The sequence below is a fragment of the Canis lupus genome, chromosome 3 (assembly GCF_048164855.1).
Source record: "Canis lupus baileyi chromosome 3, mCanLup2.hap1, whole genome shotgun sequence".
In the NCBI taxonomy this organism is placed as follows: domain Eukaryota; kingdom Metazoa; phylum Chordata; class Mammalia; order Carnivora; family Canidae; genus Canis; species Canis lupus.
The window spans coordinates 69,529,978-69,590,925 of NC_132840.1; the positions used below are offsets into that span (position 1 = coordinate 69,529,978).

At 47.8% G+C, this 60,948-nt stretch overlaps 1 protein-coding gene and 1 long non-coding RNA gene across 4 annotated transcripts; both read right to left on the minus strand.

Annotated features, from left to right (window-relative positions):
* Positions 1 to 18,781: 18,781 nt before the first annotated feature.
* Positions 18,782 to 34,258, minus strand: LOC140630984 (uncharacterized). The gene is made up of 3 exons (XR_012028646.1): positions 29,687 to 34,258; positions 24,492 to 24,612; positions 18,782 to 19,159 (listed from the first exon to the last, which is right to left on the minus strand). It is a non-coding gene; the product is annotated as an uncharacterized lncRNA (long non-coding RNA).
* Positions 34,259 to 35,607: 1,349 nt separating this feature from the next.
* TMPRSS5 (transmembrane serine protease 5) lies at positions 35,608 to 60,654 on the minus strand. Of its 3 annotated transcripts, XM_072822050.1 has the most exons (14): positions 60,364 to 60,654; positions 49,974 to 50,035; positions 45,952 to 46,075; positions 45,536 to 45,634; positions 44,906 to 45,028; positions 43,686 to 43,818; positions 42,990 to 43,103; positions 42,199 to 42,242; positions 41,343 to 41,505; positions 40,188 to 40,366; positions 38,146 to 38,244; positions 37,538 to 37,680; positions 37,136 to 37,288; positions 35,608 to 36,216 (listed from the first exon to the last, which is right to left on the minus strand). In XM_072822050.1, the coding sequence occupies exons 1-14, from the start codon at positions 60,401 to 60,403 to the stop codon at positions 36,208 to 36,210; spliced, it is 1,485 nt and encodes a 494-aa protein (XP_072678151.1). In that variant the 5' UTR covers positions 60,404 to 60,654; the 3' UTR covers positions 35,608 to 36,207. The 3 variants fall into 3 exon arrangements, with proteins under 3 accessions (XP_072678151.1, XP_072678152.1, XP_072678153.1); XM_072822051.1 differs by lacking the exons at positions 49,974 to 50,035; positions 60,364 to 60,654 and adding an exon at positions 48,687 to 49,064; XM_072822052.1 differs by lacking the exons at positions 45,536 to 45,634; positions 49,974 to 50,035; positions 60,364 to 60,654 and adding an exon at positions 48,687 to 49,062.
* Positions 60,655 to 60,948: the final 294 nt, after the last annotated feature.

The following is a 60,948-nucleotide window of genomic DNA, read 5'->3' on the forward strand; positions in this document are numbered from 1 at the left end:
GTAATGAATGGGTCCCAATAGGGATATGGCTGGGGACCAGGGGACTCAAGTTTAAGGGACAGACCATGCTTTCCAGGCTCATTGCTTATATAGGGTTGAGATCTTTGACTTCCCATTTTCAGAACTCTGGACTCATGAAGGATACAGTTTCTGTGGCTCTGTCTTAAGAGTGAAGAAGCAGGATGCCTGGGTGGCTCAGCAGTTAAGCATCTGCCTTTGGCTCAGGGTGTGATCCTGGAGTCCTCAGATCGGGCTCCCTGCATGGAGCCTGCTTCTCCCTCTGCATATGTCTCTGCTTCTCTCTCTCTGTCTGTATCTCTCATGAATAAATAAATAAAATCTTAAAATAAAAAAAATAATAAAAAAAGAGTGAAGCAGCATCTTTCCAAGCAGACTGCAATAAACTTGCCCCTGGGTCTCATTGGGCCAAGTGGGTCACAGCCCCTCCTGAACAAATCCTGGGCTAATCCACATTGGCCTGGATTCCTAAAGTCAAGAGAATGCCTATTCTTAGGCCCAATAGGCCCGACTTTGGAGCTAAGGGCAGGGTTGGCTTCCTCTCCAGCACATGGGAGTAGACAAGGGTTGGGGACCCGAAAAAACAAAACAAAACAAAACAAAACAAAAAAACAAACAAACAAAAAACAAAAAACAAAAAAAACAGGATAATTCCTAAATGACAGGGAAGCGGATGTCAGGGAGGCAACAAAGACTTCCACTAGACAAACCAACTTTACCAACTTTGAATACAAGCTGGCTTCCTAGTTAGACCTACCTGAGGAGAAAATAAAAACACTGCTCATACAAATATCAGGGCCCAAGTTTTATTTCATATTAGTAAGGTTGTTTTCATTTTCAAGCAGCAGCTATAATAGATAAACCCAGAAATTTCAACGGTTTAATACACTAAAAGTTTTTCTTGCCCAAACTCTAAATAGCATTCAGAATGATAGGAATGTCTGCTCTAAAGATGCCAGGGTCCCTCCTGCCTTCTTCAAAGTGACTCTGAAAGTCATCCTGGACATCAGCATTCAGCCAGAAGATGATGGAAGAGAAAGTGGAGGATTGAGAGGGAAGTTCTATGGGCCACACCTGGAAATAGGGGACTTTACCTCCGTCCATGGTTACATGTCACATATAACTGAAGGGAAGTCTGAAGAAGGTGCTCCAACCATGTGCCCTAGAGGGAGGGGTATGTAAGCAGCATCCAGTCTGTGCCACAGAGGCTTCTTAACATTCCCTGGCTACCTTCCCTGTTACCACCCAACCTTACCCTATCTGCTCCCTCCACCCATTTCTTTTTTGTTTTAAGATTGTATTTATTTGAGAGACAGAGAGAGAGTGCACAGAGGGAGAGGGAGAGGGAGAAGCATACCCCTCAATGAGCAGGAAGCCCGATGTGGGACTTGATCCCAAGACCCTGAGATCATGACCTGAACCGAAGGCAAGTTGCTTAACTGACTAAGCCACCCAGGTTCCCCACCCCCTCCCCATTTCAGTTGCCAAAGAGAGAAAATGAAACAGGAGAGAGGATGGAATCCTGGAGAAATATAACATGTAATCTGTGACCCAAGAATAAAAAGAAGCAATGAAGATGATGGAGAAAGGAAATCCAAGAACAAGACAAAAACCATGAATGTGGACGCATAGAGTTCGTTCATAGAAAGGAATCCCAAAAGAGAAAGAAGACTTAATCTGTCTTCCTGCCTCATCAGATGGTTCAGAGGATTGAATGAGCTAGGAAAGTGGAAGCATTTCCAAAGTGGTAAAATGCTGTAGCCATGGAAGACATGACTTCTGATACCCTATCGGTTTCCTGCCACCATCAAAAACCCAGCCTGCCGGCAACATTCCCAGTCCCTGGAATTGCCAGTCCCACCCTACTCCCTCATTTTCTGCACTCCCAGCAGTTCTCCAGCCAGGAAGATTGGACAACTACTCCCACAACCTGAAAAATGCCCCATGATTCCACAATGCCAGGTAGAGCTTCCAAAGTGAAGAGATGCCCCTCAACCCACAAGAGGTCATGAGGGCTGGCATCCCCAAGTTACAATGTCCCAGGGCCCCTTGCTCACACTGGACTGGACAGGACTGCACTTATACTGGAAGAAGAGAAAAGAGAGAGAGAATAAATACAAGAAATCTCTTGTACAGGCGGTGAGATGGGAGGGTAGGAGGAGTGTTTCAAAAGCTTTTCTAAATTTAATTATATGTCATTTTCTAATTGTACTTCATAATTGTGTAATTATCCCCAAGTATTTTTCTTTAAGTAATAGAACTCATAATTACATGCTAATTGAAATGTGTAATCTCGTCATTAGGATATGTAAATACATAATAGTGTGAAGATAGGTAATTAAAATTCCAGGGATGACTCTGCCATAAAAACCTGTAACATGTTCCTGCTTCTGTCCCAGGATTCTCTGCTCCAATAGGCTTTGAAATTCCACCTGGACGGGAGAGATAAGCTCCAGGACCCAGGAAACATGGAATGAGACAATGCATTTACCAACAAAGACAGGCCAACAGGCAGTGAGATTGCCTGCCTCCCTCTTCATGATCCTAAATTCCCAAAATTCCTCTCCAAGATTTCCCACTTTCACACTTTTCCCCAGCAGGAAGGAACCCTAGACTTTCAGAACAGCTAAATGTGGGCCCTCTGATAACTCTACCCCACCTGAATACAGAGCTCAAAGAGGGCTAGATTGGCCATGACACCAGACCCAAGTGATGCACAAAAGGAAGAATGTATATCCCCTCTGTATTAGGGTTCTCCATGGAAACAGAACCAGTAGGATCTACACAGACATATTCAAGAGGAGATTTATTCTAGGAATTGCCTTATGTGGTTATGGAGACTGAGAAGTCCCATGACCTGCTGTAGACAACCTGGAGAAGTAGGAAAGCTAGTGGTATAATTCAGTGCAAATCTGAAGGCTTGTGCATCAAAAGCTGAAACAGAAAGTTCTGGTCTGAGTCTGAAAGCCTGAGAACCTGGAGCACTGATGTCCAAGGGCAGGAGAAGATGCATGTCTTAGCTCAAATAAACAGAGTAATTCCTTCCTCCACCTTTTTGTTTTATTTGAGCCCTCAACAGGTGGGATGATGCATGCCCATATTGGTTAGGGTAATTTCCCTTACTCAGTCTACCAATTCAATGCTAATCTCTTCTGTAGGCACCTTCCTAAATGCATCCAGAAAAAAACGTTTTACCAGCTGTCTGGGCATCCCTTGGCCCATTCAAGTTGACATATAAAATTAATCATCACACATCCCTGTTTCCCTAACCCCCTAACCCCTGTTATGTCCCAAACCAATCACAGATCAATATCTGAGATTTCCTTCATGGGTAGAATCTGCCCCTTTAGGGCATCCCACTAATCAGGACCACTCTGTGAGAGGTTTCAGCCAGCTGGACAGTCCCAAGGGCAAGGCAGAGAACCACGGACACAGACCGTGAACAACCTGGTCGATGTGAGATGACACACTCATGCCTTCCTCTGTAGGGTGACAAATGTCCTCATGGAGTAATTCAAGAGCTAAGGAAGCACAGTTGAGGAGGGGAATTCACTCAGACATGAGCAATGGGGAGGGTGTGAGGACAGGCTTCTTGGAGGAAATGATACCTCAATTCAAGCTTGAAGGGTGAGTGAAAGATGAACCCAGTAGAGAAGTCAAAGTAAAGAGGTTGTTAGGTAGAGGTGACAACATGTGCCACAGCTAGGAGGTGAGAATGTGGACAATTCAATAGGGTGTAGAGCATGAAGCAGAGGGTCAGGAGAAAAAGGCCAGAGAGGAGACAAGGCAGGACTGAAGAGCCTTGTAACCTTCATTAAAGTTTGGGCCCTCTGAAGATAATGTCATTGCCTAATTTGGAAAAAGAGAAGGCTGGAAGGGTGGAAAGATGAACAAATTGGAGGACTGATGAAGTGATGGCAGATGGGAAGGTCTTGGATATCACAGCCAGGCCTAAAGCAGGCCTACAAGCTGGGCTCCCTGGAGGCTGTGGTGTTTTGTTCTCCTTCTGATTGCCTCGTCCCACAAGGCCAGCAGCAAAGAAGAGCCTAATCGCCTAGACCCAGTGCTCTCTCCAGTATGTGAGCTCATCCTGAGAACATAGAGAGGCTTCCTTTGTCCACCCAATATTTCTTACTGGCTCTAGTCACTTCATATAGACACGTACACTCCAAGACATGCATGGCAGCACTAAAGGCCCTTGACCCCCCAAGTCCCAAAGGAAAAACCTCTCCAAGCTAACACACTTAAAGAGAGACTTTTACACCAAACACATAGATTGATATTTGTTCCCATCATCATATTAAAAAATGAGGATTTCAAGCAAGCTGCTAGGAGATTCAGGGTGGGACATTCAGAAATCTCAGAGTAAATGGGCCTACAGCCCAGATGTGACAGGGCAGACACTTTTCTGGGAATTGGGTCACACCCTTGCCTTTCAAGTGCAGGACCTGTTGAAGTATGGCTTGAGTGCCAGAGAGGAAGAGGGAGGATGGCTCTCTGCAGGAACCTAGTGGGACTCCTTGGTGACCACTTTGGTGTGGGAGGGAAGAGGAGGGGAGATTAACGTCAGAAATTGGAAAGAAGGGAGGTAGAGTCCCCCATCTGTGCGTATTTAAGCATTTTCTCTGTATACCAGTCAGATGAGGGTTGAACTGTGACTTGACTCAGTGTCCCCAGATGCCAGCAATCTGTTACAAGACCCCCTCTAATCACTTACACTGAATAATTCTTATTACAAGTCCTTTTTTCTTTCTTCTGAGATGTCGTTTGAGGAACATGAAGAATTCAGCCCCTGTGCACACAGAAATCCCCATGCCGATGTTGGCAGCCTTGTTCTACCATGATGAGCTGGAAGGCTGGGGATAAGGCGTGAGAGCAGAGGGATCCTCAATACCTGTCCCTGTGCTACTCTTTAGAAGATAACGGGGACCTTCTTCCTGATATTTTCTTGGAAGCCTGGAATCTCAACTACAGTCACTGAGGCCTCAGATGCCAATTTTGGCCAGATGGCTTAAACCCCATCCCATTTGTTCAGAAAAGTAACAGTTGCTGTGGCTTAGACATATTCTTTATGAAAGTTTCTATAATTGGCTGCCTCAGAGACACACACAATGGGGCTTACATGGTAACAATACAGCAGTGTATTAAGTTAAATTACATTTCAAAAGCCATTATCTACCTCAGAAGTCTTTCCCAATAGGTCTGGAAGATGAGGCTGGATAGTTCCCAGCTGAGTCATTACCCAGGGCCTCTCTGGCGAAATCAGCAGGTGGAAGGGCAGGAGCAGATGGGATGAGGGAGTCACCAGCAACCAGAAAATGCAGCTGAGATTCTTGGACATAACTTGTGGCCTGACACCCTGTCGTCTAGTTGTGGTCCTCTGTCTTGGGTTGTTCATTTCAGCACCCTTATGTCAGAGGCCATGCTGTGACAGATGGGGCATGATGAATTTTCAAATCACACACATGTGAGTTCAAGTCCTGGCTTTGCCACCACAAGTTGAGGGATGCAGAGAATTTTACTTTACATCTCTGAACTTCATTTTATTTCAGTAAAATAAAAATAGACACATACATCACAAGACTGTTGTGAGGATTAAATTAATGTCGTTGAGTACTTGGCACATAATAGGTATGCAACAATGGTCTTTTCTTGCCTCCACTTGACATAAAATATGTCCTACCCTCAGGGCTCTTTCCTTGCCCCAGAAATTATCTCTGTCTAGTTGGCTGGCTCATCTCCTTCCTATCCACCCTAATAAGAAAATGGCGAGTATTTACTGAGCAATCACTAACAAGGAAACCATAAATGGTGAGTAATAAATCTGGAGGGATGGGGAGAGTGGTCAGCAAATGATGTCCTAGAGAAAAAAAAAAATAATGATGTCCTAGAGTCTCATAATTAAAGCCATTCATCATCCAGTAGATGATAAGATACAATCAGTAGATGATAAGATACAAGGGTTGAGTGGGGGGGGTGGTAAGTGAGACTCCTTGTAATGGAGTACAAGGGATGGAAGATTCCAGAGGCCATGTGCCAACCACTACTCCATACTGCCTATCTTTAAAAGTTTAGACAGTTGGACAGTCTGGGTGGCTCAACAGTTTAGCGCCACCTTTGGCCCAGGTTGTGATCCTGGGGACCCGGGATCGAGTCTTGCGTCGGGCTCCTTGCATGGAGCCTGCTTCTTCCTCTGCCTGTGTCTCTGCCTCTCTCTCTCGCTCTGTGTCTCTCATGAATAAATAAATAAAATATTTTTTTAAAAAGTTTAGACAGGGATCCCTGGGTGGCTCAGCAGTTTAGCGCCTGCCTTTAGCCCAGGGCATGATCCTGGAGTCCCGGGATCGAGTCCCACATCAGGCTCCCTGCATGGAACCTGCTTCTCCCTCTGTGTCTCTGCTTCTGTGTGTGTGTGTATGTGTGTGTGTGTGTGTGTGTGTGTGTGTGTGTCTCATTAATAAATAAATAAAATCTTAAAAAAAAAAAGTTTAGATAGTCGGAAAGAGAAGAGAAGACATGCAAAAACAAACCAAGTACAGCCACAGGATTATGAGGTTATGGTTAGTTGGGGGACCATAGGGCACTCTGTGCAGCCAATGCTAGTTCAGATGGCCAATATTTGGCAATGCAAAGACTAGAGGAGACAAGTTTGAGAAAATAGCATGAGGACTCAATTATTGCGAAGCTCTCCTTTATTGGTTCTGGTTCTCCCAAGAAGCTGAATATAGAATCAGAAATGTGGATTTAATCCCAGCTATTCTGTTGTTGTTGTTGTTGTTGTTTTAGAGAGAGAGAGAGAGAGAGAGAGAGAGACCATGAGCAGGGGGAAGGGGAGTAGGAGAGAGAATCTCAAGCAGACTCTATACCCAGCATGGAGCTGACACCAGGCTCCATCTCACAACGCTGAGATCATAACCTGAGCCAAAATCAAGAGTCAAACACCTAAAAAAAAAAAAAAAAGAGTCAGACACTTAACTGGCTGAGCCACCCACATGCCCCCTAGCTCTTCTGTTTAAAAGTTAGTAACATTGGACACATCACAACCCTCCTGATCCTTAGTTTTCTCAACTGTAAAATATGAATAAGAATATTGGTTTGGCTGGGGTACCTGGGTGGCTCAGTCAGTTAGGCATCTGCCTTCAGCTCAGGTCATGATCCCACAGTCCTGGGATCAAGTCCTGAGTCTGGCTTCCTGCTCAGTGGGCAACCTGCTTCTCCCTCTCTCTCTGCCCCTCTTCCTGTTCATACTCCCTCTCTCAAATAAATAAATAAATAAAATCTTAAAAAAAAAAGAGAGAATATTGGTTTGGGTTCCAAGATTAAAGAAGAAAGTGGTAAACGGTATACAGATCAGTGATTCCCAGGCACACCCAAATACTAATATTACCTAGAGTGGGGCTAAAAATATAGATTTCTAGAGTTGACACAGCTCTGACTAGCCAGAGCAGAGCGGGAACATGTTTACTGACCAATTGGAGGTCCTGCCAGGGCTCCCTTGGACTGAACCTAGCCAGAAGCTGGCCACCATGGAAGGTAGGTGAGGCAGCTTCTGGGAGTGTTTCTCCTGGCATATACAAACAAAGGGATAAACACAATAATTTGCACTCTCCCCTTCTCAAAACCTTCAGTGGCTGCCTATTGCCTACTAAACTAAGCCTCAACTCCCTAGCTGAATGCTCCGGTCTTTTCTAGAGTCTTCCTCCACTCACTGCTCACATACTTGAGTCTGAAATGGGAGTCAGTTGGCACCACTTCTTTTCTAGCACATTTAGCCTTCTGGTGTCATTCCACCTGCTGGAATGTGCTCCCCAGCCCCAGCTCTGTTTTAGGAGATCCTACTCAGCCTTAATTTAAGGTCTATCTTGAGCTCTGTTTCCTCCATCACATCTTTGATCACCTCCAGCTGGAAGGATTCTTTCCTTCTGCTACTACAAATTTCATAGCTGGGTCTTATATTATTCATCACATGCCATACCGCCATCCATGTCTATCACTTCCACTGTTTGATTAAAAGACCCTGGAGGGTAGAAACTCTATCTTGTATTCCCTGGTTCTCAACACTGTCCTGCTCAAGTTGTCTCTCCTTTCTTCTGCTAGCTCATGATTTCTATACCCTCTTTAAGATCCAATCAACTGCTAATCCCTCTATCCAGAGAGCTGGACAGTGTATACCTGGCTCCCTACCCCACCTAGGGAGGCAGTGTTGTGGTTGGGAGCACACACATTCAAATCTGAGTTCAAACCATAAAACTCTCTCAACTCAAAAACTGTGTAACACTGAGAAATTTATTTAACCTCTCTAAGCCTGTTCTTCATGGCACCTTTCACAGCAAATGGGTGAATATATGTAAAGCATTTAGCGCAGTGCTGGGCATACGTATTCAATGCTGAATAAGTGTTAGCTTAATATTAAAACTTCACTCTAAGCTCCCTGAAGACAGGACCTGCATCTTGATCTTTGTTTCCCTGCTGCCTACCCAATGCCTTGTATACAGTAGATAGTCAGTATATGTCTGTGGGCTGCACGAATGAATGTGCATTCAATATTCAATAAATGCTGAGTTAATTTATTGATTGTTGGTTGGTTGGTTGGCTGATTGGTTGGATGTATAGAGGGATAGGTGGTCCAATGGTAGGTACTTTGTTGCTTATTGATGGCATGGATAAGTAAATCAGTAGTTATTCAGTATATGTTGGCTGGTTAGTTCATCGCTTGAAACAAATGAATGAACAAGGAAATGAATGAATAATAGGTATTTAATAAGAAGGTTGGTTGTTTTCATGGTTGATTGAATTAACAAACAGATTTTCCACAAATAGCAGATGTTCCATAAATGTTGGCTTGTTTGAGTGAATGAACAAATATCCCTAAAATATAACAACAGCCTGGAGCCAAAGCCAGAGAGGCCACAGCTAGAGCGTTGGAGGAGGAGAGGGCTGATAGAGCCTGCCCCCCATTAACTGCCTCGGAGGAGGTTCCCTTCTGCCTGCCACTTCTGAAGCTCTCCCCACCACCCCACAGCTGAGTATGCACATTGCCTGGGGCTGCAATAGGACCTGGGGGTGGGGAGAGGACTGGAGATGGGCCACCCCAACCCTCTTCTTCCTACTCAGCCGAGGACCAGCCTGTACAGGCTCCAGAGGCCCCTGGGCTATCCTCCCTGCCCCACCCCTGGGTGGGGTGGGCTGTACCTCTGAGCACAGAAGTGAATTCTAGATTACCTCCTCACCCCAGGGGCAGGGATGTCAACTAATTGGCTCACACATCCTTGGCCCCATTCCTTAGACCTGCTTTTCCCCTGAGGCAGCCCCAGCAGTTCACGTCTCTAGTTAATGAATTATTTTGCAACACGTCTGGAGATGCATGAACTCGAAATCTTACACATGTTGGAGGATTTTTGCCATTTCCATTAAATATGCCATTCACTTGGTGGGTAATTAAACGTGCAATAATGGGCTCTAATTTCCATCTTAAATAACTTCCTAGGAGCAGCAGAAAGGGAGATGCAGGGTGTAATTTTCTGGAAAACCTCCCCCCAACCCTAAAGCTTTTTGCACGTAGAAGAAGGGAGAATTCAGTAAAATAAACTTAATTTTGATCCTATTCCACCTGTGAGTCATCTGCAATTAGCCCTATTGGGGAAAGAGAGGAGAGACTACAGGACAATAACAAGCCCCCACCCCAAAGCCCAGGGGAGCCTGGGGACAGCCTGAAGGGGGGAGGTATAGAGCAGCAACAGCAGCTAGGGTATGGCTGGGAGGGAGCATCTCTGCATACCCCACACCCTCCTCCATCTCTCCATGCTTCACACACCGTACACGTGTGCTGTAGGTGAGCACACACACGCCTGTGAGGACCCCCAGCATGGGATTGGCTTCCTAGCCCTAGAAGCTCCAGTCTGAGCCAGCTGCAGGGAGGCAGCCAAGCAGCAAGGGGGAAGCAATGGGAATGAAAAGAGCCAGGTGTGTGATGCCCCCTCCTAGGGAAGCAGCATGGGCTTTGAAGTCAGATACATCTGGGTTCAAATTCAAGCTCCCCCACTTGCTGTGAGAACACAGTTGGATTACTTCACCTCCCTGAGACCCAGATTCCTCATCTGCAAATGAGAGTAGTCAAACCCAACTGAGAAGATGATTGTGATAATCAAAGGATAAACCATGGATAAAGTCCCATGGTAGCAAGGTCTTGATAAATCACATTCCCTCCTGTCCTTCTACCCTCATCCCCCCTCAGCTGGCCAAGAGGGCCAGGCTTGCCTGGGTCAACTTTTAGTTCCAGGGCCCCCAGAGACACTCATCCTCCGAGAGGTGCCCTGATTCCTCCCTGCTCTACAGCATCACTCCTCGGACTGGCTTGTACTGGTCCCACTCCTGCCCTTCCCTTGGTCCCATCTCCAGGACAGCATTTCAGGGGAAATGGAACTTTCAGCCTATCTCAGGGCCGGCCTGAAGTCACAGACAGGCTGAAGAGGCCCGAGGGAAATGGGCTCCTGATGGGAACACAAAGATAGCACAAGGCATGAGGCCAGGCTGAAAAGGCCAAGAGCAAGCCCTCGATATTCTAGCATGGTCTGTGGTGACTTCTTGGCCAGCCCCCAGAGGCATTCCTCCCTCAGTGAACCTGCAGAAGCTGATGGCTGGAGGCATGGAGCCAGGCTGTCCTGAGCTTGGAGGGCCCAACACCAGGGCTGTGCCTGACTGTGTCTCCCCTCGGCTTGGTAGAGCCGGGGAGCCAGGACAAGCATGCTGGGATGGGGCTGAGGGCCGTAACTCAGGCTGCCTCCCTGCTCCTCCGACTGGTCTGCACTCTGGGCGTCTGGAAAGGAGATTGAGTAAATAACTGAGGACACAAGCCAGGTTGTCTCCAGATTTCAGTCCAGGAGATAGGCTGCATAATGGCCTAGCTGGAAATAGACTTGGGGTAGAGGTAGAGTGAAGACGAAACAGGAAAAAAAAGAAAACCTGATTGACTCAAAGCAGAGGCTCCACTCAAATGAAAAAGGAGATACGAGTGAAGGTGCTGGGAGGGGGTGTGGAGTCCTTTCTGAGGTGAGAGCAGAGACCAGAATTGAAAGGGACCCGGAAGACAGTTACCCAGCTCCAGGGCCTGGGCCCCATTCAGTGAGGTGAAGGGGGTGGCCCGTATCCGCCTCAGGCCTCTCAGGACCTGCCCCTGAGTGTCTTCTTCCACTCACTCACTCTCCCTGGCCTTACTCTTTACTTACTCACTTACTCAGCTAATCTTTCTAGACTGTCAACGTTACACAAAGCAGACTCTTCCTATGATAAACACCATGGCTTTTAGAGGCAGGAAGGCCCGGCTGAGTCCCTTTTCTGTCGTTTACAGTTTTATGACTTTGGTTAAGTTACTTGAGGTCGCTGGACCTCAGTTCACACTTCTCTGGAATAGGATAGGATAGTCGTGCAGAGGAAAGAAGGAAATGTCTACAAAGCACTTACTGACGGAGGGCACACGATTCTGTGTGAACTCTAAGATTAGTCATTGCTGTTACTATGAAGCCAATGTGCTAAGACTGAGATGCTCAAAACATGATTATCTCCTTGGAAAATCAGCGCATGAGATACACTATATAAGATTGTGTCCCCAAGGAGAAGAGTGCTCTGTTCTTTTTATTGCCTATGGCATGCATGATAAGGTTTTACACACAATAGGAATTCAGCATTTGATAAATGGAGTTAAATTCCTTAACGACCGAGGATGAACCATTTCGGGTGACAGTTGATAGAGAACGTGACCTTATACAGGGACATTGGGCTGGAGAGGTGGCCACTTAAGTTTGGGCATTGACACAGACCCAAATCTAGACCAGCCAGGAAGTCTGTACCTGGACAGTCTCCAGAAGTTTGCCTTTATGATGTTTCATTTGAATTTTTCTTAAAGACATAAGAGATCAAACATTACACATAGGTGGTCAGGTATTAGCGCTACAACATTCATCTCTTAAAAAAAAAAATTCATCTCTTATCTTTTGTGCACTGTTTAATCCTTCCTGGAGCAATGTTGACGTGCAAAGCAATTCCAAGTTGTAAAGATGAAGGGAGAGGTATTGAGGGGGACGCAGGGAGAATTAATAAAATCATAGGGCATGACACGAATCTGGAGGCTCTGCGCATAATACGAGACCACAAGGGCAGAAGGGGCTTAGGAGGTCATCCTCAGGCTTTCTGCTCATCTGACAGATGAGCACACAAGGTCCAAGGAGGCTCGGTGACTTAGCCAAGGCCACTGGCTGCCTAGTGACAGAGCTGGGACAACGTGTAGTCTCCTGAGTCCACTTGGATGATCCACTACTCCTGGCTGTCCTGTTCCTTGAACATGAATTCATCAGAGAGAAGCAGATGACTGCTTTCCCTCCCAAGCAGGCCAGAGGGACCCCAAGAACATCACTTAGCAAGAGAGAGCCAAGCACAGCTCCTTGTGAGAAAGAAGGCAATGCAGCGGGGCATGGCCGCGCTCCAACAGATCCCTGTTCTTCTTGACTCCCCAGCCACCACTCCTTGACTCCCCAGCCACCGCTCTCTACCCTGGCTTTTGAAGGGATTGGTGTTGTTAAGCAATTTTACATCTGCAACAAAGCCAGCTATTCAGGAGACATAATCCTGGACACAATTAGAACTGACACCTGCTTTGAATAACAAAAACAAGCTGAGGGATATTTAAGTGAGTCACAGTGCAGTTGCCACATTAAAAAAAAAAAAAAAAAAAAAAGGAACATGGGACCTGAGAGATGACCCTCCGGGAGGGATAGTGGCCATTGGGGCCAGGCTCTCCAAACTCAGGAAAGCACCCAGAGCCCCATCTACCCTCTCTTCCCAGACCCAGCACACCAAAAAGACACAGGACAGCAACGTGCAGCAGAAGTGAACACGCTGGGGCCCCAGGGGGCGTGGGGCACACTGAAGATCCTGGAAGCTACGAGTGGACCCAGCCCCAGCCTGACAACATGCGCAGAGTCCCCTGCCCTCCCCCTGCTCTCACACCCAGTCCGCTCATTCTCCACACCATCTCATTCTTCCTGAGAGCTGTTGCAAAGTCTCAAGTGAGAATTGAGGGACCTCTCTCGCCCTATGATATCTAGAGCCTGATACAGGTTGAGTGTGTAGTGAGCATTTAATAAAGAAGTGTTACATAATTGCTGTCAAGTATTAGCATTCATTTCCCTGGCAACTTTATAGCTTAATTCTATCGTACCTACTCCTTACTTGGGTATTTTATGACCTTTCAGATGTGGGTGGCCCTGAGCACCATTTCACGGATGGAACACTGAAGTTTGAATCAGTGAGGAGGACTGGCCCTGGATCACCAGGTAGCCAGAAAAGCCAGGAATCCAGTAGCTCTTTTGGCCTGTACACTCTCTGCTCCATCACGTGCCTCCCTGCCCTGAGATGTTCCACAGAATAGCATTTAGAAGGGAACTCCCCTGGGGCACCTGGGTGACTGAGTCAGTTAAGTTTCAACTCTTGATTTCTGCTCAGGTCAGGAACTCAGTCAGAGTCCTGAGACGGAGCTCCACATCGGACTCTTCACTGGGAGTGGAGTTTGCTTAAAATTCTCTCTCTCCCTCTGCACCTCCCCACAGCTTGTTTGTGCATGCTCTCTCTCTCTCTTTCTCTCTCTCTCAAAGAAAAATTAAAGAAAAATAAATAAAATTTAAAAAAAAATGAAATAAATAAATAAAATAAAATAAAATAAAATGAAACTTCTTCCCACAGTCCAGGACCTACCTTGGGGCCATGCACGCACACTGTAGGAGCTCATTAGCTAAAATAAACCAATTTAGAGGTATTTGACTTTGGAGGCTATTCTCTCACAGGGGCCAGGGGATGAGTGGGGAAGGTGATCTAAGCCTAATGGTAGAGGTAGGGGCTGCTACATAGGCAGTGGTAAGAGGAAGCAGCAAGAAAACAGAATAAGGGGTGCCTAGGTGGCTCAGCCGGTTAAACATCTGCCTTCTGCTCATGATCTCAGGATCCTGTGATCCAGCCACCTGACAGGCTTCCTGGTCAGTGTGCAGCCTGCTTCTCTCTCTCCCTCTGCCTCTCACTCCCACTCCTGCTCTCTCTCTCTCTCAAATAAATAAATAAAATCTTTTTTAAAAAGGAAAAAAAGAAAACAGAATAATAAGGCAAGTTCAGATAATAATAAAGAGCTGCAAAGATTGTCACACTTGGGAAATTTTAGGGGAAATACACAGGACAGAATGCATCAGTGGAATCAAGGGCTCGTGTGAGTCAGACTCTACGTGCTCAGAAACTTGCGGAAGGGGAAACTAGGGCAGATGAGGTCTGAGACACTTCATGGACGTGGAGCCCTGTGTTGGGCTTGAAGAAAGGTTAGAATCTGGCTGAGTGAAGGGCGTAGGAGCTGCGTCTTCCCCACATGAAATCCAGAACAAGGTAAATGGAAGCAGGATGGGTTTATCGAGCAACTATTATGTGCCCGGCACCGTGACAGATGCTGTCCCATCTATAAGAGCTCATTCCACAGAAGAGAGAACAAGCATAATGGGAGGGCGTGGCGACAGGGGAGAGATCAGACTACAGCAGGGGGCCCAGGTAGGAGAGGAAAGGAATGAGAGGCAGAGGCAGAGGAGTTCAGGCTAAGGCATGAGCCTCCCAGCTCGCATGCTGGGCTGGGAAAGCATCCCTAACCTCCCACATGCTTGCCACAGCGCTGTTTCCTGATTGCTCAGTAACGGAAACTAAGCCAGGAGCAACGTGAGAGTGGGAACCGAATCCTACATCCCTGCAGTGGTTCCCAGACTTTAGCATGTGCCACAGAGGCACCTGGAGGGTTGCTCAAACACGGATTGTAAGGCTCCACTTGCACAGATTCAGTAGGTCTTGGGTCAGTCCTGAGAATCTGCATTTCTCACAAGCAGCCAGGTTCACAAAAGACCCTTGTGATCCTTGCTTCCAGGTTCACAAAAGGCCCTTGTGATCTTTGCTTCATGAGGGGGTTTCCTCCTACATTGAACAGAGAGCTGGCTTGTGTGACCAACAGGATATTGTGGAAATGATGGTGTGGGACTTCCAGGCAAGGTCACAAAAGAAGTTGCAGCTTGCCACGTTTATCTGGGGCTGTTCCAGCCACCATCCTGTAAGGACACTCAAGCAACATTGAGGAGAGGTGCACAGGGGTGGGAAGTGAGGCCTCCCAGCAGCACCCAACACCGCCGTGCCAGCTGTGTGAATGGGCCACCTTGGAGGCAGGTCCTCCAACCCCACCCAAGCTCCCTGACTGCAACCTGAGCAGCTTCCTGATAGGCCCTAAGCCAGAAACTCCAGGAACTATGAGGGATGATAGATGGTCACTGTTGACTTAGGCCAGGAAGTCTGGGGGCCATGTGTTAGGCAGCCTAGGTAACTAACACATCAGATGGTGTTGACACAGCTGGCCCAGAATGACTGCACTACTTGACTCATGGTCCCTAGCATGTGCCTGGCATACAGGGTGCACTCAATAAAGGGTTTTCAAATGAATTAATGAGTAAGTGAGCGGATGACTGCATGGATGCAGGTGGGTGACTTACAGCTGCACGTACTGGGGAGCCACGGAGTTGGTGAATGTTAAGACATCAGAAGTATCTGAGGATAAGTGCTGAGAAAGGTCTGTGGAACTGTGGTTTGCGGAGAGGCCCCGCTGGCAAAATTGCCCGCTTAGGGCACAGTGCCCTCTCTAGTTTCCAATGCCTCTGTCCAAGAACGGGGCAGCCAGGGAGACTCGGCCTGGGGCCTGGTCTCTCTCATTCTCCTTCCAGCGTGCAGGAGACCTGCCAGGACATCCATCCACCCTTGCATTTCTATCCTCATCAGGGATCTTTCATTCCTCTCCTGCTATCCTAGGTCAGCCCTTCTGCCACAATTCTGCAGCCCCCTCTTCTATTCCTCCAACAGGGGAGGGCAAATACTCTGCTGCTGGCCCCATGATGACTTTCCTCCCTCCCAGCCTAGGATGTTTTATCCCTTCTACATTACTCTTGTAAAGCAGTTCCCAGGACAATGCCAAATATTTACCGAGCACCGGCTGCCTGTGCCAGCCAGCACCAGACTGAGTAGATAGAGACAAATAAGACCCATTTACATCTGAAAGATTTCTGTTAAGGACTTCACAGTACTCAGGACCAGTATCTCTGTTTTAGTTAAAATCCCTTCGTGTCAAACTCCACCCCACACCTCCCCACACCTCTAAACCACTGTCATCAGTTTGGGGCTGGTGTGGGTATGGGGGTTGTGACCACAGGCCTGAGCTAGGCACCACCTCACTCAGGGGCAGAAATCTGCAGAGAAGTGTTAAGTAAGAACACCTCTATCAGAGGGGACCGTTTGCTACAGCCCTAGCCCAGGAAACGTTCTCTGCTCCTCCAGATATTTGATTACTGCATTTGCAACTAGCCTGGAGTCTCGGAAGAAAATTGACTTTACTTTGATGCTTTGCCAGCTCGCTCCCTCTCTTGCTCTATTGGCTTCAGTCACTCTGCCAGGGCTTCGGACTTGTTTGTCTTCCCTTGCATTTGGCCCGCAATGTTTGTGCAAGCAATGCTCAGGATTCAGTTGGGATTTCTAAAAAACACAGTATCTGATATGCTGCAGAAGGTTGGGGGTGTCTAGCTCACTTCTGAGCAGAGCTTGAGATGCTGAGCCATTTATTTTTAGCATCGTCATGGTCAGGGTAAGTGAGCCAATCTATGTCCCCTTCTCCCCTTTGGGTCTCAGAGGTCACTTTCCAGGATGCCCAGAGCCTCCCAGACAAATGGAATCAGGGTAAAGGGAGAGGGTTGAGACCAGCCTCAATTGCTAACCTCTCCCAAGCCTTCCCCATAGGAGCTCCGGAGTAGCTTGATGATACTTGTAAACTTCTAGAGAAACTCTCATCCACATGAGGAAGCAGCTCACATGGTCCCACAAAGGATACAGACCACCTGTGTCACCTCAGGCAGTGCCTGTCCAGGAACACTTCAGCCCTACATATTCAGGTTCTCAGAGTGTGACTTCCAGCCCCTTCCCTAAGACTGCCTTCTGTAACGAAAGCACCTCACACCTATCAAGTCCAAATCAGAACATTTGACCTTCCCCTCTATCTGCTCAGACTCCTTAATATCACCACCAACCAGAACATCTCTATGTACCAGGAAGCTATCCAGTTCCCGGTGGGTACAAGCATGCAAAAACCCTAATGTTCACTTGAAATTTCACATGCCATCATTATCAACTCATCAGTTGTTCCCCTCAACTAGTAGACTCACTCTGTTCATTTTTTTAAATCCCTGCAAAATATCAAATCTGCAAACCATAGTTTTTCCATCTATAAGTTAAATGACATTCTGTGAAAAAAGTGGCTAGTTCAGCTTGCAATTCGGTCATACCAGTGCTTTTCCTAGACACACCCACCATATTTCAGTGCACAGCAGAAGGGCTCTGTGGGTGCACCACACAAGCTCAAAAAAGATGTAAATGTCTTGTCTCAAAAGTCAAAATTTAATACAATTAGTGCTCGGTTGCTTCATCTAAGATACTCTTTAGGGACTCCTGGGTGGCTCAGTGGTTGAGCATCTGCCTTTGGCTCAGGGCCTGATCCCAGAGTCCCAGGATCGAGTCCCACATCAGGCTCCCTGCATGGAGCCTGCTTTTCCCTCTGCCTGTGTCTCTGCCTTTCTCCCTCTGTGTCTCTCATGAATAAATAAATAAAATCTTTAAAAAAAAATACTCTTTGGTGAAACTGGATTTTTTATTTTATTTTAATGTGAGTATGTGGTGGTGAAAACCTGCTAGAACAGGTTGGCAGCATTGCCTTGATCTATGCCAGGGTGCCAGTGGTTTTATCCACCACTGTTCTTGAAGTGCCAATATTATGAAAAGGGCAAACAAAATATTAGTATTATCATGAAAAGTTTTAAACATACAGATCCCTTGAAGGAGTCTCAGATCCCTGGGTCCTTGGACCATACTCTGAGTACTACTGGGCTAGAGCAAAAATAATAGCTAGGACAACCAGGTTCCCTGTCTGAAATTATTTAAAGTGAGAAACACTTAACCAACAGGGTAACTAATAGGAAGAGGTAAACTTGAGAACAGTAAAACCCTTAGATCAGAGCCCATAGGCCCCTGTCCTGGGTGGGCCTCACACCTCAGGGGGGCCAGTGCTTTCTTTCATAAGCCTAAGACCTGTGGTGAGAAGGGCTAGCAGTATCATCTAGATGGGACACCACCAGCCTGAACTAGGACTTGCAAAGGTCTGTTCTCTATTTCTTGCCTTTGGGAAGCTCACAGATGCTCTACCTCATATGTGGGATTAACCAGATTCCCAGAAAGCTCTAGGCTCAGAGCAATGTGGTTGTCACAGGCTGTCATAGGTGGGTCCTGGTTCCAAGAGGGCAGCCTGGTGAGATGATCTGCTGGCCAATGCAGTAATTCCTTCATGGAATTACTGAAGTTTAGGTGACCAGGATGGTATTGTCACATTTCTTTTGTTGATACTCACTTGTGTCGACAGAAGATGAATCCAGGATGTTAGGCTACCAAGGGTCCACCACCAATCCTTGGCCTCATGTATCAGCTCTCATCCATCTGTGTTCATCCATGGTCCTCCCTTCAGTCTACAGCATCCAAGGACAGGGAGGTACCCATGCTCTCCCATAATTAGCACCTTTGCCTTCTGCAAACCCCATATCACATATCAGACCATTCTCTGGGGATGGCTGGGCTATCTCCTCCTACAGCTTTATTCATTTATTTATTCAAAAAAAATTTTTTTTAATTTTTATTTATTTATGATAGTCACAGAGACATAGGCAGAGGGAGAAGCAGGCTCCATGCACCGGGAGCCAGATGTGGGATTTGATCCTGGGTCTCCAGGATCACACCCTGGGCCAAAGGCAGGTGCCAAACCGCTGCGCCACCCAGGGATCCCCTCCTACAGCTTTAGAGATAACAGTTCCACCATGCCAACAGGCCTTTCTTATTAATAATGTCTTCTCTTGATTCTGATGGATATGATGACATCATATTCTTTCAGGTTAATCTTCATCCAAGACAAGGGATTTAGCAACTTCCTCCACCTGGTGTTCTTCATCTGTCCTCCCTGCAGGTGGCAGTGTACAGTACTGGAGTGGAATCAACACTGAAAGAGATCATATTCTAAAGCACCCAAAGAGGTCAAAAGAAGACATGATTGGGAAATTCTTAAATTCACTTTCATTTTTAAAGGATTTTTGTGCTGAATATAAACTTCTTGGCTGACAATCTTCCTTTCAGGACTCTGAATATGTAACTCCACAGCTTCTGGCCTCCTTGGGTTCTCATGAGAAGTTAGCTGTTAACTCCATGGAGGATCCCTTTATTTATTTTTTTTAAAGATTTATTTATTTATGATAGAGAGAGAGAGAGAGAGAGGCAGAGACACAGGAGGAGGGAGAAGCAGGCTCCATGCCGGGAGCCCAACACGGGACACAATCCTGGGACTCCAGGATCACGCCCTGGGCCAAAGGCAGGCGCTAAACTGCTGAGCCACCCAGGGATCCCCGAAGGATCCCTTTAAATGAGTCATTTCTCTCTTGCCATTTTCAAGTTTCTCTGTCTTTGGCTTCTGATCATTTGACTATAATGAGTATAGGCATGAATTTCTTGGAGTTTGTCAGGCTTTTGTATGTATGTATAGATTAATGTTTTAAATCAAATATGTTAAGTTTTTAGCCATTATAAGTTTTCTCTCTTTTCCTCTCATTCCTCGCCTTCTGGGACTCCCATTAATGTACATTTTGGTGACTTGATGGTGTCCCACAGGTCTGAGCTCTGAGTTGAGTCAACTAAAGACACACCTTGAGAATGGCTGTCTTTCAGGAACTTCCATATGACTCAAATAATAACATTTCTCTTTTTGGAGAGTCCGAACCCATTCTGCCCTCTTCTGTGGCTATTATGCTGCTGGTTTTCACAGAAACCATAGTTGTGAGGCTGTTGGCTTCCAAGGTTACTGTGGAGCTGGGGAAAGGGGAATGGAAACAGGGCAAGATAAAAATACTAAAGAAACACAGTGTTCTTGCTGACATTAGGCCATTTCTTGAGTAAATGATCCACAAATTGTTGCATAACTTGGTTAAATTCCAGAATTCTTGAAGTTGATTTTGACTATATTTGCCAGTGTTCTCATTACTTTTATTTTTTTTTATGATTTTATTTATTTATTTGACAGAGAGAGAGAGAATGAGAGAGCACAGCAAGCAGACCCTCCCTGAGCAAGGAGCCCAATTTGGGGCTCAATCCCAGGACCCTGGGATCATGACCTGAGCTGAAGGCAGACGCTTAACCAACTGAGCCACCCAGATGCCCCTCTCATTGCTTTTATGAAGAAGATTTTTGGAAGTCTTTCCTCCCTCATTCTAGAAGTGCTTTAAACTGAACACCCCGGTTGTAGCCCTATCTGAAAGATCGTCAGGGAGGTAGAACATAAGCCATGGCTCAAGCTAAAGTTATAAGGAAATACAAATGGAGTAAGATGAGGAGGAGCTGGCAAAAGCTATAAAGTGGATGAAAAACAGAGTACTGGGGAAGCATGTTAGTTAGTAGAAGGCAGAATAAGGAGTAGACACACAGAGTTGCTGAGTCACTCAGTGGCCAAACATTTGAGGAAATGCACGCAAATTTCTGCTGCGAATGTCCCTTCAGATACCTTGAAATCACAACCACCCACCTCTTCCTGCTCTCCCTGAGATCTGCTCAGCTTCCCTTGGGATCTTTAAAATAAAGTCCCTATACAATGAAGTAATTTGAGTGAGGAGCTGTTCCTTCTAACCAAAAGAGGCAAATAAAACATCCAGATGGAGAAAAGGGAAGGAAATCCCGGGCACAGAATTCATCATGTGCAATGGCATAGCCAAGTCATAAAACAGACTGGAGTGTTTGAAAAGATAGAAAACGGAGCCAGAAAAGAAGAAAAGACTGAGAGGCAGGAGAAAAATCATCAGAAGGACAAGGATTGTATTTCATAGTTGTTAAAGGAGATGCTGGAGGAATCTGGAAAACGTTTGCTCTGGTGGTTTCTGTGAGGAGAGGGCTGTGCACAGCATTATATCCTAGATTTCCAGTAGGCCAGGGTTTGATTCTCCCTAAATTGGGTTAATACCTGGAGAACCCAGACTGAAAGGATCTGTTCTTTTTCTTTCTTTCTTTTTTTTTTTTTTTTTTTTAAGATTGCATTTATTTATTCATGAGAGACACAGAGAGAAATGCAGAGACGAAGGCAAATGGAGAAGCAGGCTCTTGGCAAGGAGCCTGATGCGGGACTTGATGCCTGGACCTGGGATCATGACCTGAGCCAAAGGCAGAGGCCCAACCTCTGAGCCACCCAGGGGTGCCGGGTCTGTTCTTTAAAGCAGAGATTCTCAAAATGTGCTGCCAAGACCAGCAGCACCAGCACCATCTGGGAATTTGCTAGACATGCAAATTATCAAGCCCCACCCTAGTCCTACAGAATCTCTGCATTTAACAATCACTTCGGGTGATTCTGATGCATGCTAAAGAACCTCAGGTCCACCAGCTGAGAGAGGTCTCTGCTTGAACCTAGTGAGGAAAAGCCCAGGTAGATTAGAGAGACACATGCACAGAACTTGGCAAGGTGAGACATTCACCATCCATGAGCCCACCTGCATGTGGCTAAGACTGAGGAAGTCTCACTCCTGGTCACAGGAGTCTGTGCCTCTCCATCACTGGCTTAGGGAGGAGATGTGGAGGAAGGAGATAGGGGAGCATTGCATGTGGTAAGGGCAATGAACTTGAGCCCCTCAGTGAGTGGAGGGATCCAGAACATCCTAGATCCAGATTTATCTTAGCATTATTATAGGTTCCCACCTTAGTTTTCTAGCTGATCAAAGCTGCACTGTGCTGATTTCAACATAAACTCAAGATTGTAGAAGCAAGAGAATGAGTAGTCCTCCCCCAGGTTCTGTCTCTTATCCCCCTTAATCTGGGACTAGAATGTTCAGGATTGCCTTGGTCAGTTAGAGACAGTTCCACCTCTACTCTTACCTCAATGGTAGACTTGGGTGCAAAGCCAGCTCACTCCTCAGCCCTCAGCAGCTTTGATCACACAATTTATCGATCCAATAGAGGAGCTTTCAAAAAAAATTTTAAGTCTGAGCCCCAGCCCAGAGCGATTAAATCAACATTTCTGAAATGGGCCTATCATTGGTATTTTTAGGGTGATTGCCAGGGTGATTCTAACACACCAGGGTTGAGAACCACTGATGACTCTGGTTCCTTTGTGAATCCCATCTTCCTACTGCGAAGGAAGAGAACCCTATGGCAGGGGCCTGGCAGCTGTGACAGACACACCAAATCTGCAGGTTCAAAAGATGAAGTGAGGGAAATTGGTCTAGGGAAGTGGAAGGACCTGGAATTTCTATGAGTATGTGTACCCAACTCAGGAGCTCAACGGTATCCTGAGGACACTGAGGAGCTGTAGACAAACCTGAGATGGGGAAGTGTGTATCTAGAAAAATCATGAGGTGGTGGTGGTGTAGGGTGAGGACCAAGTGGAGGTAGCTGTATTGAACCAGTGTAGTTGATATGTCTGGTTCGGTGCCTGATACAAAGGAGGTGCCCCAGAGCACTGGTTCCCTCCCTGCTCCTTTCAACCAGGAGCAGTGGTCTGGCCACATGGAAAGAGACCACACACTCATTCTCAGAGCTGTAGTTGGGCTGGAACAGCTCCTTGCTTATAGAGAGACCTGAGCTCAGCACACTCTCTGGGAGTTGACACCTAGAAGTGTGTGGGCTGTGAGTAGAGGTATGAGATCTCTGAACATGATGCTCAGACTAACCCCCAGGAATATGTACAGCACACTGGAACCTGAGCAGAGGCCCTCGAGGGTCACATGGCAATCATGGCTTCAGTTCACTAGGGTCACAGTGCCACCAGGAGTCCAGGGAAGCTGCTGAACTTCCCACTGGAGATCCCACAGGGTCAAGAAGCTTCCCCAAACCTCTCTATTCCCCTCACTAGTCCTTTTGCTCTCTAAGCTCCAAGAACTCATTAAATCCTTCCTTGATGTGATTTTCATGCTCTGGTGTGAGCACCAGAGATAGATAACAAGCTCTCCCAATAGGAGATTCCTTTTGTTCATCCTGAAATAAACTCTTTCCAAATTCAGCTTTGAGACCCAGCCAACAGGTCAGCTGCTATTCTGACCATGACCTGCTCCTAGAGTGTGCTGCTCGTGCCAATCCGTGCAACGAAGACTTACATGTCTTCATTTATTCAGTCTGCTCAGCTCAGCATTGTTTTTGAGAAAAATCCAGCCCGGCCTCTTGGGATCTTGTCTTAATAGACTGGTTTTGCAATGGCTGCCCCCACCCTGCTGTTTTCTATCAATTTAGCTGCTTTGCCAATTCACTTTCATTATAATCTCCTTTTAAGCTTCTCAGCCCCCTACCTTCAGTGGAGGCTTAATGGGTTGTTTTTCTTTACTTGGAAGGACCAATGCCAGAAAAGTATGGATGTGAGGAGGGCCTGAGGACCAGGACCACGCCTCACCCAGAGCTTCAGCATCCCACCACGTTCTCTGTACCGGGTCCTACCCTCTTGGTATCTTAGATCTTGCAATTAACAGAGAGAGAAAGGCTGCCTGGCTCACAGACCCCGGGACAGTTTATTGACTCCATGATACCTGATGCTTCATGATAGTATCATGAATCCAGACCATGGAGGATTCAAGCCCATCTCCAAAAAATACATTTCAACAAAGTTCACATATATGTTAAGTCCCTTTCCCCATCTACACTGCACACTGCATAATTTCCACTAAAAGCCCCATCCTGAACATCATCAGAAGAACCTATATTCAGGTGCCTGGGTGGCTCAGTCGGTTAAGCATCGAACTCTTGGCTTTGACTCAGGTCATGATCTCAGGGTTGTGAGACTGAGCCCTATGTCAAGCTTTGCATCTGGCTCTGCACTCAGGAGGAGTCTGATTGATATTTTCTTTCTCCTTCTCCCTCCACCTCTCCCCCACTTGTGCATACTCACGCTTGCGCGCTCTCTCTCAAATAAATAAATCTTTTAAAAAAAAAGAAGAAAAACATGTTCTATGACTTGTACTGAGGATATTCCTGGGAATAATTAAGGGACAAATGCAATGTTCATTCTAATTAAAAGGTATTGGAGCTCAGGCATCTCATGTAAACTCTCACCTTGAAGAGAACAAGACAGGACAGGGTTGGGTATGCAGGCTCTAGGGCCAGACTATGGATTTGAAGCCCAGCTCTGCCACTTACTAGCTGTCTGACCTTGAGCAAGACACTTAACCTCCTTGTACTTCAATTCCTTCATCTTCAAAATGGGGATAATGAGAGCAATCATCTTCTAGGATTGTTGCAAAGATGAAGAGTGTCGGTAATATAAGATGCATGAAACAGTGCCTACTACATAGCAGGTGTTTAGTAAAAGGAGCTGTTACCAGTTTCCTCTTGGGGGGCTTTTGTGCTTCATGGAAGCTTCATAAGTGTACATGGGTAGAAGTTTCCAAATGGATGTGAGGTCTCCCAATATTCTGACATTTTGCTTGGATTCTCCCAATGCTACAAATCACAGATAAGTACCAAGATTATACAGACACCATATGCTGTCCAAAGGAAAGACAAACCTAATGCACCCACCCCACCTTTCCACTCCTGCCAGTTTTGAGAGAAGTGCCTGTCAACATCCAACTGAAGAAGTATATTAAGTATTAATATAACCCACACGCCAAAAAGTATTAATGTAACCTAATTGTTCAACTTCAGCCATGGTAGGACCAGCTGCTGTCACCTGGTGAATGCCCAACACAAATAAGCTACTTAATACCCTTAACTCAGGCTAGGAATAAAATCGTATGTCTTCAATTTCCATCTGTGGCTTGGGGTTTCTCAAACAGTTGATTTAAATCTCATTTTAAACATATTTTAGCCATCTAAACCATAATGAAAATGTGCTATATATTAAAAAAAAAAAAAGAAAGAAAGAAAATGTGCTATATACCCAATTTTGGTATTGGGAGACCACCAGCCCATTAACCTAGGTTACAAAATTAACTCATTTTTATACAAGCCTCTGAATGAAATTTTCCTCTTTTAATTAACGCATGTCTTGAGACTGAAAGTCAAGCTGTGCAAAACTCATTGCTATTAGCAATGACTTTAGCGGGTAAGTCAGGATTCCTTGGTGCTATGCAACCAAAACCAAAATCTGCAAGTAAACTGGATCTGGAAGTGAATATAACTCTGTAGTTTGATGCATAGCCTGTGACTTCTTTTACTTCTTATATTCATCAAAATGACACTACTGTTCTCACTGATTGATTTTATACTAAGTACATGTTGCCAATTTGCAATGATAAAATAAAGGCATGCTAATAAAACACTGCTTTGTATCATATATTTAAGGGCTCCAAATAAAGATCTTATCTTCAAAAGCAGTTTGAAACCCTACTCTAATGGTTATGATGGCATGCTGGTGCCCCTCAAATTGCCCATCTCTTCCAGAATACTCTCTCCATTATACATTTATACTCTTATTATATATGACCATGACTCTCTCCTGATTTAACAGTCTCAGAGGCTCCCTCTCCACTTCCTATTAGATAAAGTGAGGACCTCTTGGTCGGGCTGCCACATACTCACTGGAATCAGACCCTGTTCTGGGTCCACAATCATAGAACTACTTGCAAAGAACCACTTGCTGTTTCCCAGGAAATACCAGGTATTTCACATTGTTCCATTGGTCCCAAAGGCTCTGTTCTCTCTTCCCACCCCCAGCTGTATCCCTGCCCCTGCCTCAGCTCAGTTCTGACATTCACAGAATCTCCTTACCCAGCCTCATGCCTTATTCATGCTCCTGCAGCACCTGACCCTTGGCCCAGTACTGAAATGATTGGTATAAGAGATCCACACATGACTAGGAGTTTCTGCTGAAATAGTGAGATATTTATCTCTACATTCTGGTACACATGAGGCACGTGATAAAAACAAAGGAAAGGCAAATGGGGAGTCGGGAGAAGGGAGGACAAAGGGAGGGAGGGAGGGTGGGTGGGCAGAGGCCAGCAGGACAAATCAGGGAGGATTGGATCCTCCATGGTGACGTCCTCACAAGGTGGACACAAAACAACACGGCCTCTCATGCCACCCTGCCTGCCTCCTAGGAGTGTGATTAAGCTATGTTCTGGACTGTGTGACTACTCTGTTACTTGCTCTTTCAAGATAATAAAAACTTTAATGTGATTTCAGTTTCATGATAATAAAACCGATGAGGCAGGATCACTCCTACTATACAGATGAGGAAGCTGAGCCCCAGACACATACGGTGATGGGCCAGGGTTAGAGCCCAGATGCCACTAAGAGCCTGATCTGACCCCTGGAAAGGCCCCAGCTCACCTACCGTTGTGTGCTTGTGTGTCTGTGTACGGGAGCACAGACAACATGGCAGGGTGCTGAAGGGGCTGGGGGCTTAGTCTTTTCTACTAAAAACTTGATTCGACCAAGGCTCGCCTTCTTGTGAATCAGAGGCAGCTGTTCTGTTTTGGGCTTTCTAGTCTGCACAAATATGTTGGTATGGAAACCACACTTTGGAGATTACGATCGAAACATCATTTGCCTCCACTGGTTTTCTTAAAACCCTACATGCTGATAGTAGGTGGGAAATTTCTACATTTATCACTTCAGTCCTTTCTTGGCAACGAGCATCTGTCTGTAAATAGCTGTACAGTAATTGCAGCAAACTCTTTCAAAATATTTCATATCTGTGCTCTCTCAGCAAATAAACTGCTCTCAGACCAGTTTTTGGTGCTTGTCTGCAACCAGATCATGAACCCCTTGAAGACATTGTTATTTTATTCAGTTCTGGGTGCTCCAGGCTTGAGATGGGTCATGACATCAAGGAGACATCCAGCAAATGGGGTTTGACTGGATAAACATGACAACTGGCAGATGTGCCAGTACAGATTCGAATCAATAACCTTTTACATTTGCCTAGCTCTACATGATCTCTAAAGCTTTCTTGTCATTTAATTTGCCTTGACTCTGTGAGTTACACAGGACATATGTTATTAGTCCCATTACCTAGAGGAGAAAATAGGAACGTAACAAAATCCAGAGACAGCTGTGCTCAATAACAGGCAATGAAAGCTAGATCAGAACCCAGACTCCGGGGATGCCTGGGTGGCTCAGTGCTGAGCATCTGCCTTGGCTTAGGGCGTGATCCTGGGGTCCCAGGATCGAGTCCCATATCAGGCTCCCCGTGGGGAGCCTGTTTCTTCCTCTGCTTCTCTGTGTGTCTCTCATGAATAAAAAAATATCGTTAAAAAGGGAGAAAAAGGAAAAGAGCCCAGACTCTGGGGTTCCTGGGACCAGCACCCTTCTCTCCCCACTGACCGGGCCTCCCCTAACTGCCTTCCACACATGGTGCAACAGATATCTGAGCCACAGACTCCACATCAGACTGCGACACCCCATGCTTGCTCTTGTATTTATTCTCCTGTTTTATGAGCATCTTCTATGGTGATTTAGTTTGATATTAATCGGCAAGGGCTGCCCTAACAGAATACCACAGAGCACATGGCTTTAAGAACAGAAATCCATTTCTGAAGCCTGAAGTCTAAGACCACGATGCCATCAAGGTCCGTCCCTGGTGAGGACTCTCCTACTGCCTTGCAGGTGAGCACCTTCTCACGGTGTCCTCACATGGCCTCTTCTCTGTGCTTGTGAGGAAAGAGAGAGCGTGCCGGTGTCTCTTCCTTTCCTTATAAGGCCACCAGTGAAGACCTCATCTAACCTTAATTACCTCCCAAAGGCCCTGTCTCAGTATACAATCACACTGGGGGTTAGGACTTCAACACAGGCATTCGGGGAAGACAATCTGTCCATACAAGGTTAATCCAGATCTCTCCAGAATGCCTACAGACTGTATCCTGGCTCCTCTCCTACAGACCTTCCCTGACCCTACACAGCCATTTTTCTAATCAGCCTTGACTCATCTTCATTTTTTTTTTAAGATTTTATTTATTTATTCATGAGACACACAAAGAGAGGCAGAGACATAGAGGGAGAGGCAGGCTCCTCTCAGGGAGCCCAATGCGGGACTTGATCCCGGGACCAAGATCGTGCTCTGAGCCAAAGGCAGATGCTCAACTGCTAAGCCACCCAGGCGTCCCAACTCATCTTCATTTAAATTAATTCTGTTCTGTGACAGAGTTCTGGAATACAATCCATTTGTCCACTAGAGTTTCCCCCTGTGCTTATCTCAGTTAATTTCTGAGTGGCCACATGAGTGAGAATCACAATGAATGTCTCTATTTTTCCATTGAGCATGAGGGCAGGGGCTGCCATAGGGCTGAGCTGATGTGAAGGGGAGTTCCCTGAACTGTGGTCAAAGGTGCTTTCTAGTACTTTAGAGGAGTGGAGGCACATGGAAGAGGGGATCTACCTCTGCAATCTTAACCTCTGTCTCACTCAATGGGCTGCAACAAATTTCAGCTCCCATAGAGACCAGAGAGAGAAGCCTGCCCTGCTGTGGGCTGCTCACTCTGTAAGATCCTGTCCTGTAGGGCCAGTACCAGCATGAGGGAGGAGCCAGCCCATCCTGTGTGATCCCAAGAGCCCTGCCTCACTCGCCTCACCCTAGGCCTGATCCTGCTGTCCTGGCTCTTTCTGACCATACCCTCCCTCAAGGGAGAAGCTCACAAGGCTGAGGCAATGTGCCCACCCACAGCCCATGTGTCCCCTTCTAGATCCTAGAATTCAAGTGGCCCTGAGGCTGCACAGGTCTCTCCCGGAGGGCAGACCCCACTGGTGGACACAGCCCTAGGCAGGAGGAATGCCCATAGGCCTGTCCACATAGGGCTCTGTGTAGGAGGGGGTGGGTCAGGATGTGGGAAGAAAAGGTGGCCACATGCCGACTCTTCCCATCCAGCCACGTTCCGGGGAAGAATCCAGGGATTCTAGGATTCTAAATTTGAATCTGGCCTTCCACATCTTTAAGAAGGTTTATTTGTCATGGCAAGACATTCCTGACTTTATTTGCTAGTTTGATATGTTACTTTTAACTCTTTAGACAAGATGGTATATGGCCTTCCACCCACACTCCTGACCTAAGCCCCACAAATGTTAAAGTGGACCTGGGGGAAGCAGTCTTGAGAGGCTGACTTAAGATTCAGCAGCCCCTGTGGGGAAACAACCACACACACACACACACACACGTGCACACACATGTACAAACAAGTGACTACAGGTCTTTGTTTCCTACATATGACCATTGTGATGGCCATTGTGTTCATTACCAGGGCCATGAATAATTACTTCCTAGTAATTTATGATCATGCCTGGCAGGGTAAAATTGTTGAGGTGGTGTGTGTGTGTGTATGTGTGCACAAAGTGTGAGCACAATGGGGAGAGAGAAGTGAAAGGTGGTGGGAGCCCTGTACCTGGAAACTGGCCAAAATTAGATCCACATCTTCAGGGTGAGGGGAGAAATTCTGTAGAGCCTCACACATAGGTATATACACAAAACCACACACAGACCACACAGATACAGACACACACCATATGGATATCACTTCCCAGGGGCCATCCCCAGTCCCTAAGACTTTCATCTCTTCCACTCCCTCCCACCACCAGTTCTGACCTGTTGGGATTGACTGTATAAAAAGTTGGGACGCCTCGGTGGCTCAGTGGTTGAGTGTCTGCCTTTGACTCAGGCCATGATCCTGGGGTCTGGGATCGAGTTCCACGTCGGGTTCCCCACAGCGAGCCTGCTTCTCCCTCTGCCTGTGTCTCTGCCTCTCTGTGTGTCTCTCATGAATAAATAAATGAAATCTTTAATTAATTAATTAATTAATTTAAAAGTTGTCCATCTTTTGTTGGCCCCAGAAACAGGACAATGTCACCAACATATGGTTGTATGGTCTTAGACGTGTATGGGGAGGTGATACTGGACCCTGTCCAAGGTTGCTCACAGCTGAAGGGTTCCTAGGCCCAGCCCCAGCCCCAGGCCCACCCAGCCCCAGATGAGGCTAGGCCATGATGAAAGTTATTTCTCAATTGTGTCATTACCAGGGCCATGGATGATGAATGCGCCCAGCTGGAGCCCTCTCTCTGGGGTCCTCGTGGGCAGCACCCTGTAAGGCCCACCACATGCCCCTGGGTTTACAGGTCCTGGGACCTGAGCTGCTTGCTATGGGTTCATGGTGGCAAGAAGGTTGGAGAGGGGAGAAGACGCCCCAGCCTCGGGGGTTGGAGACATGGCCAGAAAGCCCCCTTGCAGCCTTGCCTGCAGCTCTAGCCAAGGTCCTCATGAAAAGACTGCCAGGAGTCAGACTTTCTCCCTGTGCCAGCATCGCCCCCACCTGCTCCAGCCCCTCCTCGCCCGGATCCGCTGTGCAAATACAGGGCCACTGCCAACTGAGGGAACAGTAAATCTTCCCTCACTCTTTTATTCATGGCCTTACCTCTGCAGACGGTGCTGAGGAAAAACAAACCCCACAAAATCCCTGTGGGCTCCAGCAGTCTGGCAGCCTCTTCTTTGCTCTTCTCTGGATGGCGGAGGCCGGAGGAGAGGCCCACCCAGACAACAGCACACCCTCCTCCGCCCCAGTGAGCTCAGTGGGCACCCCATGCTGAGCCCCATACCAGTTCTGGGGAGCAGAAATCAGTGAGACCTGGGCAAACTGGGAAATCACTATTTGTGGCTTCCAGGAATGGCACTACATCCACCTCACCTTCCTAGCCTCCTTCAATGTGCAGGAGAGCTTCTGGGCCTGGGCGGGGGCCAGGCTGGCAAGGGGAGGTACAGCTGCGCTGGCTGCCCGCTGAGGAACCACCATCAGAAAGGAGGGGCAGCCAGGACCCCAGGGCACTCTTGTTCCAAGGATCCCAGGGCCAAGGCAGCATCTGCTCATGCTGTAGCCTTTGCAGAACAGCCAGACCTCGAGAATTCCCGGGAAACTTCTCTGCCTCCAATGCTGGGTCGCCAGGGTGGGCTTCTTCTAAGCTCGGTCAGAATGAAAGAGGACTGGAAGAGGCCGAGGGGCACTAGATTTTACAGAACGCCTTTTATATGGAAGTCAGGCAGCGAACTTAGTGTGACCCACTGTCCTGGTTTGCCCAGATGGTGGTTTCTGGGGACATGGGGCTTTCAGTGTTAAAACCAGGACGATCCTAGGCAAATGGGAAGGAAGGGTCAATCTGAGGGGCCATGGGAAAGGATTCGCCTGTCACATGGCCAGGGCCAGAGGACAGCTTGGACCAAAGCTGCCTGTTAATGGTTCTAACCAAACCTTTCCTCGCTGCTCCTCCTCCTTGTCTGCAGGGGTAGGCAGGGGAGTGGAGGGCATCCTGAGGCTGGCTTAGGAGCTGCCAAGAGAAAACAGGCAGAAGGAGAACATCTGTGGTCTTTGTGGGAGGGAGGAAATCACCTCACTATCTTTGGGACGCTGGGGCTTGTGAGGCCCTACACAGAGCCTAGGGTGTCAGGAGGGAGCTAGGAGAGCACGTGTAATACTGCCTGTCAAGGGGCACTACCCATCCTGGAGCCCTTCACCCCAACACAGACACTGGACAAATGGACATGGGGAAAAACAGCTTTAAAACAGTTTGCCTGGGGCACCTGGGTGGCTCAATAGTTGAGCATCTGCCTTCAGTTCAGGGTGTGATCCCAGGGTCCTGGAATCGAATCCTGCAACAGGCTCCCCTCAGGGATCCTGCTTCTCCATCTGCCTAAGTCTCTGCCTCTCTGTATGTCTCTCATAAATAAATCAATAAAAATCTTAAAAAATAAATGTGTTTGCCTGGTGTTGTGCCCACTGCTGCCAGGACCCAGAAGGCAAGCCTTCAGGGAGATCAGCTGTGAGTGGGGTCCTGGTGTGAGCATGGGGAGCCAGCTTGATCCTTCATCTGTCCCAGCACCACCCTACGGAACCTATGGTGCCCCCCATGCTGGGGCAGACGCCTCCAGGGGGAACAGAGGTTTGACTTAAAGCTGAGGAGGCAAATCCCAAGGAGACCACTAGGCCCAGACTCCTATTTAACAGGTGGGAGACCAAGTTCAAGGAGGCTGAGTCACTCACACAGGGACACACACTCTTGCGTGGTTGGAGCCCCAGACTGGGCCTGTACCCCATCGGATGCCACAGCCAAAAATCCCTCAGAAGGGAGGAGGCTCAGAAGATGAGCCCAGCCCAAGAAAGCCCCTGCCTTCCTGGAGTCCACACACTGCTCTACGAGAGGCACATGAGTGGGAGATCCGCGGCTTCTGGAGCAAGGCTGCTCTCTCCATTCTGTCAGAGTCCACAGCCTGGTTTACTCCAGCACTGGCTCCAGCACCAGCTCTGGCACCGGCTCCCAGTGGAAACCCTCCAGTAGATGCCCTGGGACTGCTCTGCTCCCGGGGCCTCTGGAGCAGAGCAGTGAGTCTGCAGAGGTGCTGGCCTGCTCCACCTCTCACTTGCCAGGTGCTGGAATATGTAAGAAAGATCAGCCTGACCTCAGCAGTAGGAAGCTACGCCCCATCTGCTACTAGGAACCCCCCTGGGGGTGGTGGCATTTAAGACAGGTTTTTTTGTTTTTGTTTTTTAAAGACAGTTTAAATAGCTGTTAAGAACCCTGGACGGGATGTCCGGGTGGTTCAGCGGTTGAGCATCTGCCTTTGCCCAGGGTGTGATCCCAGGGTCCCGGAATGGAGTCCCGCATCAGGCTCCCAGCAAGGAGCCTGCTTCTCCCTCTCCCTGTGTCTCTGCCTCTCTCTCTCTCTCTCTCCATGTCTCTCATGAATAAATAAATAAAATCTTTTAAAAAAAGAACCCTGGGCTGCAGAAGGGGAAGTGGGTGGGGGGATGGGGCAACTGGGTGATGGGCACTGAGGAGGGCACTTAATGGGATGAGCACTGGGTCTTATATGTTGGCAAATTGAATTTAAATAAATAAATAAATACATTTTTAAAATTAAAAAAAAAAAAGAAGGAAAGAAAGAAAGAACGAACCCTAGGCTCCAATCAGTTAGCAGGAAGCAGAGTCCCAAGGGCAAGGCATACCCCCAGAGTGCATTCTGATGTGTCTGAGTAGAAAGGTGTTGTGTGTGTGGGGGGGGGGAGCGGTATCCAAAGCAGGGATGCTGAGAGAGGCTGAATAGTGCAAGCAGGTGTAGCTGGGCTCTCTCTTGAATAGCCAAAAGGGCCCTAAGTGCATGGCCAGGAGAAGGCAGGGCACAGAAAACAATGGAGACTGGGGAAAACCATATCCTGACAGCTCCCGTTCCCGCTTTTAGCATTCATAGCATTTCCACTTTTGTCCTATTATGGGTGAGCCCAGCACTTCCAAAAGTAAAATGTAGTAAAGAGTCTGAGGAATGTTTCCGAGGAATGACAAGTTTGCTCCCTTGTTCACAGCAGCGCTTCTAGGAAAAGCAGGACCCCACAGAAGGTCTAATAAGGACAGAGAGCCTGTGCCCACTGTACCCTCCAGACCTTGCAAGCACGGAGAAGGAGTAGACCATGGGCATGGCAGCCAGGAACAACCTACTTGGGAGGTCTCAGGGAGCTCGCCAGCTCTGCCTAGGCAGGTGGGACCCTGAATCCTTGGACCGGAGAGACAGGTTTCCTGCACAGAAATGCCCTGACTTATTCCATGATAGGCCCTTGGAGCTCCCTTAGCAATTACTGCTTTGTGCCTGGCTGGCCACTATAATTTATTGCAAATAAGTCTCATAGCTCCAATAAGGCAGTCGGCTTCTCTACCTCTGAATCCCCTACAGAGCTTAACACAGCTGGGCACCCAGCTGGTCTCCATTAAAATCCTTCTGGACCCGAATCTCCCCACCCTTTCTTGCTCCCATCTCCACTGCTGCACTCTGGCTGCTGGCCCAGGGGAACAGGGCTGCCCCCTCCACTCCCTAGCACACTTCCTCACTTTCCTAAGAGCAGATGAAAGAATTGGCAGATGCTAACAAAGGAAAGGCAGGTGGGAGCCTCTGAGTCTGCAGATCAGACTGGTAGCCTGGCAAAAGATACTAGGAGCTTCTGTAGGTAAACAGGAACCCGCTATTAGCAAATTCTCTAATTAGGGTTCTCTTTATCGTCCTCCTGTGGAAGATACTCATTTGTAACATTTAAGTCACACCATGAATCTCACGGAGAACTAGAAATCTGTAAGAATATTGCCTAAGAAGGATTTCTGGCAGGAGCCACTTAACTTCCCAGGTTGTGCTTACCTCACCTATAAAAAACAACGATGGCAATGCTTCGTGTAGACAGGTGACTCAACTAGGTGGTAAAGCACCTTCCAGTGTCCACTTCTGCATAACACTGGACCATCCCGTTCACCCACGTGCAAAACAGTGATGTGGATGTAGAGTAAAAAGACCCACGGTTCACTGGCACTAGTGGCGGGTCTTGGGGAGATACTTAATCTTTCTGAACTAATCTTCTTGCCTGTAAAATGGGCACAAGAATAATAATATCTTCATCACGTAGGTATTATGAGATTGAAGTGAGATACACATGAGCAGTGTCGATAAACTGTAAAACCCAAACGTTACTGATTATCAACTGGCTATAAGGACTGTGATAAATAAAAACCTCCCTTTAAATAAGCCAATGCTTCTCGGTGACATGAGAAACACCAAAACGATCCTAGTTGATGGATTTCCTGCTAACTCTTCCCTGCTCAGGGGGATCAGCTGCCCTGAACCTGCCTCTTGGGATGGGGGCTTTCCAGAGTCAAGGAGTAAATGCTTGAGTTCAGGGCAGGGGCTGGAGTCTAAGAACACAGGGTGAGGCTATCTGCCACCTGCCAGAGCCTCTCCCATGTTGCTTCTGCAGTTTGAGAGCCAACGCCCAGCTATCACCTCCCAGGTAATACAGTGACAGTAAATCGAGGCCCTTATGTTTTAGTGTACTTCACGCAAAGGGAGCAGATCCTCCAGGAAAGAATATTCATTTGTACTCAAAAAAAAAAAAAAAAAAAAAAGTGCTGATAAACTCACAAAAAAGTTGTGTTATTGCTAAATGCTAATTGCATTTCCTTGGGTAAGCACCATAAAAAATTCATTGCAGTTTTTAGAAACAAGATGCCGGCCGCGTTTTAATTGCTAGAGAGGAGAGAGTTGGGGAGAAGCTGAACCAGGAAAATGCTAACTGGGCATAAACTCAGAAAGAAATCTCCCCAAGAAAGAAGGCCCAGTGCTGAGGTAGAACCTAAGGAGACATAGGTCTTGGGAAACCAGAACCTCTTAAAAGAACACTGACTTAATGGTTCTCAGGCCTGTGACATCAGCCCACCCGGACAGATGGGGCTTTTAGCTGCAGATTGTGACATGTAGATTTAAGAAATGTAAAGAATTAAATTAAGGAATGCCAAAATTCTAGAGAGATGAGCAGGAGTCCGTTGCAGAGCTTTAAGAAACATGTATGGGAGGAAATTTATAATTGTATCCCTTAGTGTGTGTGTGTATGTGCATGTGAGAGAGATTGAGAGAGAATGAGAGAGAGGGAGGGTGTGTGGGTGTATGGGAGACAGACAGAGATAGAGAGAGAATGAGAGGTGGACCGAGACTGTACATCACTTCACTTTAATAACAGTGCTCCTTAGACCAGTTCACAGAACTGTCATTTTAAAGCCAACACCCTTACCCAGCACCAACCAGAGTGCTCTTGCAGTGCCCCCCCCCCCCCACCTCAGCAGGGCCAGCCAGAGCCAGGTGAGAAGAGACAGTGGGTGAGAGGACTGAATGGGGAAGATCCTGTCTCCATGGGCTCGGCCCTGCCTTGACCCCATCTGCCCAGAAGCCACAGGGCCAGTGGCTCCTCTAGGGAGGCACCTGCCCCTGCCTGAGAGCACATAGAGAGGTGGTCCCAGGGCATCCCTGAGCATCCTCTCAAAAGATGTGCACAAGAGCTGGGGAGGGAAGAGGGCAGAAGGGCAGGCACCCAGCTGCTGCCAGCAGCCTCTTCCTCTCCGACTCCATTCCCACACCCCCCAGCTCCCCCACCTGCCCAGCCCAGCCCCACCCACTCTCCTGTTACTGAGGCTCTCTGTTGAGGAACAGGGACTCCAAATGAGGCCCAGCTCCAGGGACTGGCCCGCAGCTGGTGACTGTCTGGTGTGATAGGAGGTCCGTGCCTTCTGCATTTGAGGGTGCTGCTTCTCCTCCATCTAGTGAACCTGCCGGAGACCCAGGAAACATAAGGCTGGAGGAGCAGTAGGACTAGGGGAGGGAGCCCTGGGCTGACGGTGGAAGGAGCCAGACCTACGGCACAGCCCCATCACCTCCCAGCCCAGTAACATTCATTCTAGTAAGTCTAATAAGTCACTTCACCATTCGGAACCTTGATTGCTACTTCTATCAAATGCAGCTAAAAATATGTGCTTGAATGAGAAAGTGGGTGCATATGTCCCCCGTAAGTTCTAAACTGTATTACCAACTGACAGTGCCTGTGCCCAACCCTGCAAAAAGATGCTCTTTGTCATCACGCCCTGTATTTGTAAAGTTCTGTATATATATAAATAACACACAATCTTAGCCCTCCCGCTAAACAGAGGAAGCTGAGCGCCCTGCCCAGTGTCCCACAAGAATTAATCCCTTGCTGAACCCAAACTGTGAAATGCCTGGCTCTCTCCATAGTACAGGAAATGCGGGCACGGGCACTCATCACCGCCTTAGAAACCAGGAGAAAACACGCACACGAAAACCACGCGGACCACTTGCTAACCACTCGCTAACCAGCGTGGCACCATGCAGCTAGCTGCTCCTGGTCTTACCTCACTCACTCATCGCAGGAGCATTCCAGGCAGCTGTGGTGCTATTACCAGGAACCTGAAGCTTGCCAGGGTTAGGGATTTGCCAAAGCTATCACAGTAAATGGCAGATCTGGGCTACGAACCCAGGTCTACTCTTACTCAGTTAATACTTCAATTGATAGAAATCCAATGGATTCGGTGTTATAAGCATCACTTCCTTCTCCCACTCTAGGGAACATTCTCCAGCCCTGAGCAGAGCCCAGGTCTAAGAGGTGAAGGTCACAGTTTCTAAGGGTTGGGACCTTTACAAACTCTCCTGCCTCACCCCCACCTCCACACTCACCCTCGCCGTGTCATGGATCCAGTCCAGGAACTCAGCAACCTTGGCGTAGACACCCGGGTGATTGGGCTCCGCACAGCCACGGCCCCAGCTGACCACCCCCACCAGGTGCCATGTGTCCCCATCTGGGCACACCAGGGGTCCCCCGCTATCCCCCTGAGGCCATAGAGACACACAGAAACAGGCCATTAGTCCTCCCTGGTAGAGGGAGCAGACCCTCCATTCCCAACCCCTCCTGCTTCCAGCATGGGATCTCCACTTGCCTAGCCCCCCCTTAAATCCTTAGCACACAGTTTGACTTGCCCAGGCACCCCTCCTCCTAGAGAGGCTGCTCAGAGCAGGGGCCAAGCCACAGCAGATCCCCCCAATTCCCGCCCTCCACTTTGGTCCCCCTCACTGCCGTACCTGGCATGCATCAGCCCTCCCGTCCATGTAGCCGGCACACAGCATGCGGGGGGTGAGCGCCCCGCTATACATGCAAGAGCTGTTGCAGAGCTGGGCGTTGAGCAGAGGCACCATGGTGTCCTGAAGCGTATCTGAGTTGTGGGCTGCGGGAGGTAGACGTGGAGATGGAGGAACACAGAGCCAGGCCACGGAGCACAGGGCAAGGCCACGAAGACATGACGGCAAGAGGGAAGGTGGTTAGAGGCCCCGGAGACACAAGACCCAAAGAAGGGAGCCCAAGGTGGGAGTTGGGAAGGAGGCACGGGGCTGTCAGACCAAGAGTGAAGAGGGGGTGGAACTCACATGCACCCCCCCCACACCAAATGCTGAGGCCACAGCACTCCCAGGATGGAGGGCGGCTGTGTGAAACACCTGGCTTCAGGGGAAACTCAAGGAATGTTCTCCCAGAAAGACCCAGGCAGGGTAGACGAGGTCCCCAGAGATGAAGAGGGCTGGTACTGCCAAATGGCTGGGGAATGGAGGTGGGTAGTGGAGGTGCCTCACCTGGGGGCGAATGTCCCCCCACCCTCCCACCCCTAGGTTCCCTGGGGCCCTGGGAGCTGACTCACTGTGGCTGGGGTCCGTGTGGCCCCAGCCAGACACCCAGCAATGAGAGCCCCTTGGAAAATCTTGCTTCTCAGCTGGCAGGCACACAGCACCCACTGTGTCTGTGGAGAGGCACTCAGGCTCAGCTTCCCTTCCCTACCACCTCACCCTCAGCCTGGGGGAAGAAACAGGGCTGGCGGGTGCTCCTCACTCCCTCTCAAACCACCCTGGCTTCCAGCCTCCACCAACCAGGCCCCCACGGGGCCCGGGGGGAGGGGGGGGCAGGTTGCACACTGCACCATGTTGGCAGGGAGGTCACCATTCACAGAGGACAATGCATAAACTGCCATGTGCATGGTACCTTCTAGGCTGGGCAAGGTACACACTGCACCCCCAACCTGGGGACTGAGAAAGAGAGGGAATTCCTTCTGGGTGCTCATGCCCAGCTTCTCCTAATGAGGATTCATTTTGGATTTTCCTTAGGGTGTCTGATCCCTCTTGGGGCATTGTTTCCAAAAGCGTGTGGCAAGTACCACAGGTCGGGCCCAGACTTGTTGTTCTTGATAGCACAGAGACGTGCCATTCAATAAACACTAATTCACATGGGGAGAAAGGATGTCCTTCTCAATGCCTTCTGTCCCTCAAACTGTACCAAAGAGAAAGATTCCATCGAGTGCCCCTCTGTGGCTCGCCCAAGGCCTGTCAACCTCCACCTAACATAGAGGGGGCCGGCCTCACAGACTCGCCCAGGCGCTGCGAGTCTGCACAGGGCACCTCGCTGGGACTGGAACGCTATCTAGTTTGCATACTGTGTTTTGTTTTGTTTTGTTTTGTTTTGTTTTTAGATTTATTTAATTATTCATGAGAGACACATGGGATCACACCCTGAGTCAAAGGCAGATGCTCAACCACTGAGCCACCCAAATGCCCCTACTTTGCACATTGTATTTTTCCGGCTGTTACTTTGCTACGAGTAAGATGGGTTCTCCTAGGTAGGTAGTAACCTAGTTCCCCTTTCAAATGTACTTAAGTCAATTTAGAAATATTAACTGCTGGGATGCCTGGGTGGCTCCATGGTTGAGCGTCTGCTTTCAGCCCAGGGTGTGATCCTGGAGACCGGGGATTGCATCTTACATCAGGCTCCTTGCATGGAGCCTGCTTCTCCCTCTGCCTGTGTCTCTGCCTCTCTCTCTGTCTCATGGATAAATAAATAAAATCTTAAAAAAAAAAAAAAAAAGAAATATTAACTGCTGAGCAACAGCTCAGAGAGTACAGGTCAGTGGTGGAATCTGTGAAAGGCAGGCAGCAAGCACCCTGATCTGGGAAGCCTGAGGCTATAGGCGGTGGTGGGAGGGAGGAGCATAGAATGCACGCGAGTGTGTGCCTATGTGCACGAGTGTGTACATGTGAGAGAGTGTGCGCATGTGTACTTGGGTGATGACCACATGAGTGTGCACACGTGTGAGTGCACGTGTGTGTTTGTTGGTGAGGGTGCATGCACACGGGTGTGTCGGCGGAAGGGGAGGCGGTGCTCTTCCAGGGCAGCGGCTGTGGAGAAGCCAGACCCGGAGTCAGGACACCAGGCTCAGGAACTGTTGGCTGCGTGATCTTACAAAGAGTCACCTTCCTTGCTAAATGTCACTGCCCTTCTCTGTTTATACCTGCCTCATCTACCTGGCAGGGCTGTTATGAGGACCAGGGGGAAATAAAGCCTATTAACTGTAATGTGCCACACGGTGGCTGGGACCAGGGGCCCGCCTGGGGACAGGGGCCGAGCAGCCTATTGGTAGAGCGACAAAGAAGCTCTGCTGGGGACTTTGAGGCAGGTCCCACTTGCAGCCCAGCTCTGTAAAGGGCCACACAAGAGCTGGTGCAAGCCTAGGTCCAGGTGATGCCAAAGCTCACTGTGGTCCCCAAATGAACTGAATGTGTTAAGATTTATACCCCTGGGAGGGAACCTCAGAAATGAGCTAGCCTCCCTGCTCCCCCTGCCCTCCCCAAGGCCTGCCCCCCTCACCACAGCCGGCAGTTTGCTAGCTTGCTCGCCCCAGGGCCAGCGCCTCACCTGAGAAGTTGAGTGGTGTCCGGAGCCGCAGCAGAGCGATGTCGTAGTCATGATTCTGGGTGCTGTAGAGAGGGTGAGGGATGATCCTCTCCACCACAGCCCCCTGGTGGGGCCTGACGGCACTGTGGCTGACCAGCCCGGCATGCACCCGCCAGCTGGACAAGCGGAATAGCCTAAAACTGCACACAGGAGCCATGCTGAGCCCAGGGAAGGATGGGGCAAGAAGAGGTTGGCCTAAGTGAGGTGGCAGGTGGGGGAAGCTGGCCAGAGAAGCCATTAGCGGATGCCCCCATCACCAAGCTGGGAGCTCCGAAAACCCTGGGACTGTGACTCCCAGTGTCCCTGCAGCAGCTGGCAAGACACTGGGCATGCAGCATGTGCTTAATAAGTGTCTAGAACTGCCAGAGAAGTCAGATACTGTGGGTGATCTCAACTCCCACCCTCTGTCCTGAATAACTATCCTCCATGTTTTATAACATCAAAGAGGCTTGTGTGATAGCCTAACTGTGAGGCAGGAAAACTTCTAGGAGTCCTGTCTCTCCACTTACTACCTATGATCATGGGGAAGTCACCCCTCCTCTCCCAGCCTCGGTCTCCTCATTGTAAAATGAGGAGTGCTTTATCTGCCCTGCCTGCTGCCAAAAGAGGCCCAAAAAGATCGTTCACTCATCATTCATTCCTACGCTGCTCCAACCAGTATTTATGAGGCACTTATTATATTCCAGGACTGTTCTAGGCCATGGGGACATGGTAGTGGGAAAAAATCAACAAAGAGACTCAGTGGTAAACAAGATGGAGAGTCTCTGTTCCCATGGAGCTTCCAGTCTAAAGGGGAAGAAAGGCATTAAACAAATAATTACACGGAAGGTGATTTAATTACAGCTGTGATAAACATTAAGAAGCACAGAGTGCTGTGAATGTGAGAGCGTTTGAAAAACTTCAAAACTGAGCAAATATAAAGAACCAATCTTTGTATTAATGCAATTCATGCAGAGCTGTTCTTGGCATGGAATGGGGAGAACTTCACAATCCGAGCCTCTCAGAACGGGCATGGGGCAGCAGACAATTCGACGTGGACGTTATACAGGACATACCGACCACCAAACAGAAAAGGGCCCCCAAGGCCTCTGCTCCCCAGCGGCCCCTGAGACTTGCCTGTGCATGCAGTGTGCAGCGGTCACCACCCAGCGCGGGGCCAGCACAGAGCCCCCGCACGTGTGCCGGGAGCCCAGGGCCACACTGGCCTGCCAGGGCCAGCTCCCAGGAGCCACGGCCTGCCCGCCGACTATCCGGGAGGCCAGGGGCCTCGCCCCACACTCTGCAAACCGAGAAGCAGGAAGGAGATGGTGAGCGAGGAGGGAGGTGGGTGTCAGCATGGTCCTAACTCCGGGAGTGTGAACAGCTCTCATTTATCACTCCTGCCCCTAAGTTTGGGGGATGGGATGGTAAAAGTGCTTATGACACATCTGTCTGCCCCATCAGGGGTGACCGTGCCTGCATTGTCCATGGAGCCCCAACACCTAACAAAAAGCCTATCCCACAGAAGGAGCCAAAATGGACAGGTGGCTGGAAGAGGAGAGGTGAAGAGATGCATATATGACTGGGGGTCAGATGACAGGAGCTCCAGACTGTCCCGCATGGCTCTGAGTTTGCCAACTTCCTTTGTCTCTTGGAGGTGTTAACCAGTTAGCAGCCAATAGTAATCCCTTTGGGGCCCTCCAGATGAAAGGGGGCGGGAGCTTCCAAAGTCACAGCAGGTAGTGCCAGGAAGTGAAGCCAGGAAATCTGTCCAGATCAGTGGCTGGTGGGGGACAGGACAGAAGCTTGGACAGGGCTCTGTTTTGGGGCAGACCTGTATCTGTAAGAAGGGGACCTGCAGGCAGAGGGGCAGGTGGCCAAGGAGCTCCACCCCAGACCCAGTTGAGCCTGTCTGTGGGGCTCTCCATGCTTAGGACAGTGGGGAGACTCCTTCCGCCCACCGCCACCTTCCTGGACCCAAGATGTGACTCACCAGAGCATCTGAGGGAAACGATTAGGCCAGAAGCACAGCTGTCCCTACAAAACAGAGGTGGCAGCAGGAGGTTGGGCAAGGCCCCCCTGAGGGCATGGAGGCCATGGATAGCTGCCAGACGGAGCCCGAAGAGGCCTCTGGGGCAGCCCCCCATCTGCTTCCTGCCCCATCCACACCCCTAATCCCCTCCCCACAACAGGTCTCCAGGTCGGCAGTGCTACTCTGCTCCATCAGCCCAGGGCACCAGCAGGAGCTTGTGGCCCTTGAGGGCTGTCTTGGGCAGGGCCCTAGGTGACAAATTGAGTATTTGTAGATAGGAAATCTAGCTGTGCTTACTGAGGGCCCCTGAATAAACATGTGTTCAGGGGATGGATAAAGGAGGAATGAAGAATAGCATGCTTTGCCCCATGCCCTCCCTGGGCTTACTCTGTTCTCTATCTCCAGCCCTTTGCCTGGTTGACACATCCTTGCCCTCCTCTTCCTCCTCCTTCCTAGCAAATCTTAATCCCTGCTGGACCAAAGCCCTCTTCCCTCTCCTACTCATCTCTGGCTCCAGCAGCCCAATGCCTTGATCCTTCTAGTGGCCCAAACCCACAGGGCTCTGGCTCTCCTGGAAGAGTCCGTCCCTACTCATGTGAACAGAGTTTGTGATTTCTGACTGGGAAATGGTCCTCTATGTCCTACTTCACACAGCCAGTGTCCTCACCACCAGGCTCCCATGACAGGAAGATTTTTGCTGAACCGTCCGCCAGGGAGTAAGGGACCTCACTCAACCTCCTCAGAAGCCCTACCTGGGCTGCCACACCTCCTCCAGGAGGCCTTCCAATCTGGGAGAGAGCCACGCAAACCCCTGGGAGCTGTTGAGCTTGATGTCAGACAGGTTCACTCCCTTGTGGTGAGTGAGTCTTGGCAGAAGAGAGGAACAGAACAGGAAGAAACTGGTTTACACTGCAGCACGGGGATGCTAGAGTCATGATCAAGATGTGCATGAGATACAATCCATGCAGCAGTACAGTCACTGAACAAGACTTTGACAATGACGTCTTCTGGGATTTCTATTTGTTTTTTTTGTTTTTTTTTTTAATTTTTTTTTAATTTTTATTTATTTGTGATAGTCACAGAGAGAGAGAGAATGAGGCAGAGACACAGGCAGAGGAGAAGCAGGCTCCATGCACTGGGAGCCCGACGTGGGATTCGATCCCGGGTCTCCAGGATCGCGCCCTGGGCCAAAGGCAGGCGCCAGACCACTGCGCCACCCAGGGATCCCCTGGGATTTCTATTTGTTACAAAGCAGGGATGTTCAAAGAAGAGAAACAAGCTGGGGCACGATCGTGCCCAGAGGCCAGGAGATGGCCAGAATGACCTCTTGCCACTTCCTGATCACTTTGATGGGGACAGGCAGGTAGAGGTCTCCAACTCTCCTTCCCCACCTCCCCACCAGCCCTCCGCCCTCCCCGACCCCAAGTGGGAGCCCTGGCCCCACTTACCTGAGATGCCCGAGGTTCTGACAGATCCTCAAACCCAGGGCGGAGCTCCAGCCCTCGTAGCAGACCAGGAGCCAGTCTGGCCGTGCCCTCACCTGCACTTCCAGCAAGTCCTCAGTGTTTATCCTGAAAGATACTGAAGGCGCAGCATGAAAGTCACATCCTGCCTGCCGCAGGATGGAGGGGCAGGGTGGGCAGGGGGAGCTGGACCTGGCCATGCTGAGACTGAAGAGGCCTCAAGACAAAGCTTCTAGGTCACCCAATGTCAGGCTCCCTGTCCCCCATGGCATCAGGCTGGTTCTAAGAACAAAATAACCCCTATTTGTGCTGCATTCCAGTTTTGTGTTTTCACCAAGTGCTTTTAAACTGCTCTGTCGCTCATTGTCACAGCAACCCTGTGGGGTGAGTGTGACCGTCTTCCCATTCTGCAGAGGGAAAACTAAGGCATGGAGGGTTAAGAGACCTGCCCCAGATCACAGATCTGCATGTGATGGATCCGGGACTTCGGTCCGGGTCCTCTGGTATCAAATCTTGCGGTAATACCAATGATGGTTACCACTGAGCATATGCTTTCTCCAGGTTCTGTGCGAGGCTCCTTTCCACATTAGCTCGTATTATTCTTACAACTTTAAGTAGTAACTAGTCCTGTCTCCATTTTACAGGAAGGAAACGGAGGTCCCAAGAAGCAGTGTGCCCAAAGTCACACAGCTAGCGAAAGGCAGACTCCACGCTTATTCTAACTTCTATAACTGATTCCAGCCCCTGTCTGGGAAGATGATCTTCTGATCCTCGGTGGCTCATGTTTGGTGGGGAGAGAACAACATGAAAGGAAGGTAGGGGGTGGGCAATGTGCAGTAGGTGAGGCCCCTGCTGCCTACACGCTTGCTCCACACGTGCACCTGTTCCCCCTTCCCATCCTGCTGGCTCACTCTGCCCCAAATGACAAGTTGCCATCCCTACTCCCCACCTGGGTTCCTGGCCTGGGGTCCTGGCCCTGCCCCATTCCCCAGGTAGTGCTGAAAACTCCACATCAGAGATGGACTTTTCAAGGCTGGACCACATCACTCCCTTCCCCCAGAGGAAAAGCCACAGATGCTGGCAGTGATGTCATGGCCCTTTATTCTGATACTCTTGCCCCTGGCTGGAAGTGAGGATCCCAGAGCTGTGAAGGGGTTTGGGGCTGGGGTTGGGGGGCAGTCTGCAGGCTTGGGGCTGTGGCCTACCTGTTCTGGGGAGCAAGGGGAGCAGGGCTTCCTGACCGCTGGCCTCAGAGCAACCCAAAGGCATCTCCTCATCCTGCAAGGTCCCGGGAGTAGGCTGAGAGGCTGCTGGCCACAGATACAGCACTTCAAAGGACAAGGGTAGGAAGAGGGTCACAGAGAAGAGACTAGGAGAAGGGAGGGACTCCCACATGCAAGGGCCAAGGGACAGAACAGAACCCCTGTAACAGAGGGAGACAAAAGCAGCTGCCTGGGGACTCCTCATGAGCCACCCAGCCTTAGACGGGTCCCCACCTACCACACTGAGGAGGGGCATAACTCACTCTCTCCCTCTTGCTCTCTCTCTCTCTCTCTGACTGGGAAAGATTTCTAGAGAAAGTCTGGCTTGGGCTTCCCTGGGTTATCCATTCAAGTACCTTCCACTTCCCACTGTAGAACTAAAGCATTCTTTACACTAAGCCTAAATCCCTCCTGCAGCCTCTCCATCCCTTCTCCCCTGCTGTCAGTTCAGAGTAGGTGAGAAAGATGCTCTTGTCCTGTCTGCCTCTTATATCGGATTGTATCTTCCAACAGGCATCCCCCAGACCCAGTTCCTCAGCCCTTCCCAGAGCACTGATGGGTCCCAGCACTGACCAAGAAGCCACACGCCGACACTCGCACCAGCCAGCAGTGCCAGGGCCCCCAGCCCCACATAGCAGCGCCGCCCTGAGCACCAGCACCCCAGCAGAGAGCCTGTGGGAGAGGCCAGAGGAGTCTGTGTCCCACCCCTGCCTGCCAGCCCCCCTCTGCCCTGAGGCACTACCATGGGGCCAGTTTGCCCCACTGCACCTGCCCATCACCGCCTGCCCCATCACTCCTGAAGCCCACCGAGCCCAGTCAATCCCCAAGCTGGGAACAGAACACAAGCCGGTCTGGGATAAACAATGAGGCAGCCTCTCACCATCAGTGACTTGGAGCTGTCCCAAATGTAGGAAGATTAGGGGAATGTAAGAAGATTACCCATTCACTGTCCCCACCCTGTCATTCCCCTATAGCCCAGTCTGGCCTACAGGGTTGCTGCCGGGCCTCCGGCCTCTGCAGTGGGTCTCCTGGCTTTGCTTTGATGATCCCAGGTCCTGGGGTCTCTTCTGCATACTGAGCCTCCATGTCAGCTTGGCCATCTGGCATCAGGCTCTATGGAAATAACCATTGGTCACTCAGCAGGATCTCCACACCAAGGGGAGAAGAAAGAAAGAGAGCTTACTTCTCATCAGGAAATCAAAAAAGGCTTCCTAGAAAAAGCAGCCTGAAACAGTCCCTCATAGGTGAAATGGGCTGGACTGGACATACATGAGCTTTGGGTATTCCAGGCAGTTGAAGAGGCAAAAGCATATGGGTGGGAAAGCATAAAGCAGAGTACGTTATATGTTTGCCTGACGTTCATGTGCCATGAAGGGAAGAGTAATGGAAAATAAGATCTTGGAAGAAATATCAGACCAGCAGTTCAAAGCTAGATCTATGTGCACTTAACAGCTCTCCAAACTTCAATCTTCTCATTTCTAAAATAAGAGTGATAACCACTACTACCCAACAAGCAACCTCCCTCCTCTAGTATCTTATCTCCATTCACTTTCCAAGTCAGAGCAATCCTCCTATAATCCAAACATAAGCAAGCTAATCCCATCCTTAAAGTACCCAGTGAATCTTCATACTTTTTATGAAAAATCCAAAGTCCTGTGGCCTGGCCCACAAAATCCTCTGTGATCTCACCCTTCCTTGCCTCTCCATCGCCACCTGCCAGCATGGAACCCAAGATCATACTAATACACATGCCAGTCCTCAGGGCCTTCACGAGTTCTCACGCTAGAGACTTTGCACTGGCCTTTTACCCACGGGGCTGACTCCCACGACCCTTTAAGACCAGCTTAGATGTCACTTCTCCAAGAAGCTTTCTTCAATCTAGAAGGTACCTGTTGGGTCCCTATATTGTGCTCATTTACTTCTCTTTCTCTCTGTCCTTCCCCACTGGACTAGGCTCCCAGAGCCTAGCTCAGGGCCCACCACAAAGTGGGAATTCAGTGTGTCCACTGAATGAAAAGAAGGAAGGCAGGCAGGTGGGGAGACCACAAAAGATTATATGATCAAAAGGGTTTTATAAATTACAAAGTACAATGCAAATGCTAAGTATAACAATAATATTAATAAGAAATATGTAAAAGCTATGGATCCTTTCTTTGAGGGACTTAGGACACAGTAAAATAGATAAAACCTCTTAAAAGTTAAAATAACTCCAGGGGCACCTGGGTGGCTCTTTCAGTTAAGCATCCAACTCTTGATTTTGTCTCAGGTCATGATCTCAGGGTCATGAGACTGAGCCCCACATCAGACTCTTTCTCTTAAGATCCTTTCTCTCTCCCTCGACCCCTGTCCCCACCTCCACCCACCCATGTGTGTGCATATACTTTCTCTCTCTCTCTAAAAAAAAAGTTAAAATGACTCCCATCTCCCCTGAAGACCACAACTTACCCTGTCAACACTTACAGTTATACCCAGTGATCATAAAAACCTGAAACACTGACTCCAAGACAATGTTGGCTTACATGGGATTTCCATGTGTCACATGGAATGTTCTTGTCACATTCCTCAATCCTGTTCAATTGAACTTCATGCTCCTGCCCCTCTGGCTGGGAGAAGAAAAGGACTTTGAAGACTCATCCAGGTCAGTCACTTCTAAATCACCCTGGGAACTCCTCTATTGGGACTGTGAACACCCTTGCCAGTACAGCTCACAAGTAGGGCAGCAGCCCCAACTTTCATATGAAGCAAGACCCCACTCCTACCTCCCATCACCTACACCAGCTACAGCCCAGGATCTGTAGGGCTGGACCTCCCCCCAACAAAAGGGCTTGCTTCTCCACAGGAAACATGCAGTCTTGGCTTGCCCCTTACCATAGATACTCCTTGTGTCTAAAGATGAGCCTCAGGGGTACAAGCAATGAAACTGAAGAAACACAAGTGGGGGAGAGTGACTCAAGCACCCATAAGAAAGCAGAGAAGTGGCAACGGCATTTGGGATTTGGGTTTCTTCTCTTAGAATACAGTTTCTCTTTTTTTTTTTTTTTTTTTTTATGATAGTCACAGAGAGAGAGAGAGAGGCAGAGACACAGGCAGAGGGAGAAGCAGGCTCCATGCACTGGGAGCCCGACGTGGGATTCGATCCCGGGTCTCCAGGATCACGCCCTGGGCCAAAGGCAGGCGCCAAACCGCTGCGCCACCCAGGGTTCCCCAGTTTCTCTTGAACCGACATCCTTCTGAGCAAAGTGGCAATGCTTGGTCTAGAAAGAATTCTAGGGCATGCCCAGGATTTCCTCCTGTCTCAGTATCAAGGGAGCTTGGCTTTCAGTTCAGCTTCTGGACTAACTAGCCTCACCCCAGGAATTGCTCTACCTCAAAACCCACATGTTTGAGCTTATGCAGTAGCCTGGAACAATGGTCAATAATGCTGCAGGATCTCCTGGTCCTCTTTTTGAATAGCAGTTCAATGTAATTATGATTTGCGAAGCACTGTCTATGTGCAAAACACTTGGATAGGCCTACCGGAGATAAGAGAAAAGAAAAGTCTGTCCCTGGAGAAATAAAGAGAAAGTTGGCCACACAGGGCCCCCTCCAGGATCTAGCCCTTGCACCAGAGCTGCCAGAGGAGGCTCTTTCCACTTGCCTAAAGTCCCCAGGGTGGGGGCAGGGAGAGAGAAAGAGAGAGAAAGAGGCCAGGTCAGGGATGCCCCAGATGCATGCACGGCCTTACCATCTGGGTCAGTGGCACCGAGGTAAGCCCTCAGGGTCTGCTAGCCAGAGTTCTGCTCCTGTTCTTGGATCAGCACTGATTAAATAGCCCAGCCAGCTTGGTTGGAGGGTGAGGTTTCCCTAGTTCACATATGGGCCCCTCCCTGTATCCTCCCCTCTACACACACACACACACACACACACACACACACACGTGCCAGAGAGACAATCAATCTGCTCAGAAACCATGAATAGACCCTTGTTGCAGGAGAGGGGGCCACGGGCTGGGCTGGGCAGCCTCAGCCCCTCCCATTTGCTAACTAGAAGCTTAGAAACAGAGAGAAAGGTTACAGGGAGGAGGGGAAGCCAGCTACTGTTGCTTAGCAACCAGGTCCCTTGTGCCAAACAGTGTGCCCCATGCATGCTAGCACAATTCCCCCTTCCTGCTGACAGGACTGTATCGGAGGGACGGGTAGAGGATTTTTGGAAATGTTTCTGAGCCCTCTGGATCACATCTCATCTCTGTGTGGGTTGGCTTTCCCAGCAGTTTGGGGTTGTCATCATGTTGGAATCGGGATGATAATGAGGAATCTCTGCCATTTCTGTCCTCAGGGCTACACCTGTCACCCCCATGCTGGGGAGATGGGGCCTCTCCACCCAGCTTTCCTGGGGGCAGTTACTACGGGAACCCTCAGCGCCATCTTGCTTCAAAGCACAAGTGGCCCAGCTGAGCCCAGGGTAGGCCAAACACACCTGGGAACCACATCTCTTCAGGGAGTCGTCAGAACAAGGATGAAAAAGGCTTGTGTGGTTCCCCTCCTTCAATGCTATTCAGAGATCCCTCAGCTGGACCAGTTAAGAATATAGGCTTTAGAAGTCAGGCCTTCATCTAAGTCCCATTCTGCTTCTTCCCTTCCTTAGCCTCACCTATACAATGAGGATAATAGTACTTACCTCATAGGATTGACGTTGGATGGAAATGAATGAGATAATTGAATATAAAGCTCCCAGTCTGGCATCTAGCATAGTATCTACTCAGTAAATCTTGTCTGCTATCATTACTATTACCACTGAACCCCATCCACACAGGTTTTATTTTTGCTGTCTATTTCCCTCACACAGTCAGTCAATTCTGAGCTTATGGTAATCACACAGAGCTCCCACACTTCTAAGACAATGAAGAGACAGAGGTCAGCTATGAATCATAGAAGCAGGAGAGAACTGGTCGCTGGCGCTGAGAGAAACCCCTGGTTAGGCTCTGAGATCTCTTAAAACAAAGACCCCTCAGCTTACAAATATGCATGCTTACCTTGTGTCCAGAACGAGTTTGGGCATGGTGAATGAATAAGTCACAAGCGAGGAAACTGTAAGCTGAGAGAAGACATGGGAGCAGATATAAATAACTGTTATTAGTGAAAAGTGAAATAACAGAGGAATGAACACAGAGGTATAGGAAGATAAAAAAATAGCTGACTCCTTTGCCCAGAGGACATGGAAAAAAACTTCATAGTAGAGGAGGCATTTGAGCAGTGTTTTGAGAAATGAGAAGGCAATCATATAGAAGGGCATTTCAAATACACTACAGGTGATATCAGTGAAAATGCCAAAGACCTCTGAAAATTCTCTTCTCCATAAAAGCAAGGAGAAAACTGACAAAATAATTATCAGAATCAACTTTTTAAAAGTCTGGAAATTAACCAAAGGCTTACAGCAATGTGGAAATCTTGGTAAGAACAGTGAGCTTTGTGGCATTTTAATTTGTTGTATTCCATCACCCTCTCTCCAGCTCTGAAGTAGTCTTAGAAACTAACATCCCATAGTCACATGGAAAACTAAGGGCAGCCCCAGTAACTCAGTGGTTTAGCACTGCCTTCAGCCCAGGGCATGATCCTGGAGACCCAGGATTGAGTCCCACGTTGGGCTCCCTGCATGTAGTCTGCTTCTCCCTCTGCCTGTGTCTCTGCCTTTCTCTCTCTGTGTCTCTCATGAATAAATAAATAAAATCTTAAATAAAAAAATAAAAGGAAAACCAGCAGCCTGGCACCACAGGTAGAACAGGATGGAAGTTCCTTCAAAGTCTCATTTCCAGAGAGTTGGCATTATTTGAACTGTCTGGAAGATCCCTTTATGGAGACCATCTTACTTTGACTGGACTTTGAGCTTACCCAGTATGAACAGCTTTTTCCCTAAGATTTGTTGAAGACAATCAAAGACAGTTGTTGAATTTTATGGCTGCCTAAGACAATGGATAACGGTTGGGGCAAACAATAAGCTAATCAAAAAACCTTTAAAACCAGGGGAAAAGGTGTCCACAGAGGCTTTGAAAGGCTCTGAAATATTCCAGAGAATCTAGAAAGCAGGCTCATGCACAGGAATGGCACATACTCAGGGCTGTGTACATATTTAGGAAAGACTTCGGAAAGGTCCTAGGCTCTCATCTCTGGCTAATCTTGATATTCTGAAAAAGAAGGAAGTGAAGGCTAAGGCAGAGTTGTAAGCTTTCTGGCTGAGTGTTGAAGGCATGCCCCCAACATGCCCATAGAGTCCTTCTGCAAAGAGTGAGAGACTTCTTGGTTCTAGGCATCAAAGGCAAACCTCTGTCCAATCTTTAGCTGACCACTAAGCTAACTGAGAAGAGCCATCAGTGGCCACACATGACAAAGAATACAGGCATTACAGAATTCATTCAGAAAAGTAACTAAACAAACAGCTAAACAATAAACACTAGGGAATGGGGAGAATCTGATTTCCAGAGTTGATGTATTATATTATTTATTTATTTATTTATTTATTTATTTATTTATTTATTTTAAAGATTTTATTTATTTATTCATGATAGTCACACAGAGAGAGACAGAGAGGCAGAGACACAGGCAGAGGGAGAAGCAGGCTCCATGCAGGGAGCCCGATGTGGGATTCGATCCCGGGTCTCCAGGATCACGCCCCAGGCCAAAGGCAGGCGCCAAACTGCTGCGCCACCCAGGGATCCCTATTATATTATTTAAAACCCAGTTTTCAACAAGAAATTGTGAGGCACACACAAAAAATAAGAAAGTATGGCCCATATACAGGGGGAGAAAATGGAATCAGTAAAAGGTTCTGGTTCAAGATACTGAATACAAGGCTCCTGAATTCACTTCTTTCAAGACACACCAAATCTATGGCTACACGGAGGGCAATTCTCTCTGAAAGAGTGACTAGCTAAGTGACTCTTACAATAGGGCTAACAAGGAAATATCCACATCATAACTGGCAGGGAAGTTTGAGACACTCTTGCCATAAACTCTACTCATGGCACAGCAACATATAATCAGGAGGGAACTTAGAATTTTCAAGTTCTCCCTAAGCATTTGAAGCCCACATCTTGCACTCCAACTTTTAAGACTTCCATCTGAAGGACAGGCTCCCAAACGCCTTGTTCTGAAAGTGAATGAAACTTGCATCCATGGTATCCACTATCAGGTCTGAGCACCTTATTCACCTTATAATTCATATAAGTTTTAACACAGTGACTATAGTCTGTAACAGTGCAATATATAATTAAAATTTGCTAAGACTATACAACTTAAATGTTCTCACTAAAAAGTAAGTAAATAAATATGTGGGATACAGATATGATAATGAACTAGATGAGAGGAACCCTTTTACAATGCATATAAATATCAAATCATTAAGATGTACATCCTAATTTTACAACCATAATTTTGTTAGTCATTAAAAAAAAAAAATGTGTTTTAGATTAAGCTAGGACTGGCCTTTTTTTAGCCATCCTTCTCTGATTTGCTACCTAAGAAGGCTCTCTTCTCTTTCTCTCTCTACTCCTTCCTTCCCAGGTGAGCTAAGTACCCTGGCTGTTTCCTTGGTTTGAAGAGGATACCCACCTCTAAGGTAAGGTAGCAGAGGCCTACAGTACAAACTTTAAGAAGGCACTCACTAGTAAATGGAGTGTCAGTACTTGAATATCCTAAGAGTAATGTCTCCTTAAATTTTGTGCCCTGGGGTGCACTATCTGAAACCAACTGAAGCATGACCCCTCTGCATGAAGGTCCTGGGATCTCTATTTTTACCATGGTGACTCATATGTATCCTGACCCAACTCCCCTTTCTTCCCCCTGACAACTCGACTCCCAGAATCATGTCTACAGATAAGCTATGAATCATGAACCTTGAAAGTTTGCTTTCTCTCCTAATTCAGTCACTATTCTCAAAAACAACAAGGGCCTTTCTCACTTGTCCTTTGGACAGATCACACTGTTGTATTTCTCCTTTGTCCAAATGGAAATACCTGAGTTCAACTTATACAGAATTCTCAGAAAGTTTGTTGAAAGAATCTACCATTTATGCTGCAAGAGGTTGGAGGCCATCCAAAACCAGGTCTCCTGACATCTGGCCCGGATTTTCTCCCATTCCTATCACACATACACACCCCACAAGTCATATGTTCATAGAACAGGCAGGCTCAGAGAGAAGTTCCACCTATGGACTACTGCTCTAGCCAGTGCCTGTGGAGTTCCATCCTGCTCATAATCTTCTCTTCCTGACTGCCTACCCCACAGATTTCAGACTTGCTTAGATAGCTCTGATAATCACTCTCTCTTTCTTTCCCAGAGAAAGGAAGTTTGGTGCTCTCTGTGGAGGTTGTGAAAGCATGCGTGGGATGAGATGCAGGATCAAGATTCTGAACAGCTCTGTACATCCTTTCAGTGCAATCCCATTCCTCTCTTTAAAAGCTTCATCTTTACCAAGAACACATCTCTCACTCTCATCTAGCCTCCATCTGCTGCACAGTCCATCTGTATGTACAATATCCCCAGGTCCCCTCAAACAAGTCCCACTGCCTCCCACTGGGGTTAATTCAAGCCACCAGACTCTCTAATGCCATCCCACAGCCTAATGAGGCCCTACTATGTATCTCGTTCCCTCCAGCCCTCTGGAGAGTGGTTTTCTCAATGAAGAAATTAATGATTCCTAAGTCTAATATAAGAGAAGCTTTAACGTGTGAAAATTGGGAAAATGCGAGATCCAGTTAACTTATTCCAGACCATTACTGTGTCTTAATAGGCAGTGAAGAAACCCTGTCTGTTGCCATTTTTGCTTGCTTTGAATACAAAGAAATAGATAAAAGTGTATTTAGAATGAAAAGAATAGCTATGTGGTCTCATATGGTAATCAGTTGCTTAATCATTAGCATACTGCTTTCTGAGTACTCTCTTCTGTCTTATTCTGACCAAAATCTAAAATAGAGGATGCCTAAGTGAGTGTGGAGGGCAGCCTCTTCAGAAGGGTCCTGAAGAGGCTAGAGATGGCCCCTACTTTCTCTTCTCCCCTCACTCCCCCTTCTATCCAGCAATACCCCACTAGCAAGAAGTTTGACTCTTCCTTGGCAAATAGAAATCTTGAATATCTTGGGGTCACCTTTGCCTGCTCCCAATTCCTGGCCTTCCATCCAGTCATTCAAATTGGACATCTCACAGATCTACCTCTTCTTCTTCCAGCTCCACAGCCACCACCCTAAGCATCCACAAGCATCTTCCCCAGAATTACTGCAACAGCTGCCCAAACGATCTCCTGCTTCTTGTCTATTCCATTCTAATCAGTCTGTGTCCCTTCACTCCTTTTGAGCAAATCTAGATGTTCAACTATCAATATGGAAGGATAAAATAAGTGAAATGGACTGCCTCTTCTTTTCTACTGTGCTGCCAAAGTTACATTTTCTAGAGCAAACCTAAAAATATTAAAAAACCTTCATAGATCACCATAGCTCCCACGATAAAAGCATTGATTCATGTGCTCATTCATTCATTCAACAAGTGTTTTGCAGGTTCCTATCAAGTGCTAGGCACTTTTCTAGATTCTGGAAGTAGATCAATGAATAAGTCAGGCATAGCCCTTGCCCTCGAGGAACTTATAGGCTTTTACTGTCAAGCCAACAATAAGAATGCAATCCCTGATGGAGGAAGAACAGGGTATAAAGGGTACATCTAACTTGCACCCAGGGTATCCTTATCATGGCAGAGGGTTTTTCCCAAGTTTACCTAACATACTTTTCTAGTCTCATTGTTTTTCCTCCCCTTTAACCTCCCTCCCATAAGCCAGTCACTAGCTGTTTCCAGAATATCCCTAGAATAAACCATTGCACCTTTGTTCATGCTGTTTCCCCATTCCTGAAATGCCCTTCCTCCTTTAACTAATTAATTATTGTAGTCCATCAATCAGCCAAAATGCATTCATTGAGAATGTACTATGTGTAAGGCACTGTGCATATACTGAAGATAGCAATACTGAGCAAAACCAGACACAATTCCTGCCCTAAAGAGCTTACTATTTCATGGGAGGAGACACACATGAATCAAAGGACCACAAAAGGTACTTATAGCTCTGAAAAAGTGGTATGAGAGAGAGTTACAAGGTACTAATGGAAGCATGTAACAGAGACGTGATTGAGTCTGAAGACTCGGGAAGGATGTCTCCAAGGAAGAGATGATTCAGATGGGATCTGGGAGGGGGGGAGACTGCTCCAGGCAAAGATAACAGGCAAATTTCCCTTGGCATGAGAGTGTCTGCTGATACCAAGGGACTAAAAGAAGAGGAAGCCGAGAGCGTAAAAGAGATGATGTGTGCAGAAGCAGGAGCAGTGGGTAGACCAGATTAGGCAGAGACTTTAGAGCTAAGGTAAAGGTCGGTCATTATTCCCAGAACCATGATGATCATTTTTAAAGATTTTATTTATTTGTTTGAGAGAGAGCATGGGCAGAGGAGTAGGGAAGGATAGAGGGAGAAGCAGGCTCCCCACTGAGCAGGGAGCCCAACAAGGGGCTCCATCCTAGGACCCTGGGATCATGACCTGAGCCCAAGGCAGATGTGTAACTGACTGAGACTCCAGGCACCCCATGACTACCATTTTTAAAAAGCAGCCCAGGCACATAATCAGATTTCCACCATCCTTTAAGACCAAGTTGAATGTCCCTCTACCTCCCCCAATAGCCCTTGCACTAGTAGCTCATGAATCACATGCATGTGGGACATGGCTGAGGGCTAATTGGTGCTAAGCCCTCAAAATCAGGGACACTCTATCTTCATCTTTGTCTTTTCTGCTGCACACAGTGTCAGGCACGTGTTAGGTGCTCAGTAGAGGTTTGTTGAAGCAATCAATCAACGTGTGCAGTTGCCAGTCTGTTTTATTACCTTTCTTCCACCATCCTTTCAGTCAAGAAAGTTCTACTCACCACACCCCACCCACTCCACCTGAGTTCAGACTCCTGTGATCTCTTGCTTTCCAAACAATCTCCCTGCCTTTCTTCTCAACCCCACACAACCCATCTTCCATGTGGGTTCCTCCCTAAGCAAAGGTCAAACCAGGCCACTCTGCTCCTTATATAAACCTTCACTGACACCTCATTCCTCTCAGGGTCAAATACAAATTCTTTAGTCTAATTATTCAATGCACATCATGATCTAATCTCAAACTAATCTTTTTGGCCTCATGTTGCATTGCATCCTTTCTCCTTCTGTACCTTATATTCCAAGTATAGTCAAAGTCCTAGAATATTCCTCAAGTAGACCGCCACCCCCACTTCAACTCTTCGCTTAGCCTGTGCTCTCAGCCTAGAATGTCCTTCACTCAGTTTTCATAAGGAGAAAACTGCTCAAGATACAGCTCAACAGCCAGCCCATCACCAAACTTCTCACCTAATTCCCCAAATCCAGAATTAGTGGCTTCTTTTTGTACAGGCATACCTTGGAGATATTGCTGGTTCAGGTCTAGGCCACAGCAATAAAGCAAATATCACAATAAAATGAGTCAAATGAGTTTTTTGGTTTCCCAGTGCATATAAAAGATATGCTCACACTATACTGTAGTTCATTAAGTGTGCAATGATAGCATTATGTCTAAAAAACAATGCACATACCTTAGTTAAAAACATATTGCTTTAAAAATGCTATCAACTGAGCTTTCAGCAAGCTATAATCACTGATCACAGATCACCCTAACAAATAAAATAATAATGAAAAAATTTGAAGTATTGCAAGAATTACCAAAATGTAACACTAAAACTCTAAGTGAGCAAATGTTGTTGGAAAAATGGTGTCATAGATTTGTTTGATGTGGGGTTGCCACAAATCTTTAATTAAACAAAAAAATACAGTATCTGCAAATTACAATAAAGTGAAGTGCGATAAAGTATGTCAGGGCACCCAGGTGGCTCAGCGGTTGAGCGTCTGTCTTTGGCTCAGGGCATAATCCTAGGGTCCTGGGATCGAGTCCCACATCAGGCTCCCCACAGGGAGCTTGCTTCTCCCTCTGCCTGTCTCGGCCTCTCTGTGTGTGTCTCTCATGAATAAATAAATACAATCTTTAAAAACAAACAAATAAACAAGGTATGCCTGCAGAGATGGAGTTATTCCTAGTACTTTACCCAGGAAACAGCCCATCATCTCCTCTGCACTGTACTGTCCCTGCATCAGCCACTGTGGCAGCCATAAAAAGTGAGAAGGACAGAAAAAGCAGCTCTCTCCTCCCCACGCAGGAGCATGCATTCCCCAGAGGATAGCAAACAAGGCCTCCGTTGTTCAAATATTCAGACAAAATATTACCCAAGTTGTATTCTAGGAAATGATTTCTAAGCCTACAAAGATCTGTCCATCGTTTCTGGCTGATTTCTCAAGTTCAGAGATAAAATACGAAGTTTGTAATTCACATGCTATAAATAAAAGTACACCTGCCTCCCAAATTGCTCATTTTGTTAAGCAACCACTTTTTTTTTTTTTTTTTATTTCGTTGAAAGCCATTTATACTTTGGGAACCATTCACATTTCTACCTAAGGATTTAGGCTTGTAGAATACACAGCCGGGTCTGGACTGTGAGAAGATTTTCCCACATGGTGAGTTGGTGGTGTCACCACTGGACAAAAGGACATTATTCATCCTGCTTTAATTAAGACAAAAAGGAGTAACAAAAAATATCAGTCGTAGGGTTCATTAAAAATAACTGCAATGTCTGCTGTAGTTCAGCAATAGCCATCTGACACTTTAAGTCAATGTTTAATGACCGATAGGACTGTAAACCTTTGTGACTTAAAGAAAATAGGTCCCTCTCTCCAAGTGCCACCTTCTTGGAAATCCACATTGTTACCCACTGGTCTTTCCTTTCTTCTCCTAAGACTGGCTGTCATCCATCATCTGAAGCCCATTCAGGCCTGACTGTGCATCATGCAGTTGGGGGCACCACACTCAGTTCTCTGCCTTCTTGGCATCTGGTCCAGCTCAGCGCTCCACGTGCAGAACACAGAGACCAGTCATGACCTCAGAAATACGTCCAGATTTCTGTTGGATTGCCAACATACGCAAAATGAGAGTTTTCTTCTTTTTCACGTGGGCTTGTGTAGGGGCAGCTCCTTTGACGTTTATTCTGTCTTGGTGACCATCCTGGAAAGTCAAGGACTTCTATCTGCATTTGGCAAGTGACCACACTCAGAGGGCAGAGGAGCTCAGTGGTTTGCCCACGTTCATGCTGCTGGGCCAAGTGACTGGAGCAGGAAGAAAATCATGTGTTCTGATCCTGCTTCCAGAGCCACCCCCCACAGCCCCTTCCACCCCGTCTCCAGGGCTGCCCCGCCCCCCACAGATCTGGGAAGGCCAGTGAGAGACTGACAAGATGAGGACCCCTTGAAGGGAGAGGCAAGCCTAAGACTGGGTTGAGGTGGGGGAGACAGGGAGAGGTTTGGGGAACCATATCAGCTTGGATGGGAAGGTGGGAGGGAAGGGTGGAAGTGGTCGACAAATCCAGCATCATCAGCCCAGGAAGGTTCTGCAGGGAAGGAGATTTTCAGAAACCCTTTCTTTACATTATGGGAGAACTGATTTGATGTGTGGTAAGGTGAGGAAAGAGGGGAATGAAACTGCAGGGTCTTGCTTTTTTATTCTGGTTCCCATTTAATTTTAAAAGATACATCCAGGGGCACCAGTGTGGTTCGGTGGTTGAGTATCTGCCTTCGGCTCTGGTAGTGATCCTGGGGTCCTGGAATTGAGTCCCACTTCAGGCTCCCTGCATGGAGCCTGCTTCTCCTTCTGCCTGTGTCTCTGCCTCACTCTCTTTGTCTTTCATGAATAAATAAAATCTTTTAAAAATAAAATAAGGGATGCCTGGGTAGCTCAGCGGTTGAGCACCTGATTTTGGCCAGGGCGTGATCCTGGAGTCCTGGGATCAAGTCCCACATCAGGCTCCCTGCATGGAGCCTACTTTTCCCTCTGCCTATGTCTCTGCCTCTCTCTGTGTGTCTCTCATGAATAAATAAAATCTTAAAAAAAATAAAAATAAGAATAAAAAATAAAATAAAAGATACATCCTGGGTGGAGATCCCCAAATGCCCCTTCAGCTCTCCTCTCTTTTTCCTGCCAGAACAGGAGCAAAGTTCCTGGGGCCCGGGGCTGCATAAAGATGCCGGGAATCAGCAGTGAGCTCTGTCAGTCTCGCCTCTGTCCTCTGCCAGCCTGTGAACTGGGGTTACAAAGCAGCTGTCACAGTAACTTGACTAATTAAATTAGAGCCCACTGAATGCTTTATTGACCTGAAACTCACTCCAGTGAGCAGGCCCAGTTAAAAGGTGACTATGTTCATGGCTATGAGTTAACAGATTAAATAAAACAGACAAAGATAACGATGGGCAAGAGGAAACGTCCTGTTACTGTAAACAAAGTGTGTGAAGCACAGCTGCCAGGGTGTGTGACATGTAGATGTGTCTCGGGCATGAATTGGGGTAAATTGTGGGTTGCCCCCCCCCCCATTCAAATACCTCTGTTGAATGTGACCTTATTTAGAGAGAGAGACTTTATACAGGCAATCAAGTTTTTAAAAGGCCATTAAGATGGGCCCTAATCCAATATGACGGGTATCCTGAAAATTAGGGGAGATTTGGATAGAGACACATCAAGGGAAGATGTACAAAGAGACAAAGGCAGAAGATGGCCATCTACAAGCCAGAGAGATGACTGGAACAGATCCTGCCCTCACAGTCCTGCCAACACCTTGAGTTTGGATTTCTAGCCTTCAGAACTGAAATAAGACATTTCTGCTGTTTAAGCCACCCAGTTTCTGGCATTCTGTTATAGCACCTCTTGCCAACTAATATATCTGAAGACATATGAGAGGCAGAAAGATGCCTGGGTGAGGACTTTTCATAAGAACAATAAAAAGAGCACCAGCTCTGAACTCAAACAAACCTGGGCTGGGACCCTGACTTCCTATTACCAGCTGTGTGCCCTCAGGCAAGACACGTAACCTCTCTGTGCCTTGATTCCTCATCTGTAAAACAGGGACAATAGTATCTTCTTTGGGGCATCTGGGTGGCTCAGTGGTTGACCATCTGCCCTCGGCTCAGGGCTCAGGACGTGATCCTAGGGTCCTGGGATCAAGTCCTGAATTGGGCTCCCCGCAGGGAGCCTGCTTCACCCTCTATGTCTCTGTCTCTCTCATGAATAAATAAATAAAATCTTAAAATAATAATAATAATAATCTTCCTCAAAGGAGTGGTTTTAGAATTAAATGTGAAAACACAGTCTTTGGCTTATACAGACTCAGGTTGCACACGGCCCCTCAGCAATTAAGCACAGTTGCCCCTGTAAATTCTGACCATCCAGCAAAGACTGATGATACTGATCATGAGTCCCTTTTGTAAAATAACTACAAAGTGCACATTACCTTGATTATTACCATGCCGTCTACGGGATTCTGTGAACATTATGATGAATGCTTCCCATCTTGATTCCTTCTGCCTCACTGAATTTATTGCACACTTGCTCTTCCTCCTGTCTCTCTGACTAAAGACTTCAGCTTCCTGCTCCTTGGTCCTCCTCCTTCATTTCTCCTGCCAGACTTGGAACAGAAGGGGAGTATGCTCAGCAGCCCCCAAGGCCTCTCTCCCTCATCACTTCCCTCTCATGCTCATTTCTGGAGACAGCCATGCAGACTTTGCAAAAAAATGTTTTTGTTCCCTGCTTTAAGAAAAAAAAAAAAAGCTTGTTACTTAAATCCTCCCACTTCCACCCATAAATAATCATCATTGTAATAAAACCAAATGGAAAAAAAAATTTAAAAAAAAACAAATGTAAAACCACTTCCAGTAGTAGTAGTAGTAGTAATAATAATAATAATAACCTCAACAACCCTGTTTGTTCAGAGTAGTTGGCAAACTGGCTGTTTTGGTTAACTGCCTGCCTGTTCTATTTAAAAGTTGCCCCCCGCCAAAATAAATAAATAAAAAATAATCAATCAATCAATAATCAA

What these genes read in the sequence shown, in the direction of transcription:
- TMPRSS5 (XM_072822050.1), bottom strand. Translation starts at nt 60,403, where the DNA reads ATGTTCACAGAATCCCGTAGACGGCATGGTAATAATCAAG. An exon ending in CGTTTCCCTCAGATGCTCTG is followed by an intron (nt 41,506 to 42,198) that starts GTGAGTCACATC and finishes CTCGGTTTGCAG; the next exon opens with AGTGTGGGGCGAGGCCCCTG. An exon ending in GCTGCACACTGCATGCACAG is followed by an intron (nt 40,367 to 41,342) that starts GCAAGTCTCAGG and finishes TCCTGTGTGCAG; the next exon opens with TTTTAGGCTATTCCGCTTGT.